We start from the raw sequence: 72,089 nt of genomic DNA, 5'->3' as shown, positions 1-72,089 counted from the left end.
ACAACAAAAGACAATTACCTGTCGCAGCTAGTCCTGGAGCCAACAAGAGGGGGGGCACTGCTGGACCTTATCCTAACCAACAGACCTGATAGGGCAGTGGGGGCGAACCTATGGCACAGGTGCCAGAGGCGGCACTCTGAGCCCTTTCTGTGGGCACCCAGGACATCACCCCAGAATAAAGTTCACCAGACAGAACTCAAATAATCCGCCTGCAGAATCTTCCTACAATGATAGATGAATTTGCCCTTCTCCTTTCAACTGTGTTGGTGTCCTTGGGAGGCTGAAGTATTGAAAGTTGTCAATGAACAAGGAGAAATACATTACTGCTTAAATTGCTGCGCTGGCACTTTGCAATAAATAAGTGGCTTTTGGTTGAAGTTTGGGCACTGAGACTCAAAAAGGTTCGCCATCACTGTGATAGGGTATCAAAACTACAGGTTGGGGGGAACCTGGGGAATAGTGATCATAATATCATTGATTTTGTATTACGCTTTACTAAGAGCGTTAGTGAAGGGGCAACCAACATTCTAAACTTCAGGAGGGCAAATTTTCAGCAACTAAGGGAAGACCTTAAAGGCATAGACTGGGATAATGTTCTCAAAGACAAAAGCCCCCCCCCCCCCCAAAAAAAGGGACTTTTTCTCATATATTCTGAAAAAGTCCTGTGAGAAACACATACCGTATGGGAAAAAGCATAAGAGGAACAAGAAAAACCCTATGTGGCTAACTAGTCTTGTAAGGAAAGCAATAAGCGAGAAAGATAAGGCGTTTAAGGTGCTAAAACGTGAAGGTAGCGATGAGGCATTACAGGATTATAGAGAGAAAAATAAATCCTGTAAAAAGCAGATAAAGGCCGCAAAAATAGAGACTGAGAGAAATATTGCCAGGGAGAGCAAAAATAATCCCAAATTATTTTTCAAGTATATAAATGATAAGAAACTAAAAACAGAGAGTGTGGGTCCCCTTAGAAATAACATGGGGGTCATGGTGGAAGGAGATGAGGAAAGGGCCAATCTACTGAATGTCGCCTTCTCAACTGTCTTTACCCAGGAAAATCCCCTGGTGGGGTTTCGTCCCCTTGACAAAGTCCTGTGTGGACGAAACACGTGTCGGGGAGGTGCTGGGCAGCTCTCCTCTTATGCGCTGACTACGTTTTAAAATTTCAGGTTTAACTCTTGATCTGTAACATTTGCGCTTCAATCATTTATGTTTATTTATTCAGCATGGATTGTTTTCTTTGGCTCCGCACTATGCACTTTATGATGTTATATAATACTTTGCCTACTGTCCATTAAATATTTGTGCTGCCCAGCACCTTGTTGGCTTTTTGACCCGCAACTACCCAGAATTATATGATGTTCTATTTTTAATGTATACCAATAAATTCTATTTTTTAGTAACGCATGCTCACTTTATCTCTTTTTTTGGTCATTCGCTTTCTGAGCGTAGCAATTTTTATATTGTTAGTGCCCTACTTTTACTATAGCAACATTGCTGGGATTCATGTTACAAAATTAGTTCATATTTTGCTTTTTTATACAGCCAGTATTACCTCAGCCCAGCTACTACCAGACACATCCTGTATACAGCCAGTATTACCTCAGCCCAGCTACTACCAGACACATCCTGTATACAGCCAGTACTACCTCAGCCCAGCTACTACCAGACACATCCTGTATACAGCCAGTACTACCTCAGCCCAGCCACTACCAGACACATCCTGTATACAGCCAATACTACCTCAGCCCAGCTACTACCAGACACATCCTGTATACAGCCAGTACTACCTCAGCCCAGCCACTACCAGACACATCCTGTATACAGCCAGTATTACCTCAGCCCAGCTACTACCAGACACATCCTGTATACAGCCAGTATTACCTCAGCCCAGATACCACCAGACACATCCTGTATACAGCCAGTACTACCTCAGCCCAGCCACTACCAGACACATCCTGTATACAGCCAATACTACCTCAGCCCAGCTACTACCAGACACATCCTGTATACAGCCAGTACTACCTCAGCCCTGCTACTACCAGACACATCCTGTATACAGCCAATACTACCTCAGCCCAGCTACTACCAGACACATCCTGTATACAGCCAGTACTACCTCAGCCCAGCTACTACCAGACACATCCTGTATACAGCCAGTACTACCTCAGCCCGGCTACTACCAGACACATACTGTATACAGCCAGTACAACCTCAGCCCAGCTACTACCAGACACATCCTGTATACAGCCAGTACTACCACAGCCCAACTACTACCAGACACATCCTGTATACAGCCAGTACTACCTCAGCCCAGCCACTACCAGACACATCCTGTATACAGCCAGTACTACCACAGCCCAACTACTACCAGACACATCCTGTATACAGCCAGTACTACCTCAGCCCAGCTACTACCAGAGACATCCTGTATACAGCCAGTACTACCTCAGCCCGGCTACTACCAGACACATCCTGTAAACAGCCAGTACTACCTCAGCCCGGCTACTACCAGACACATCCTGTATACAGCCAACACTACCTCAGCTCAGCTACTACCAGACACATCCTGTATACAGCCAGTACTACCTCAGCCTAGCTGCTACCAGACACATCCTGTATACAGCCAGTACTACCTCATCCCAGCTACTACCAGACACATCCTGTATACAGCCAGTACTACCTCAGCCCAACTACTACCAGACACATCCTGTATACAGCCAGTACTACCTCAGCCCAAACACTACCAGACACATCCTGTATACAGCCGGTACTACCTCAGCCCAGCTACTACCAGACACATCCTGTATACAGCCAGTACTACCTCAGCCCAACTACTACCAGACACATCCTGTATACAGCCAGTACTACCTCAGCCCAAACACTACCAGACACATCCTGTATACAGCCGGTACTACCTCAGCCCAGCTACTACCAGACACATCCTGTATATAGCCAGTGCTACCTCAGCCCGGCTACTACCAGACACATCCTGTATACAGCCAGTACTACCACAGCCCAGCTACTACCAGACACATCCAGTATACAGCCGGTACTACCTCAGCCCAGCTACTATCAGACACATCCTGTATACAGCCAGTAGTACCTCAGCCCAGCTACTACCAGACATATCCTGTATACAGCCAGTACTACCTCAGCCCAGCTACTATCAGATATATCCTGTATACAGCCAGTACTACCTCACCCCAGCTACTACCAGACACATCCTGTATACAGCCAGTACTACCTCAGCCCAACTACTACCAGACACATCCTGTATACAGCCAGTACTACCTCAGCCCAAACACTACCAGACACATCCTGTATACAGCCGGTACTACCTCAGCCCAGCTACTACCAGACACATCCTGTATACAGCTGGTACTACCTCAGCCCAACTACTACCAGACACATCCTGTATACAGCCAGTACTACCTCAGCCCAAACACTACCAGACACATCCTGTATACAGCCGGTACTACCTCAGCCCAGCTACTACCAGACACATCCTGTATATAGCCAGTGCTACCTCAGCCCGGCTACTACCAGACACATCCTGTATACAGCCGGTACTACCACAGCCCAGCTACTACCAGACACATCCTGTATACAGCCGGTACTAACTCAGCCCAGCTACTATCAGACACATCCTGTATACAGCCAGTAGTACCTCAGCCCAGCTACTACCAGACATATCCTGTATACAGCCAGTACTACCTCAGCCCAGCTACTATCAGATATATCCTGTATACAGCCAGTACTACCTCACCCCAGCTACTACCAGACACATCCTGCATACAGCCAGTACTACCTCAGCTCAGCTACTACCAGACACATCCTGTATACAGCCAGTACTACCTCAGCTCAGCTACTACCAGACACATACTGTATACAGCCAGTACTACCTCAGCCCAGCTACTACCAGACACATCCTGTATACAACCAGTACTACCTCAGCCCAGCTTCTACCAGACACATCCTGTATACAGCCAGTACTACCTCAGCCCATCTACTACCAGACACATCCTGTATACAGCCAGTACTACCTCAGCCCGGCCACTACCAGACACATCCTGTATACAGCCAGTACTACCTCACCCCAGCTACTACCAGACACATCCTGTATACAGCCAGTACTACCTCAGCCCAGCTACTACCAGACACATCCTGTATACAGCCAGTACTACCTCAGCCCAGCTACTACCAGACACCTCCTGTATACAGCCAGTACTACCTCAGCCCAGCTACTACCAGACACATCCTGTATACAGCCAGTACTACCTCAGCCCAGCTACTACCAGACATATCCTGTATACAGCCAGTACTACCTCAGCCCAGCTACTACCAGACACATCCTGTATACAGCCAGTACTACCACAGCCCGGCTACTACCAGACACCTCCTGTATACAGCCAGTACTACCTCAGCCCAGCTACTACCAGACACATCCTGTATACAGCCAGTACTACCTCAGCCCAGCTACTACCAGACATATCCTGTATACAGCCAGTACTACCTCAGCCCAGCTACTACCAGACACATCTTGTATACAGCTAGTACTACCTCACCCCAGCTACTACCATACACATCCTGTATACAGCCAGTACTACCTCAGCCCAGCTACTACCAGACACATCCTGTATACAGCCAGTCCTACCTCAGCCAGCTACTACCAGACACATCCTGTATACAGCCAGTACTACCTCAGCCCAGCTACTACCAGACACATCCTGTATACAGCCAGTACTACCTCACCCCAGCTACTACCAGACACATCCTGTATACAGCCAGTACTACCTCAGCCCAGCTATTACCTGACACATCCTGTATACAGCCAGTAATACCTCAGCCCAGCTACTACCAGACACATCCTGTATACAGCCAGTACTACCACAGCCCAGCTGCTACCAGACACAACCTGTATACAGCCAGTACTACCTCAGCTCAGCTACTACCAGACACATCCTGTATACAGCCAGTACTACCTCAGCCCAGCTACTACCAGACACATCCTGTATACAACCAGTACTACCTCAGCCCAGCTTCTACCAGACACATCCTGTATACAGCCAGTACTACCTCAGCCCAGCTACTACCATACACATCCTGTATACAGCCAGTACTACCTCAGCCCGGCTACTACCAGACACCTCCTGTATACAGCCAGTACTACCTCAGCCCAGCTACTACCAGACACATCCTGTATACAGCCAGTACTACCTCAGCCCAGCTACTACCAGACACATCCTGTATACAGCTAGTACTACCTCAGCCCAGCTACTACCAGACACATCCTATATACAGCCAGTACTACCTCCGCCCGGCTACTACCAGACACATCCTGTATACAGCCAGAACTACCTCAGCCCGGCTACTACCAGACACATCCTGTATACAGCCAGTACTACCTCAGCCCAGCTACTACCATACACAGCCTAAACACAGCCAGTACTACCTCAGCCCAGCCTACCACCAGACACATCCTGTATACAGCCAGTACTACCTCAGCCCGGCTACTACCAGACACATCATATATACTGCCAGTACTACCTCATCCCAGCTACTACCAGACACATCCTGTATACAGCCAGTGCTACCTCAGCCCAGCTACTACCAGACACATCCTGTATACAGCCAGTACTACCTCAGCCCAGCTACTACCAGACACATCTTGTATACAGCCAGTACTACCTCAGCCCAGCTACTACCAGACACATCCTGTATACAGCTAGTACTACCTCAGCCCAGCTACTACCAGACACATCTTATATACAGCCAGTACTACCTCCGCCCGGCTACTACCAGACACATCCTGTATACAGCCAGAACTACCTCAGCCCGGCTACTACCAGACACATCCTGTATACAGCCAGTACTACCTCAGCCCAGCTACTACCATACACAGCCTAAATACAGCCAGTACTACCTCAGCCCAGCCTACCACCAGACACATCCTGTATACAGCCAGTACTACCTCAGCCCGGCTACTACCAGACACATCATATATACTGCCAGTACTACCTCATCCCAGCTACTACCAGACACATCCTGTATACAGCCAGTGCTACCTCAGCCCAGCTACTACCAGACACATCCTGTATACAGCCAGTACTACCTCAGCCCAGCTACTACCAGACAAATCTTGTATACAGCCAGTACTACCTCAGCCCAGTTACTACCAGACACATCCTGTATACAGCCAGTACTACCTCAGCCTAGCTACTACCAGACACATCCTGTATACAGCCAATACTAACTCAGCCCAGCTACTACCAGACACATCTTGTACACAGCCAGTACTACCTCAGCCTAGCTACTACCAGACACATCCTGTGTACAGCCAGTACTACCTCATCCCAGCTACTACCAGACACATCTTGTATACAGCCAGTACTACCTCAGCCCAACTACTACCAGACACATCCTGTATACAGCCAGTACTACCACAGCCCAACTACTACCCAACACATCCTGTATACAGCCAGTACTACCTCAGCCCAGCTACTACCAGACACATCCTGTATACTGCCAGTACTACCTCAGCCCAGCTACTACCAGACACATCCTGTATACAACCAGTACTAACTCAGCCCAGCTACTACCAGACACATCTTGTATACAGCTAGTACTACCTCAGCCCGGCTACTACCAGACACATCTTTTACACAGCCAGTACCTCCTCAGCCCAGCTACTACCAGACAAATTCTGTATACAGCCAGTACTACCACAGCCCGGCTACTACCAGTCACATCCTGTATACACCCAGCACTACCACAGCCCAGCTACTACCAGACACATCCTGTATACAGCTAGTACTACCTCAGCCCGGCTACTACCAGACACATCCTGTATACAGCCAGTACTACCACAGCCCAGCTACTACCAGACACATCCTGTAAACAGCCAGTACTACCTCAGCCCAGCTACTACCAGACATATCCTGTATACAGCCAGTACTACCTCAGCCCAGCTGCTACCAGACACATCCTGTATACAGCCAGTACTACCTCACCCCAGCTACTACCAGACACATCCAGTATACAGCCAGTACTACCTCATCCCTGCTACTACCAGACATATCCTGTATACAGCCAGTACTACCTCATCCCAGCTACTACCATACATATCATGTATACAGCCAATACTACCTCAGCCCAGCCACTACCAGACACATCCTGTACACAGCCAGTACTACCTCAGCTCAGCTACTACCAGACACATCCTGTATACAGCCAGTGCTACCTCAGCCCGGCTACTACCAGACACATCCAGTATACAGCCAGTACTACCACAGCCCGGCTACTTCCAGACACATCCTGTATACAGCCAGTACTACCTCAGCCCGACTACTACCAGACACATCCTGTATACAGCCAGTACTACCTCACCCCAGCTACTACCAGACATATCCTGTATACAGCCAGTACTACCTCAGCCCAGCTACTACCAGACACATCCTGTATACAGCCAGTACTAACTCAGCCCAGCTACTACCAGACACATCCTGTATACAGCCAGTACTACCTCAGCCTAGCTACTACCAGACAAATCCTGTATACAGCCAGTATTACCTCCGCCCGGCTACTACCAGACACATCTTGTATACAGCCAGTACTACCTCATCCCAGCTACTACCAGACACATCCTGTATACAGCCAGTACTACCACAGCCCGGCTACTACCAGACACATCCTTTATACAGCCAGTACTACCACAGCCCAGCTACTACCAGACACATCCTGTATACAGCCAGTACTACCACAGCCCAGCTACTACCAGACACATCCTGTATACAGCCAGTACTACCACAGCCCAGCTATTACCTGACACATCCTGTATACAGCTAGTACTACCACAGCCCAGCTACTACCTGACACATCCTGTATACAGCTAGTACTACCTCAGCCCGGCTACTACCAGACACATCCTGTATACAGCCAGTACTACCACAGCCCAGCTACTACCAGACACATCCTGTATACAGCCAGTACTACCTCAGCCCAGCTACTACCAGACATATCCTGTATACAGCCAGTACTACCTCAGCCCAGCTACTACCAGACACATCCTGTATACAGCCAGTACTACCTCAGCCCAGCTACTACCAGACACATCCTGTATACAGCCAGTACTACCTCCGCCCAGCTACTACCAGACACATCCTGTATACAGCCAGTACTACCTCCGCCCAGCTACTACCAGACACATCTTGTATACAGCTAGTACTACCTCAGCCCGGCTACTACCAGACACATCCTTTACACAGCCAGTACTACCTCAGCCCAGCTACTACCAGATACATCCTGTATACAGCCAGTACTACCACAGCCCGGTTACTACCAGACACATCCTGTATACAGCTAGTACTACCACAGCCCAGCTACTACCAGACACATCCTGTATACAGCTAGTACTACCTTAGCCCGGCTACTACCAGACACATCCTGTATACAGCCAGTACTACCTCAGCCCAGCTACTACCAGACACATCTTGTATACAGCTAGTACTACCTCAGCCCGGCTACTACCAGACACATCCTTTACACAGCCAGTACTACCTCAGCCCATCTACTACCAGACACATCCTGTATACAGCCGGTACTACCTCAGCCCCGCTACTACCAGACACATCCTGTATACAGCCAGTATTACCTCACCCCAGCTACTACCAGACACATCCAGTATACAGCCAGTACTACCTCATCCCTGCTACTACCAGACATATCCGGTATACAGCCAGTACTACCTCATCCCAAGTACTACCAGACATATCCTGTATACAGCCAATACTACCTCAGCCCAGCCACTACCAGACACATCCTGTACACAGCCAGTACTACCTCAGCTCAGCTACTACCAGACACATCCAGTATACAGCCAGTACTACCACAGCCCGGCTACTTCCAGACACATCCTGTATACAGCCAGTACTACCTTAGCCCAGCTACTACCAGACACATCCTGTATACAGCCAGTACTACCTCATCCCAGCTACTACCAGACAAATCCTGTATACAGTCAGTACTACCTCCGCCCGGCTACTACCAGACACATCTTGTATACAGCCAGTACTACCTCATCCCAGCTACTACCAGACACATCCTGTATACAGCCAGTACTACCTCATCCCAGCTACTACCAGACACATCCTGTATACAGCCAGTACTACCACAGCCCAGCTACTACCTGACACATCCTGTATACAGCTAGTACTACCTCAGCCCGGCTACTATCAGACACATCCTGTATACAGCCAGTGCTACCACAGCCCAGCTACTACCTGACACATCCTGTATACAGCCAGTACTATCTCAGCCCAGCTACTACCAGACACATCCTGTATACAGCCAGTACTACCTCAGCCCAGCTACTACCAGACACATCTTGTATATAGTTAGTACTACCTCAGCCCGGCTACGACCAGACACATCCTGTATACAGCCAGTACTACCACAGCCCAGCTACTACCAGACATATCCTGTATACAGCTAGTACTACCTCAGCCCGGCTACTACCAGACACATCATGTATACAGCCAGTACTACCACAGCCCAGCTACTACCAGACACATCCTGTATACAGCCAGTACTACCTCAGCCCAGCTACTACCAGACATATCCTGTATACAGCCAGTACTACCTCAGCCCAGCTGCTACCAGACACATCCTGTATACAGCCCGTGCTACCACAGCCCAGCTACTACCTGACACATCCTGTATACAGCCAGTACTATCTCAGCCCAGCTACTACCAGACACATCCTGTATACAGCCAGTACTACCTCAGCCCAGCTACTACCAGACACATCTTGTATATAGTTAGTACTACCTCAGCCCGGCTACGACCAGACACATCCTGTATACAGCCAGTACTACCACAGCCCAGCTACTACCAGACATATCCTGTATACAGCTAGTACTACCTCAGCCCGGCTACTACCAGACACATCATGTATACAGCCAGTACTACCACAGCCCAGCTACTACCAGACACATCCTGTATACAGCCAGTACTACCTCAGCCCAGCTACTACCAGACATATCCTGTATACAGCCAGTACTACCTCAACCCAGCCACTACCAGACACATCCTGTATACAACCAGTACTAACTCAGCCCAGCTACTACCAGACACATCTTGTATACAGCTAGTACTACCTCAGCCCGGCTACTACCAGACACATCTTTTACACAGCCAGTACCTCCTCAGCCCAGCTACTACCAGACACATTCTGTATACAGCCAGTACTACCACAGCCCGGCTACTACCAGTCACATCCTGTATACACCCAGTACTACCACAGCCCAGCTACTACCAGACACATCCTGTATACAGCTAGTACTACCTCAGCCCGGCTACTACCAGACACATCCTGTATACAGCCAGTACTACCACAGCCCAGCTACTACCAGACACATCCTGTAAACAGCCAGTACTACCTCAGCCCAGCTACTACCAGACATATCCTGTATACAGCCAGTACTACCTCAGCCCAGCTGCTACCAGACACATCCTGTATACAGCCAGTACTACCTCACCCCAGCTACTACCAGACACATCCAGTATACAGCCAGTACTACCTCATCCCTGCTACTACCAGACATATCCTGTATACAGCCAGTACTACCTCATCCCAGCTACTACCATACATATCATGTATACAGCCAATACTACCTCAGCCCAGCTACTACCAGACACATCCTGTATACAGCCAGTGCTACCTCAGCCCGGCTACTACCAGACACATCCAGTATACAGCCAGTACTACCACAGCCCGGCTACTTCCAGACACATCCTGTATACAGCCAGTACTACCTCAGCCCGACTACTACCAGACACATCCTGTATACAGCCAGTACTACCTCACCCCAGCTACTACCAGACATATCCTGTATACAGCCAGTACTACCTCAGCCCAGCTACTACCAGACACATCCTGTATACAGCCAGTACTAACTCAGCCCAGCTACTACCAGACACATCCTGTATACAGCCAGTACTACCTCAGCCTAGCTACTACCAGACAAATCCTGTATACAGCCAGTATTACCTCCGCCCGGCTACTACCAGACACATCTTGTATACAGCCAGTACTACCTCATCCCAGCTACTACCAGACACATCCTGTATACAGCCAGTACTACCACAGCCCGGCTACTACCAGACACATCCTTTATACAGCCAGTACTACCACAGCCCAGCTATTACCTGACACATCCTGTATACAGCTAGTACTACCACAGCCCAGCTACTACCTGACACATCCTGTATACAGCTAGTACTACCTCAGCCCGGCTACTACCAGACACATCCTGTATACAGCCAGTACTACCACAGCCCAGCTACTACCAGACACATCCTGTATACAGCCAGTACTACCTCAGCCCAGCTACTACCAGACATATCCTGTATACAGCCAGCACTACCTCAGCCCAGCTGCTACCAGACACATCCTGTATACAGCCAGTACTACCTCAGCCCATCTACTACCAGACACATCCTGTATACAGCCAGTACTACCTCAGCCCAGCTACTACCAGACACATCCTGTATACAGCCAGTACTACCTCCGCCCAGCTACTACCAGACACATCTTGTATACAGCTAGTACTACCTCAGCCCGGCTACTACCAGACACATCCTTTACACAGCCAGTACTACCTCAGCCCAGCTACTACCAGATACATCCTGTATACAGCCAGTACTACCACAGCCCGGTTACTACCAGACACATCCTGTATACAGCTAGTACTACCACAGCCCGGCTACTACCAGACACATCCTGTATACAGCTAGTACTACCTTAGCCCGGCTACTACCAGACACATCCTGTATACAGCCAGTACTACCTCAGCCCAGCTACTACCAGACACATCTTGTATACAGCTAGTACTACCTCAGCCCGGCTACTACCAGACACATCCTTTACACAGCCAGTACTACCTCAGCCCATCTACTACCAGACACATCCTGTATACAGCCGGTACTACCTCAGCCCCGCTACTACCAGACACATCCTGTATACAGCCAGTATTACCTCACCCCAGCTACTACCAGACACATCCAGTATACAGCCAGTACTACCTCATCCCTGCTACTACCAGACATATCCGGTATACAGCCAGTACTACCTCATCCCAAGTACTACCAGACATATCCTGTATACAGCCAATACTACCTCAGCCCAGCCACTACCAGACACATCCTGTACACAGCCAGTACTACCTCAGCTCAGCTACTACCAGACACATCCAGTATACAGCCAGTACTACCACAGCCCGGCTACTTCCAGACACATCCTGTATACAGCCAGTACTACCTCAGCCCAGCTACTACCAGACACATCCTGTATACAGCCAGTACTACCTCATCCCAGCTACTACCAGACAAATCCTGTATACAGTCAGTACTACCTCCGCCCGGCTACTATCAGACACATCTTGTATACAGCCAGTACTACCTCATCCCAGCTACTACCAGACACATCCTGTATACAGCCAGTATTACCTCCGCCCGGCTACTACCAGACACATCCTGTATACAGCTAGTACTACCACAGCCCAGCTACTACCTGACACATCCTGTATACAGCTAGTACTACCTCAGCCCGGCTACTATCAGACACATCCTGTATACAGCCAGTACTACCTCAGCCCAGCTACTACCAGACACATCCTGTATACAGTCAGCACTACCTCAGCCCGGCTACTACCAGACACACCCTGTATACAGCCAGTACTACATCAGCCCGGCTACTACCAGACACATCCTGTATACAGCCAGTACTACCTCATCCCAGCTACTACCAGACACATCCTGTATACAGCCAGTACTACCTCAGCCTAGCTACTACCAGACACATCCTGTATACAGCCAGTACTACCTCATCCCAGCTACTACCAGACACATCCTGTATACAGCCAGTACTACCTCAGCCTAGCTACTACCAGACATATCCTGTATACAGCCAGTACTACCTCATCCCAGCTACTACCAGACAAATCCTGTATACAGTCAGTACTACCTCCGCCCGGCTACTATCAGACACATCTTGTATACAGCCAGTACTACCTCATCCCAGCTACTACCAGACACATCCTGTATACAGCCAGTATTACCTCCGCCCGGCTACTACCAGACACATCCTGTATACAGCTAGTACTACCACAGCCCAGCTACTACCTGACACATCCTGTATACAGCTAGTACTACCTCAGCCCGGCTACTATCAGACACATCCTGTATACAGCCAGTGCTACCACAGCCCAGCTACTACCTGACACATCCTGTATACAGCCAGTACTATCTCAGCCCAGCTACTACCAGACACATCCTGTATACAGCCAGTACTACCTCAGCCCAGCTACTACCAGACACATCTTGTATATAGTTAGTACTACCTCAGCCCGGCTACGACCAGACACATCCTGTATACAGCCAGTACTACCACAGCCCAGCTACTACCAGACATATCCTGTATACAGCTAGTACTACCTCAGCCCGGCTACTACCAGACACATCATGTATACAGCCAGTACTACCACAGCCCAGCTACTACCAGACACATCCTGTATACAGCCAGTACTACCTCAGCCCAGCTACTACCAGACATATCCTGTATACAGCCAGTACTACCTCAGCCCAGCTGCTACCAGACACATCCTGTATACAGCCCGTGCTACCACAGCCCAGCTACTACCTGACACATCCTGTATACAGCCAGTACTATCTCAGCCCAGCTACTACCAGACACATCCTGTATACAGCCAGTACTACCTCAGCCCAGCTACTACCAGACACATCTTGTATATAGTTAGTACTACCTCAGCCCGGCTACGACCAGACACATCCTGTATACAGCCAGTACTACCACAGCCCAGCTACTACCAGACATATCCTGTATACAGCTAGTACTACCTCAGCCCGGCTACTACCAGACACATCATGTATACAGCCAGTACTACCACAGCCCAGCTACTACCAGACACATCCTGTATACAGCCAGTACTACCTCAGCCCAGCTACTACCAGACATATCCTGTATACAGCCAGTACTACCTCAGCCCAGCTGCTACCAGACACATCCTGTATACAGCCAGTACTACCTCACCCCAGCTACTACCAGACACATCCTGTATACAGCCCGTACTATCTCAGCCCATCTACTACCAGACACATCCTGTATACAGCCAGTACTACCTCAGCCCATCTACTACCAGACACATCCTGTATACAGCCGGTACTACCTCAGCCCATCTACTACCAGACACATCCTGTATACTGCCAGTACTACCTCAGCCCAGCTACTACCAGACATATCCTGTATACAGCCAGTACTACCTCAGCCCAGCTGCTACCAGACACATCCTGTATACAGCCAGTACTACCTCAGCCCGGCTACTACCAGACACATCCTGTATACAGCCGGTACTACCTCAGCCCAGCTACTACCAGACACATCCTGTATACAGCCAGTACTACCTCAGCCCAGCTACTACCAGACACATCCTGTATACAGCCAGTACTACCTCAGCCCAGCTACTACCAGACAAATCTTGTATACAGCTAGTACTACCTCAGCCCAGCTACTACCAGACACATCCTGTATACAGCCAGTACTACCTCTGCCCAGCTACTACCAGACACATCCTGTATACAGCCAGTATTACCTCACCCCAGATACTACCAGACACATCCTGTATACAGCCAGTACTACCTCAGCCCAGCTACTACCAGACATATCCTGTATACAGCCAGTACTACCTCAGCCCAGCTACTACCAGACACATCCTGTATACAGCCAGTACTACCTCAGCACAGCTACTACCAGACACATCCTGTATACAGCCAGTACTACCTCAGCCCAGCTACTACCAGACACATCCTGTATACAGCCAGTACTACCTCAGCCCGGCCACTACCAGACACATCCTGTATACAGCCAGTACTACCTCAGCCCAGCTACTACCAGACACATCCTGTATGCAGCCAGTACTACCTCAGCCTTGATGCCAGGGACAGGATAGATATAGAAACTCTTTGTGCTTCAGCCCAGCTGCTACCAGAAAGAATCTGCACTGTTTTTCCTGCTTCTGGTTTGGAGAATAAAGAACTGTACGTTGGAAACAAACGCCTCTATGTACAGGAGAAGGGACCGCTGTGACCAATTACCTAAACCTCGGCCTCTCCTCTGACCACTCTCCTCTGCAAGGCTGTAAGTCCTTGCTTCTTGTAAGTCCCTGGTGGGCATGCTGCATGTACATCAGAGCACCGACAGGGGAGGTGGCAATGATTTGAATTTGGTTTAAATGTCATGCAGTATATAATATGCCCACTAGAGAGCAGTGCTGTAACATCACCCAGTGTAGCCGGAGCGTAATAATATTACATTATAATAATCAGTCCGTAATATAATGAAAATCCTCTTGCAGCTGCCTCCCCCATATGGTGTCCAGCAGACGGGACTACAGAAGATATTACTGGCAGATTTCTACTATCCTGGAATATATCAAGGGTAGCAGCGTTTAGACGCCTCTGCTTTCCTCTTTGGGTGGGTACAATTACGCTGATACCCATTATATATATATATTGGTTTTGTCTTAATAACTTTTCTTTATATTGCCATGCTGTGACATCCGTATGGAGCTGAATGATGCATATATACTGTGGGATGTGCCATGTACTGTATATAGTATTGATAAGTTTTTATTTACATTTTAATGGGTTAAAAAGTGGTGATTTGCCCTTTTTTTGCCCGGTACTGCACTCCTCATATCAAATTATTATTTTTATGTTCTGGTGAGAAAAATAAGTGGGTTTTGGTTATAGTCAGGGCCCTCTAAAAAGTTCATCATCACTGTCCTAGGGTAGGGTCAGGAAGTAAGTGTTCTCCTTATGGAGAGTTTACCAATTAAGGCCGTTTTATAGTCATTGATGCTCCGCTAGGGGATTCTGGGAAATATGCAAATATGTTTTACAAGTTGGGAAATGAAGAACAATATGGGTATGTAAACACTGCTCTGTTCCTGGAGGTTGTAATAGAAAATGCTGCATGACAGTCATGGGAGCCCAAAGATGGCAGCCACACGGCTGACACCAACCTAGTATATAGAGGGCACAGCCCATGATGGCACATCCACACCTCACCCTCTATCCATATATTGCTATCATTATCATTCAAATATTCTGGATAAATTGGGTTTGGATAAAAGGGGATATGCACTACAGACAAAATCCCAGAGGGGCAGAGGGAAGGTCTCATTAATGTGATTATCTTCAAGTCTTGTAGAGTAACAAAAACAATGACATTATTCATTTATGATTTACGACAGATCAGCGCTGAAACGCTTTGTGTGACCAGTGTGATAGAATTTCACTATCCAATTTTTATTTTATATAGAAAAATCTCCTTGTAAAAAATGTGTATAAATGGATATAGACCTTCCTGTAAAGGAAATCAACCACTGAAAAAACAAAAACCTACAAATACTGCCCTCTGCTCCTCTTCACCTTGATCCCGGCGCTGTCCTCCACTAGTCTTCACACACCGGGATCACCTAGAAAAGAAATTAAAACCAGCAGCACGGAGGGCAGGGACGAGATGTCCGGGGCTCCGGGCTGCTAATTATGTATACCCTCGCTGGGAGTATGGGAGAGCGAATTGACATCATGTGACTTGCCCGATTTCACACTTCTTGTGTGACTTCACCTCCCTCTCCCAGCATAGGAGGGCGAAAGTAATTAGCAGCCCGGAGCCCCGAACATCTTGTCCCCGCACTCCGTGCTAATTATAACTACCTTTTCCCGGTGATTCTGGTGTGTAATGACTAGCGACAGAAGGTGCCGGGATCACGACAAAGAGGAGCGGAAGAGAGTATTTGTAGGTGTCTTTGTGTTTTTTGAGTGGTTGATTTACTGGTTAAAGTAGAGGTCCCCAACCGCCGGTCCACAGACCAGGACCGGGCCGTTGGAGTTTATCAGCCGGTCCGCGCAGGGGAGGCACCGGCCAGCACTGAGCTCCCGCACCGGTCGGGACCACGTTGCAGCCCTCCGTCCGGCACCTTGCTCCCTGACTCTGCCAGCACCTTGCGCCCACCCCCGCCGCCGCCGGCACCTTACAACGGCCCCCAGACCCTGCCGGCACCGAGCCCCCCCCCCTCCAGGCTCTCGGCTCCCGTCTCCCTGCTCCCCCGCTCAAGCTCCAGGCTCTCAGCTCCCTGCTCCCCAGCTCAAGCTCCAGGCTCCTTTCCCGCTCCCTCCGCTAATGTCCTCCCTGCTCCCAGCTCTCCGCCCCCCGCTCTCCGCCCCCCGCTCTCCACTCCCGTCTCAACCTGTCTCTGCTAACGCCCCCCTCCAGGCTCTCGGCTCCCTGCCCCTGCTCAAGCTCCACGCTCCCCTACCGCTCCCTCCGCTCTCGGCTCTCCGCTCCCTCTGCCCCCCCCCCCCCCGCTCCCGGTTCTCGGCTCTTGACCTACCCGCTTCCGGCTCTCCGCTCCCGGCTCCCCTTCCACTCCCGTCTCAACCCGGCTCCGCTAACGTCCCCCCCGCCTCCAGGCTCCCTGCTCCCCCTGCCCCTGCTTAAGCTCCAGGCTCCCTAGCCTCCTTGCTCTCGGCTCTCACGACCTACCCGCTCCCGGTTACCTCACCTCTCTACCACCGCTGCAGGACAAGGCACCGAAATTTCCAAGAACACAATAGAGAGGTAAGGTTACTTTATCTTTGCATAGATATGTGTAATATGTGTATATATGTGTAATATGTGTATATATGTGTAAATATATGTAATATGTGTGTGTATATATATGTGTGTGTGTATATGTGTGTTTGTATATATGTATATGTGTGTGTGTATATATGTATGTGTATGTATGTGTATATGCTGTATCTACTGTTTGTTTATGTGTATATATGCTGTATGTATATGCAGCATTTGTGATATTTATCAGGGCTTCCATTTTGTACTACATGGCAGTACTCGGTATGCATTTTATACTACTTGGCGGTACGTTGTATCTATTTTATAATACTTGGTGGCACGCTGGATGCATTTTATACTACATGGCGGTATTCTGTATGCATTTTATACTACATGGTGATACGCTGTATGCATTTTATACTACATGGCGGTATTGTCATGACTCGTTAATTGTACTGATGAGATCAGGTTTCAGGCTTCTGCTGGGAAACCACACCCAGAGCTGCCTGTGATTGACAGCTGCATTCAGGGGCGGACTGGGAATTTAAAATGGCCCTGGAAAAAACTGTAAAAGTGGCCCCATTTTATGGGCGGAGTCAAAACAAGTGGGTGTGGCCAGATAATGTGGGTGGGGCTATAACAGACAAATTGTTGGTAGATGGCCTTAACGCAAAACAAGAACATCTTTTACTAGTAAGTGAATCTGATGTGCAAAGAATGTGACCTGTCGATCAGTAAATGATGCAAACACACGACCCGGTAAGCCTTATATACCTTTCCCCTATGTACAGGAATATAACTACTATAATACTGCCCCCTATGTACAAGAATATAACTACTATAATACTGCCCCCTATGTACAAGAATATAACTACTATAATACTGCCCCTATGTACAAGAATATAACTACTATAATACTGCCCCCCCTATGTACAGGAATATAACTACTATAATACTGCCCCCTATGTACAAGAATATAACTAGTATAATACTGCCCCCTATGTACAAGAATATAACTACTATAATACTGCCCCCCCTATGTACAAGAATATAACTACTATAATACTGCCCCCTATGTACAAGAATATAACTACTATAATACTGCCCCCCCCTATGTACAGGAATATAACTACTATAATACAGCTCCCTATGTACAAGAATATAACTACTATTATACTACCCCCTATGTAAAAGAATATAACTACTATAATACTGCCCCCTATGTACAAGAATATAACTACTATAATACTGCCCCCCATATGTACAGGAATATAACTACTATAATACAGCTCCCTATGTACAAGAATATAACTACTATAATACTACCCCCTATGTACAAGAATATAACTACTATAATACTGCCCCCTATGTACAAGAATATAACTACTATAATACTGCCCCCCCTATGTACAGGAATATAACTACTATAATACTACCCCCTATGTACAAGAATATAACTACTATAATACTGCCCCCTATGTACAAGAATATAACTACTATAATACTGCCCCTATGTACAAGAATATAACTACTATAATACTGCCCCCTGTGTACAAGAATTTAACTACTATAATGCTGCCCCCTGTGTACAAGAATATAACTACTATAATACTGCCCCCTATGTACAAGAATATAACTACTATAATACTGCCCCTATGTACAAGAATATAACTACTATAATACTGCCCCTATGTACAAGAATATAACTACTATAATACTGCCCCCTATGTACAAGAATATAACTACTATAATACTGCCCCCCCCCATATGTACAGGAATATAACTACTATAATACAGCTCCCTATGTACAAGAATATAACTACTATTATACTACCCCCTATGTACAAGAATATAACTACTATAATACTGCCCCCTATGTACAAGAATATAACTACTATAATACTGCCCCCTATGTCCAAGAATATAACTACTATAATACTGTCCCCTATGTACAAGAATATAACTACTATAATACTGCCCCCCATATGTACAGGAATATAACTACTATAATACTGCCCCTTATGTACAAGAATATAACTACTATAATACTGCCCCTTATGTACAAGAATATAACTACTATAATACTGCCCCCCATATGTACAGGAATATAACTACTATAATACAGCTCCCTATGTACAAGAATATAACTACTATAATACTGCCCCCTATGTACAAGAATATAACTACTATAATACTGCCCCCTATGTACAAGAATATAACTACTATAATACTGCCCCCTGTGTACAAGAATATAACTACTATAATACTGCCCCCTGTGTACAAGAATATAACTACTATAATACTGCCCCTATGTACAAGAATATAACTACTATAATTCTGCCCCCTATGTACAAAATATAACTACTATAATACTGCCCCCTATGTACAAGAATATAACTTCTATAATACTGCCCCTATGTACAAGAATATAACTACTATAATACTACATATATACACAGAAGCGAACATGCAAAAAATCAGTATTTATCATATACAGCTACAGAAAACACATGAGAGATCCTCACCTATTGCATCCAGTGACATCCAGGTGACGTCTCCTCTGACGTCTCCTCTGATTGTACTCGTTCCTCATCTTCTCCATTAGTTCCACCATCACCTTGTCTCTTCCTCCAGGTACACAGCTTTCCTGCAGAGTTTGCCACACAGATGTCTTATGTTCTGCACTTTCCCATTGTCCCTTCTTCTGCTACCACCAATACTGTGCCCCAAATACTGTAATAGAGCCCCCTACAATATTAGTACCACACAAATAGTGCCCCATAATGTAAGGATAATGTATTTCTTCTTTCTCACCTTTAACCTCCTTAACCCCCCACTTCCACCCCACTATTGATAGAGCTCCGACTATGACCCAGGTGTAATAATAATGGCCCCGGCCTACCCCAGTCATAAAATTAATGCCCCCAGCCTGCCCCAGACACAGAATCAATGCCACAGACTGCCCCAGACATAAATTGAATGGCCCCAGCCTTCCCCAGTCATAAAATTAATGCCCCCAGCCTACCCCAGACATAGAATTTATGCCCCCAGCCCGCCCCAGACATATAATTAATGGCCCCAGCCTACCCCAGACATAGAATTAATGGCCCCAGCCTGCCCCAGACATAGAATTAATGGCCCCAGCCTGCCCCAGACATAGAATTAATGGCCCCAGCCTGCCCCAGACATAGAATTAATGGCCCCAGCCTGCCCCATAAATAGAACTAATGGCCCCAGCCTGCCCCAGACATAGAATTAATGGCCCCAGCCTGCCCCAGCCTACCCCACACATAGAATTAATGGCCCCAGCCTACCCCAGACATAGAATTAATGGCCCCAGCCTATCCCAGACATAGAACTAATGGCCCCAGCCCGCCCCAGACATAGAATCAATGGCCCCAGCCTGCCCCAGAAATAGAATCAATGGCCCCAGCCTGCCCCAGACATAGAATTAATGGCCCCAGCCTACCCCAGACATAGAATTAATGGCCCCAGCCTACCCCAGACATAGAATTAATGGCCCCAGCCTATCCCAGACATAGAACTAATGGCCCTAGCCCACCCCAGACATAGAATTAATGGCACCCGCCTGCCCCAGACATAGAATTAATACCCCCAGCCTACCCCAGACATAGAATAATGGCCCCAACTTGCCCCAGACATAGAATAATGCCCCCCCCCCGCCCCAGACATATAATTAATGCCCCCGCCAGCCCAAGATATACAATAATGCCCCCACCATATAATTGATGCCCCTTGCCAGCCCCAGATGTAGAATTAATGCCCCCTGCTAGTCCTAAATATACAATAATGCCCCCCCCCCGCCCCAGACATATAATTTATGCCCCTGCCCAAGACATATAATGTATGCCCCCTGCCAGGCCTAGATATACAATAATGCCCCCTGCCCCAGACATATAATTAATGCCCCCCCCCCCCGCCCCAGACATATAATTTATTCCCCCTACCAGCCCCAGATATAGAATAATGCCCTCCCCCCACCCCAGACATATAATGTATGCCCCCTGCCAGCCCTAGATATACAATAATGCCCCCTGCCCCAGACATTTAATTAATGCCCCCCCCCGCCCCAGACATATAATTTATGCCCCCTACCAGCCCCAGATATAGAATAATGCCCTCCCCCCCACCCCACACATATAATTTATGAACCCTGCCAGCCCTCAGGCCCCTTCCCCAGCCCCAGACATATAATTAATGCCCCCCCCCCTGCCCCAGACCTATAATTTATGCCCCCTGCCAGCCTTAATGCACCCCCCTCCCGCCCCAAAAATAATTATTGTCCCCATTCTATCATTAAAAACAAAACAAAACATCATACTCACCCTTTTAAGCACAGGTTTCTTCCCTCGGTCTTCTGTGGCTTGGTGTAGAGGCGCGGGATAGTGACGTCACTGCTCCGCGCCTCCACACCAAGCTGCAGAGCTGCAGGGAGGGCCGGACAGCTGACATGGTAAGTGCCAGCCTCCTCCATGCTATACAGGTCGCGCAATTACGTCAATTGCGCCACCTGTGTAGCTGCCCGTTATACACAGACGCAGAAGCAGCGGTGCTGCGCTGCGTCTGTGTACTAATCAATAGTACCTGCATCGAACGATCGTACGATGCAGGTACTGTAGATTAGATGAAAAGTTGTAGGGAGGGAGTGCGGACCGGCCCCGCACCAGCTCCGGACCGGCCCTACACCGGCCCAGGACCGACCGGCCCACCGGGAAAATTCCCGGTGGGTACAATGGCCAGTCCGCCCCTGGCTGCATTTCTGATCCTGGGAAAGCTGGGTGTGCCTCTGAACTCGTTTTGCCTGCAGCTGCGGTTTGAGTGATGGACGGCTGAGCCAGTCAAAGCTGGAGGCAGTGTCCATTACTGCCTTATATTCTGCTCAGCCCCTTCATTTGATGCTGGTTATTGCAGTCTATCTGTGTATCTAGTGCTCTTGCTATTGTGTTTCTGGCTATTCTGTGTACTGACTTCTGCTTTGCCTACTGACCATTCTATTTGCTATACGAATCTGTACCTTTGCCGCCATCTTGGTTTTGACCCGGTTTGTTTGACTTCGCTTGTCTGTCTGTATTTGTTGTTTGTCCCTCAGTATCATTTATCTCCTAGTGCAGTGGTGGCGAACCTATGGCACGGGTGCCAGAGGTGGCACTCAGAGCCGTTTCTGTGGGCACTCAGGCCCATCGCCCCAGGACAGAGTTCACCAAACAGGACCAAATCCACCGAATCTTCCTGCATTCCCAGGCAACTGCTCTCAGTGCTATTTTAAAGCGACACGGGAAAAATGAAAAGGTTTTGCAGAAAATCTTTGGAGGTCATCCTGTTGGACCCACCATTCTTCCTGTACAGACAGACCCTGGAGAGAAGCTACAATGAGGGTTTGAATCTGCCCTCCTTCTTTAAACTGTATTGGTGGCCTCAGGTGGCCGATACAATTAAAAGATGTGGAAGAACAGGTTACAATGACTTGCTGCTTAAAATGCCATGTTGGCATGTTGGCATTTCATGGATTTTGGTTGTTGTTTGGGCACTCGGTCTCTAAAAGGTTCGCCATCACTGTCCTAGTGTGACCCTACCTTCCTGTGTGTCTTGTGTCGGTTTCTGTTACCAGTGTGAACACTGACCTATATCAGTATCCCGGTTACCTGTCCGCTCCACCATCCAGCAGCTGCCAGACAAAGTAGGTTTTCCCTGTCATCTTGTAGGGTCACTCAGGGACCATCAGTTAGGTTCCTGATAGTGGGTTCGCCCTTACCAGGGCGGTTTATCTGCTTTAGGCAGGGCCTTAGTCCGCAGGGACGTCGCAGGGTGAGTTCGCCACCACCTACCTAGTCTGACAGCTAGCGCCAAGCCTGGTTGTGGTTGCGCGGTTGCTGGACAGGTGCATGACAGGTATGCTGTATGCATTTTATAGTACACGGTGATACGCTGCATGCATTTTATACTACATGGTGATACGCTGTATGCATTTTATACTACATGGCGATACGCTGCATGCATTTTATACTACATGGCGGTATTCTGTATGCATTTTATACTACATGGCGGTATTCTGTATGCATTTTATGCTACATGGTGATATGCTGTACGCATTTTATACTACATGGCGATACGCTGCATGCATTTTATACTACATGGCGGTATTCTGTATGCATTTTATACTACATGGCGGTATTCTGTATGCATTTTATACTACATGGCGGTATTCTGTATGCATTTTATACTACATGGTGATACGCTGTACGCATTTTATACTACATGGTGATACGCTGTACGCATTTTATACTACATGGTGATACGCTGTACGCATTTTATACTACACGGTGATACGCTGTATGCATTTTATACTACATGGCGGTATTCTGTATGCATTTTATACTACATGATGATACGCTGTACACATTTTATACTACATGGCGGTATGCTGTATGCATTTTATACTACATGGCAGTATTCTCTATGCATTTTATACTACATGGTGATACGCTGTATGCATTTTATACTACATGGCGATACGCTGTATGCATTTTGCATTGCTTTATTTTTACTCAAAACCAATATGATGGATCTGGTCCGGACACTCCCTGATATCTTATATTATAAGCTCCACCCCTCCATAACCCCCCCCCCCATATGACCAAAGCCCCACCCCCACCGGGCCATGGAAAACTGGTCTAGCTTAAAGCCGGTCCCTGGTCCAGGATGAAGGACTGTAAACCAAGCACTGACATACTGGTGTGCGCCCCTTCTGGCAGGATCCGCTCTTCTTTTAGATTCTTAGACCTTTGTTTTTACTGCCAGTTTGTATCTGACATCAGTCGCTCTATATGGTAATTACTTACCTTAGTGATTTTGAGATAATCTTTTCATCACATGTTGTACTTGCGGCTAATTGTAAATTTGATGAATAAGTTTTCAAAATTTGTTTACAGCAGATAGTTTTACCACCCAAATTGGTTACTAAATAACATTTCCCATACGTCTCCTTTATGTTTTCAGAATTTTTTTAAATATCTGGATATGATATATTGATGTCACGCGACCTATAAATCGAACATCGGTTTCCGGTATTGTCGTGGGGATTCCAGAATTGATTTTTTTTTTCGGGATCATTATGGAGGTGTAATTTACAATGGTCCAATTTTGTCCGTAATACGTTTATTTATTTCTAAAGTTTTACACTTTCACAAAAGTTTAACCCCTTAACGCTCTGCGCCGTAGCTCTACGACGCAGAGGTATAAGGGATGTATGAAGAGGGCTCACGGGCTGAGTCCTCTTCATACACAGGTGGGGGTTTTTGCATATTGCTTAAAACCCCCACCGCTAATAACCGCGGTCGGTGCTTGCACCGATCGCGGCTATTAACCCCTCCGTTGCCGCCGGCAAAGTCACCGGCGGCATTTAAAACACGGCGGCGCGCGGGCGCCGCCATCTTTGTTATGATCGCCGCGCCCCTGAACGTCATCGGGGGCCGGCGATCGGTTGCCATGGTAGCCTCGGGTCTTCGTTTGACCCGAGGATACATGGCTTCTGCATATGCATTACAATGAGCCTGTGGTTCATTGTAATGTATAGTGTGCAAAAATGCCATATATTGCAATACTGTAGTATTGCAGTATATGGTAGGAGCGATCTGACCATCTAGGGTTAATGTACCCTAGATGGTCTAAAAAATAGTGAAAAAAAAAAGAAAAAAAAAAAGTTTAAAAAATAAAAAAAATTAATAAAATATTAAAAGTTCAAATCATCCCCCTTTCCCTAGAACGGATATCAAACATAATAAACTGTAAAAATCACAAACATATTAGGTATCGCCGCGTCCCAAAATGCCCGATCTATCAAAATATAAAAACGGTTACGGGCGGCGGTGACCTCCGAGGCGGGAAATGGCGCCCAAATGTCCGAAATGCGACTTTTACACCTTTTTTGTAAAATGTACGTATAAATGTCTATTAATAAATGTAAAAAAAAAAGGAGCTGTTTTACTCATTTACACAGGGAATACATAAAAAAGTAAATCATTATAAAAAGAAGATAAATATAAATGAAATGCATAAATATATATTCTTACATATATGTAGTTAGAAACTCAGTATAAATACGTACGTTGTGTAAATGACTCATATGGCCACTAGATGGCAACGTTGTAAAAAAGGAATTGACCTCAAAAGACTGGCTGGTTCTCCGAATAGTTTGGTATAAATACACGGGATATGGAGCAATAATAATTAATAATTCCTTTATTTATATAGCATCTACAGATTGCACAGCGCTGCACAGAGCTTGCCAAATCAATCCCTGTTCCCAGTGTGGCTCACAATCTAAGCAACCTACCAGTATGTTTTAGAGTGTGGGAGGAAACTGGAGGAAACCCACGCAAACATGGAGAGAACATACAAACTCTTTGATGATGTTGACCTGGAAGGGACTTGAATCCAGGACCCCAGCACTGCAAGGCTGGAGTGATAACCACTGAGTCACCATGCTGCATGAAGAAAAATGAGCAATAATTAAATGGAGAATGTGGGGAAAAAACTGAACAATAATGACATTAATATTTGGGTTTACGTGGGTGAAATTTACCTAGAAACTGTGTCGGTGGTTTGCAGCAGTCTCCGTGCATAGAAGTGTCTGAGAGCGGAACTGTTCATTTTGGAACAACTTATTAAATTAAAGCTGCGATCTGATTGGTTACCATAGAAAAGTTCGACCTCCCACACATAAATCTCAGTCTTTGACTGCCTGTCTGTCTCTGACTGTCACTCTTTGTCTCTCTGTCTGACTTTCTGCCTGTCTGTTTCTCACAGTCCGCTTCCCTCTGCCTCTATCCATTATACCTCACACATAAACTGTCTTATACTCACTGCCTATAATAACAATCAAAGCTCAGAGCTCATATTAATGACCTGTGGCAAAATAGCAACCAATCACGGCTCCAATTCTAACTGCCACAGCAGCAGACAATGGCTTCTGTATATGGTGATTAATGAGTATATTTTGGAAAGTGTGGGTTGAGCCTACAGATGCAGTACTGGATAACATCACTGGTGTAACCCATTAACTGGACATGATAACTACATAGTCTGTAGTGTAAACAAATGAGTTATCTCCCTTTAAGTCATGTTAACCAGCACTGCATCTGTATGATGTTTCCTGGGTCACAGAGAGCGGCTGTGCATGATTTGGTGCTTGTAAACGTGACGGTGCAGATTCCTGGATATACATTGGGTCCACCGGTAGCCATTTTAGACAGGTAGCCCTTTTTTTTTTTTTTAAAGCGTTCCTTCAGAACTTAACATTTATTTGATGAGGGAATTGTAGGTTGTACCTCTGTGTGGTGTGGAATTGTACCTCTGTGAGGCAGAGGCCTGCGGGTGAATGTACCTTTGTTTAGTGGAGGACTCTACCTGAACATACCTCTGTGTGGTGGAGGACTGTGAGTGAATGTACCTCTGTGTGGTGAAGGACTGTGGGTGAATGTACCTCTGTGTGGTGAAGGACTGTGGGTGAATGTACCTCTGTGTGGTGAAGGACTGTGGGTGAATGTACCTCTGTGTGGTGAAGGACTGTGGGTGAATGTACCTCTGTGTGGTGAAGGACTGTGGGTGAATGTACCTCTGTGTGGTGAAGGACTGTGGGTGAATGTACCTCTGTGTGGTGGTGGCCTCTAGGTGAATGTACATCTGTGTGGTGGTGGCATCTAGGTGAATGTACATCTGTGAGGCAGAGGCCTGCGGGTGAATGTACCTTTGTTTTATGGAGGACTCTACCTGAACATACCTCTGTGTGGTGGAGGACTCTACCTGAACATACCTCTGTGTGGTGAAGGACTGTGAATGAATGTACCTCTGTGTGATGGAGGACTCTAGGTGAATGTACCTCTGTGTGGTGGAGGACTCTAGGTGAATGTACCTCAGTGTGGTGGAGGACTGTGAGTGAATGTACCTCTGTGTGGTGGAGGACTCTAGGTGAATGTACCTCTGTGTGGTGGAGGGCTCTAGGTGAATGTACCTCTGTGTGGTGGAGGACTCTAGGTGATTGTACCTCTGTGTGGTGGAGGACTCTAGGTGAATGTACCTCTGTGTGGTTGAGGACTCTGTGTGGTGGAGGACTCTAGGTGAATGTACCTCTGTGTGGTGGAGGACTCTAGTTGAATGCACCTCTGTGCGGTGGAGGACTCTAGGTGAATGTACATCTGTGTGGTGGTGGCCTCTAGGTGAATGTAACTCTGTGTGGTGGTGGCCTCTAGGTGAATGTACCACTGTGTAGTGGAGGGCTGTAGTTGAATGTACCTCTGTGTGGTGGTGGCCTCTAGGTGAATGTACCACTGTGTAGTGGAGAAGTCTAGTTGAATTTACCTCTTTGTGGTGGTGGCCTCTAGGTGAATGTACCTCTGTGTGGTGGTGGCCTCTAGGTGAACGTACCTCTGTGTGGTGGTGGCCTCTAGGTGAATGTACCTCTGTGTAGTGGAGGACTCTAGTTGAATGTACCTCTGTGTGGTGGTGGCCTCTAGGCAGGCCCGGCGCCAGCACCCGGCTAACCCGGGCAAGTGCCGGGGCCCCGGGGAACTGGAGGGGCCCACTCGGGTCCCCGGGTCAGCAGGACATCTGCCCCGCTGCCCGGGAGGTTCCGGAGGACACAGATCGCGATGAGAACATGTGCAGTCACTCACTGCTTTCCCCGGCAGGAGCTGCAGCATGAGAGGTTGAAGGACCTGTGATGACGTCATGGTCACATGACCTGCCGGGGAAAGCAGCGACCACACAGAGAGACCTGCATCAGTGAGGTGAGGGGGAGACTTACAGGGGCCAGGGAATATACAGGAAGAGGGGGGGCAGAGTGTATACAGGAGGAGGAGGGGAACTGTGTATACAGGAGGAGGGGGGGCAGTGTGTATACAGGGGGAGGGGTGGCAGTGCGTATACAGGAGGAGGGATGTGTACACGGGGATGGGGGGGGGGCAGTGGGTCCACGCGGGGGGGGGGGGGGTGCAGTGTGACTACTGGAGGGCGGCCCATAAAGGGGCCCACTAGAGCTCTGTCGCCCAGGGGCCCACTAAAGCCTGGAGCCGGCCCTGCCTCTAGGTGAATGTACCACTGTGTAGTGGAGGAGTCTAGTTGAATTTACCTCTTTGTGGTGGTGGCCTCTAGGTGAATGTACCTCTGTGTGGTGGTGGCCTCTAGGTGAATGTACCTCTGTGTGGTGGTGGCCTCTAGGTGAATGTACCACTGTGTAGTGGAAAACTCTAGTTGAATGTACCTCTGTGTGGTGGTGGCCTCTAGGTGAATGTACCACTGTGTAGTGGATGAGTCTAGTTGAATTTACCTCTTTGTGGTGGTGGCCTCTAGGTGAATGTACCTCTGTGTGGTGGTGGCCTCTAGGTGAATGTACCACTGTGTAGTGAAGGACTCTAGTTGAATGTACCTCTGTGTGGTGGTGGCCTCTAGGTGAATGTACCTCTGTGTGTTGGTGGCCTCTAGGTTAATGTACCTCTCTGTGTTGGTGGCCTCTAGGTGAATCTACCTCTATGTGTTGGTGGCCTCTAGGTGAATGTACCTCTGTGTGGAAAATTGGATTCTGTGTGATGTGCAACATCCCCCACTGGGACCTAGCCTATTTTTGGTGGATGTAGACAGGGCTGGCTTGTGCGGTCTTGGTCATGCTATGGTCACGGTGCTTGGTATTGGGACCAGAGGATGGGCCTACAGCCTGGCATGTCTCCAACAGGTGGTGTGTGCAAGAGTAATGGAGGGAGAGGCTGATGCTATAGGTTTCTCCCTGGGGCAAAACCCAAGGTGTATGTAGGAGTCTCTGGTTGATGGAGGATGGGGAGCCCATGATGGTCAAATAGCCTGATCCAGGGATCTCACGAGGGCACGTTGTGCAAATCAACTCACGGTTCTATATTCAACTTCAAACGGCAGGCAACGGCCAAACATTAGCAGAAGATTCAGCAGAGCAGGAAAGCTGGCGGGAGATAGATGGTCCACAGAAAGGGTTTCTCACAGCCTGGTGATAGCTTCAGGCTGGGATGGTAAAGATGGAATCCAGATGGTGGACCTCTGCTCTGGGGCTTAGTTTGCTGACTTGCCCAGGGTTTTAGGTAGTGGCCTAAGACACTTCTGCTTGCAGTATTATGACACTGGCTGTTGCAGCACAGACATGTGCTCCCGCCCACCATAGGTTTTTATAACTCCCCTGGTCAGGTGTCAGCACCCTCCAGTCAGGTTCCAGCTTGCTTCACAGTGGTACAAAGGATCATTGGTGGATAACATTTTACAGCGTTAACTCTTCTTTTACCAGGAGAGGCCGCTATTTGCAACAAGTACCTACTTTATGCTTTGGCAAGGTTGCGCTGACATAATCACAGTCATGTCTGCAGTGTATGAGGTGACTGGGAGCAGATACATGAGGAGACATGGTGACTCCATGATCTACTGTGGTAATAATTCCTCTATATATGATATATCAGCCATGTCTGCAGTGTATGAGGTGACTGGGAGCAGATACATGAGGAGACATGGCGACTACATGATCTCCTGTGGTAATAATTCCTCTATATATGATATATTAGCCATGTCTGCAGTGCATGAAGTAACTGGGAGCAGATACATGAGGAGACATGGTGACTACATGATCACCTGTGGTAATAATTCCTCTATATATAATATATCAGCCATGTCTGCAGTGTATGAGGTGACTGGCAGCAGATACATGAGGAGACATGGTGACTCGAGTGCACTCAAGTTCACCGGCCTATTCCTAGTGAAGGTAAGTGCAAGCTCCGCGACACTTTTTTTTTTTTTTTTTAAATGCGGTGGTTTTTCCGAATCCGTCTGGATTTTGTTCGGCCACGCCCCCCCCCCCCCCGATTTCCGTCGCGTGCATGCCAGCGCCGATGCGCCACAATCCGATCGCGTGCGCCAAAATCCCGGGGCAATTCAGGGGAAATTGCCGCAAATCGGAAATATTCGGGTAACACGTTGGGAAAACACGAATCGGGCCCTTAGTAAATGACCCCCATGGTGTCTACATGATCTCCTGTGGTAATAATTCCTCTATATATAATATATTGGCTATGTCTGCGGTGTATGAGGTGACTGGAGCAGATACATGAGGAGACATGGTGACTACATCATCTCCTGTGGTAATAATTCCTCTATATATGATATATCAGCCATGTCTGCAGTGTATGAGGTGACTGGGAGCAGATACATGAGGAGACATGGTGACTACAGGCAGTCCCCGGGTTACATACAATATAGGGTCTGGAGGTTTGTTCTTAAGTTGAATTTGTATGTAAGTCGAAACTGTATATTTTATAATGGAAGATCTAGAAAAAAATTTTCTTTTGCCCCAGTGACAATTGGAGTTTCCAAATTTTTGGTGTAATTGGACCAAGAATTATCAATAAAGCTTCATTACAGACACCTTACAGCTGATCATTGCAGTCTGGGACTATAGTAAAGCATCCAGAGAGCTTCACCAGAGGTCACAGTGGGCAGAGGGGTCCGTCTGTAACTATGGGTTGTCTGTAAGTCGGGTGTCCTTAAGTAGGGGACCGCCTGTACATGATCTCCTGTGGTAATAATTCCTCTATATATGATATATCAGCCATGTCTGCAGTCTATGAGGTGACTGGAGCAGATACATGAGGAGACATGGGGGGATATTTATCATACGCTGGCGCTCGTGCGCCGCCGCTGCAAATTCGCAGCCCGATACATGAAGAGGCTTCTGCCTCTTGATGTATCGGGCTGCCAATTGCGCAGCGTTTATCCTACGCCAGACAGGGCCTGGCGTAGAAAAAACCGCAACCGGCGACTTTTCACGTATGAAAAGTCGCCGGCAGCAGCGAGTGCGCAGGCGTGGGGACAGTAACGCCCCGCGCCGGCCCACTCCCGTCCGGCCGCCCCCCCCCCTTCACGCCCCTTCATGCCCCACTGGCGTGAAGGTGGCGGATTGGGGAAAATAATTGCAAAAGCTAGCAATAAGCTAGCATTTGCGATTATTTCGGGGCCTCTGCGCCACTGGCGGTGCGCAGAGGTCCTGATAAATATCCCCCATGGTGACTACATGATGTCCTGTGGTAATAATTCCTCTATATATGATATATCAGCCATGTCTGCAGTGTATGAGGTGACTGGGAGCAGATACATGAGGAGACCTGGTGACTACATGATCTCCTGTGGTAATAATTCCTCTATATATGATATATCAGCCATGTCTGCAGTGTATGAGGTGACTGGGAGCAGATACATGAGGAGACATGGTGACTACATCATCTCCTGTGGTAATAATTCCTCTATATATGATATATCAGCCATGTCTGCAGTGTATGAGGTGACTGGGAGCAGATACATGAGGAGACATGGTGACTACATCATCTCCTGTGGTAATAATTCCTCTATATATGATATATATCAGCCATGTCTGCAGTGTATGAGGTGACTGGGAGCAGATACATGAGGAGACATGGTGACTACATCATCTCCTGTGGTAATAATTCCTCTATATATGATATATCAGCCATGTCTGCAGTGTATGAGGTTACTGGAGCAGATACATGAGGAGACATGGTGACTACATCATCTCCTGTGGTAATAATTCCTCTATATATGATATATCAGCCATGTCTGCAGTGTATGAGGTGACTGGGAGCAGATACATGAGGAGACATGGTGACTACATCATCTCCTGTGGTAATAATTCCTCTATATATGATATATCAGCCATGTCTGCAGTGTATGAGGTGACTGGAGCAGATACATGAGGAGACATGGTGACTACATGATCTCCTGTGGTAATAATTCCTCTATATATGATATTTTAGCCATGTCTGAAGTGTATGAGGTGACTGGAGCAGATACATGAGGAGACATGGTGACTACATGATCTCCTGTGGTAATAATTCCTCTATATATGATATATCAGCCATGTCTGCAGTGTATGAGGTGACTGGGAGCAGATACATGAGGAGACATGGTGACTACATGATCTCCTGTGGTAATAATTCCTCTATATATGATATATCAGCCATGTCTGCAGTGTATGAGGTGACTGGGAGCAGATACATGTGGAGACATGGAGACTTAATGAGCTATTTTGGTAACAATTACTCTACATATGAAATATATCAGTAATGAGCCATGTTCTTAGATACACTATGACTATATGAACTACCGTATATACCGGCGTATAAGACGACTTTTGAAGACAGAAAAATCTTCTGTCTTCTCTGGGGTCGTCTTATTCACCGGTAATCGTCTTATACGGCGGGTCCCGGTGCATGGAGAGGGCTCACGGGCTGAGCCCTCTCCATAGCCGGTAAGTCTTTGCTGCATATTGCAGCAAAGGCTTACCGGTAACACCCGCGATCGGTGCTAGCTTCAAAAATCTGCCGGCAGCCTCAAAAAGACATCGGGGTGCATACTCACCCTCCGTTGGCCCCGATATCCACGCGGATCGTCTTCCACGCAGTCTTCTTTCTTCTGCTGGGCGCCGCCATGCTTTTCCCCGGGGCGGCCCCTAGTATGACGTCAGCAGCGGCGCGTCATACTAGGCGCCGTCCAGGGGAGAACAATGGCGGCGCCCGGCACGAAGTTAGTGAAGACAGAAGACGGGCGCCGAAGCCAGAAGAGGACCCACGCGGACATCGGGGGAGCAGCGCTGCAGGTCGGGGCCACCGGAGGGTGAGTATATAAGTTTATTATTTTCTATTAATGCTGGGCTGGCTGGATATTACTGGGGGCAGTGCTGTATACTACTGGGGGCAGTGCTGTATACTACTGGGGGCAGTGCTGTATACTACTGGGGGCAGTGTTGTATACTACTGGGGGCAGTGCTGTATACTACTGGGGGCTGTGCTGTATACTACTGGGGGCTGTGCTGTAATGGTAATGTTGTTGTTGTATGCCTTATGTTTATGAGCGACAGTTTTCCTGCTATATACCTGCATGTCATAAGAATTTACATTAAAAAAAGGACCATGTTAAATTCAAATGTTTTTTTTTTTAAATTTTTACTGGTGTTTTGTATGCGTTGGAAAAGGGGTAGTCTTATACGGCGAATATATCTTAAACTCTATATTTTAAACAGGAAAGTAGGGGGGTCGTCTTATACATCAGGTCGTCTTATACGCCGGAATATACGGTATATGAAAGAATAATTTTTTTATATTTAAAAACGCCATGTGTGAAAGCATGGTGGGCTGGGTCATTTTTCCAGTCAATAATTAGCTGATGAAGTATCTGGAAACATTTTCATTTTGTATGGAAACAACATGAAGTTGAGTGGAAAGGGAACTTGGAAATCTCCAGAGGGGGTATGCAGGCGGCTTGGGGCACGACAAAACCCCCTAAAACTACAAGATTATAGATGGCTAAAAACAGATTGTTCCCTTTGCTAACTTGAACTTCCATTTGAATGTGTCCTTTAATAAAACAGTAGACAAGATCTCTGATTGCTATCAATTATTGGTAACATTCTAGTTGAGCTCAGAGTCCTAGATGATCCATATTACCGACCCTGACACATTATAGCAGTATATCAGTAAGTTGAAGCTTCCAGTTACATCTACTGTGTGACTGTCTCTTGCACCTGGGATGTTTACGACCCAAAAGAGTCAGGAGGTGTTTGTCCTCCAGCTTAGCTTCACATGTAAGATGCTGCCAATCGGTAAATAACATTTGAAGGAGACCCACACCCTACCTGTACAATGTGCGCACAGATGTCTAGAATTAAGTCTGAAACTGCCATTGGGCATCAGCTCTGCCAACTGCTCTGGGCCATAGAGCGTTCCTCTAATTGGGATTTCAAAGAAGTTAGTGCATACTTCAAGGATTTGACTTTCCGTCCTGCATCCTCTTTGGATCTGGTGCAAAGAACCTGAGCAAATATCTGCAGGGGAACTGTCTACATTCGAGCTACCGTCTGCACATTTTGTTCAGTGTCCCTTTGCTTTCAGCAGAAAAGCGGGTACACGTGTACCATCGACTTCCATTTTGGAAGTTGCTGAAGCATGCTGAGACATGGATATAATGCTTTATACATAATAAAGTGCACAATATTGTAACCATGTGCTCCTCATATGGAATCCATACAGCCAGTACAGCCATCTGTCCCTGTAAGTCCCAGTTACTTATCACCTCATTTGTAGAGCAGCCATGTGCCCCAGTGTAACGTCATCAATGCAAATTACTCACCTTTCCCAGAGTCCCCTCCATCCCTGCTAGGACTTTCTAGACATACATATTTGCTCTCATCCAGAAGGTATGAAACTGTCTGTCTAATGCCTATTCATCAATACTCTAAAAGTAAATGTCCTCCATAAACTACCCATCAATTACCAGCCATGGGAAGGTCCAATTTAGTTGATATTGACTTGGAATCTCTCATTAGGTCGATGTAGTATTCATGAATTTATAAAGAGTTGGACATTAACTCAGTTTTGTTGTTGCAGCCTAATGAGACTACATGAAGTGGAGAGCTTTTGAGACCTGTCCACATGTTGTGGTGCTGAATGGTGTCCATTGTTGCTGTTGTGTTGTGCCTGTGGGATGTTAGGTACCAGAGAAATGGGGGAAGAAGCTGGTAATATGGGTTTTGCTTGGCTGTAGTGTCTTGGCCCCTGTGGTTGCTTTGTTGCTGGGAGTGAAGCCATATGATGACATACTCCCTAGTATGGGCCTCTTTTAATATTTTATGTATTGGGTTTCTATTTATGATATATGTGGGGGCACAGTGTACTCAGTTGTGGTATGAGGTTTATATATGATATATGTGGGAGCACAGTGTAGTCAGTTGTGGTGTGAGGTTTATATATGATATATGTGGGAGCACAGTGTGGTCAGTTGTGGTGTGAGGTTTATATATGATATATGTGGGAGCACAGTGTGGTCAGTTGTGGTGTGAGGTTTATATATGATATATGTGGGAGCACAGTGTGGTCAGTTGTGGTGTGAGGGGTATATATGATATATGTGGGAGCACAGTGTGGTCAGTTGTGGTGTGAGGTTTATATATGATATATGTGGGAGCACAGTGTAGTCAGTTGTGGTATGAGGGGTATATAAGATATATGTGGGGGGCACAGTGTGGTCAGTTGTGGTGTGAGGTTTATATATGATATATGTGGGAGCACAGTGTAGTCAGTTGTGGTATGAGGGGTATATAAGATATATGTGGGGGGCACAGTGTAGTCAGTTGTGGTGTGAGGGGTATATGAGATATATCTGCAGTGTATGAGGTGACTGGAGCAGATGCATGAGGAGACATGGTGACTACATGATCTACTATGGTAATAATTCCTCTATATATGATATATCAGTCATGTCTGCAGTGTATGAGGTGACTGGGAGCAGATACATGGAGACATGGTGACTACATCATCTCCTGTGGTAATAATTCCTCTATATATGATATATCAGTCATGTCTGCAGTGTATGAGGTGACTGGGAGCAGATACATGAGGAGACATGGTGACTACATCATCTCCTGTGGTAATAATTCCTCTATATATGATATATCAGCCATGTCTGCAGTGTATGAGGTGACTGGGAGCAGATACATGAGGAAATATGGTGACTACATTACCCATACCCCCCAACTTTTCAAAAATAGAAAGAGGTACATTAACCACGCCCTTGGTCACACCCCTAGCCACGCCCCTTCCCACTATTCAGTGATTACTTTCTTTCAAAGCTGAATTTTACAAAGGTGATCCACATTATTTTTGAAAGACTCGGAGTGCGGTTACACGTACCACTAGTGCTGCATTTACAAACGTAACGCTAGTGTATTGTGCGATCCTCGAGTTAATCGCATTTATGTTTTCAATTAAACACATGTGATCAGTAAGCAATCAGATGCGTTTCACTGGAAATGCAAATGAGATCGGGCCGAGGCCTGCCCCCATGTTTGAGTGTTGCATGTGTAAACACTGTGGTATGTTTGATCGCACCCTGATGTGTATACATGCAGTATGCACATATGCAATGGTGCCCTCAAGAATGCCCACACTTGCCCCTCTGCTTCTGGGCACCATCTGAATTGTCTGCATTGGTCTGGTATGGAGTTAGAGACATTAGTTTAATCCTGTGTCACTAATGCCCTCTTTCATTTTTGCATTTTTCAATCGCAAGCTTTTTATATTTTTCTCTGTACAAAGTTGTGTGACGGCTTGTTGTCAGCGTAAAAAAATTCACTTTATAGTGACGGTATTTAATATTCCATTTTGTGTACTGGGAAGGGGGAAAACATTCCAAATGTAGTGAAATTGGTGAAAAAATGCTTTTGCACCATTTTCTTGTGCCCATCATTTTTACAGCTTCCACTGCGCGCCCCAAATTACTTGTCTATTTTATTCTTTGGGTCGCTATGATCACAGGGTTTCCTAAGAGAACTTTTTCATACTTCGATGTACAGAGCTGTGTGTGGTGCCATTTTCAATGCTACCATATTTAGGACTGTACGACCTTTTGATCACTTTTATTACATCTTTTATATTTTGCAAAATGGCAAAAAATCGGCATTTCTTAACTTGGGAGCTATTTTCCGTTATGGAGTTAAACTCTGGGAATAACCATTATTATATTTTGATGGATCAGGCATTCGTGGGACTCGGTGATAACTAACGTGTTTATGAATTTTACTGTTTATTTATATTTATAACAGTTCTAGGGATAGGAGGGTGATTTTAAATTTTATGGGTTTAAGTTATTTTTTTTTTTTAATTTTTCAGCCCCCTAGAGTACTTTAACCCTGGGTTGCCTGATTGATCCTACCATATACTGCCATACTGCAGTGTGGAAGTATATGGGGATTTTCCACATCATATATCACAATGTGCACATTGTTATAGATCGGCTAAAATCAGAAAGGTGTGGAATTGCTTAGTAACCTGCAAACTTTCAATCATGAAAGTTGACAGGTTCTAGCGAGGGTGCAGGCGCCGCTGTCCGCATTTCCTTCATGCCCTCTTGGTGTGGAGATGGTTTGAGGAGCAAAATAATCGCAATGTCTGGCGGTTTGCAAGGCATTGCGATAATTTAAGGGCTTGTACGTCACAAAACTGACACACAAGCCCTGATGAATGTCTTCTATCATACAGTACATTGACATTACTTACTGAATGATGCGAGTGGCTGTCCTCCCTCATCCCTGCTGTGGAGATGGTCATTGTAGAGGTGTGCAGCTGCTGGGGCTTCACAGAAGGCAGTGATGTAGCCTCTGTCTGTGCTGCCACCCTCCCCCTGCACCTTCACAACTACCAGGAGCTGCAGAGGAGTCTCCGGTGTGTATGGCAGAGTCACCTCTCCTGGTGCCACCCCGTGATGATACCTGCACTGACTGGAGACACTAAGGCACAGCTCACAAAGGAGGGAGGGCCGGCCCGGGGGAGGAGGAGGAGGAGGAGGGAGCTGGGAACTCTCAGCTCACTGCCTTGCAACCAAGCTGTCGCTACATCTATAGTAGTGTGTTCAGGGACCCGGAGATGAGAACTTGTCTCTTGGTCTGGGACAATGACGGGAACAGCGTAACAATCTCTCAACCTCCTGTGGCGACGTGACAGAGGAATAAAACCGTGACTGTCCCGTCAAAGCCAGGATGGTTGGGAGGTATGCATTTTCTCCTGTGGTAATAATCCTCATATATATGATATATCAGCTATGTCTGCAGTGTATAAGGTGACTGGGAGCAGATACATGAGGAGACATGGTGACTACATGATCTCCTGTGGTAATAATTCTCCTATATATGATATATCAGCCATGTCTGCAGTGTATGAGGTGACTGGAGCAGATACATGAGGAGACATGGTGACTACATGATCTCCTGTGGTAATAATTCCTCTATATATGATATATCAGCCATGTCTGCAGTGTATGAGGTGACTAGGAGCAGATACATGAGGAGACATGGTGACTACATGATCTCCTGTGGTAATAATTCCTCTATATATGATGTATCAGCCATGTCTGCAGTGTATGAGGTGACTGGGAGCAGATACATGAGGAGACATGGTGACTACATGATCTCCTGTGGTAATAATTCCTCTATATATGATATATCAGCCATGTCTGCAGTGTATGAGGTGACTGGAGCAGATACATGAGGAGACATGGTGGCTACATGATCTCCTGTGGTAATAATTCCTCTATATATGATATATCCGCCATGTCTGCAGTGTATGAGGTGACTGGGAGCAGATACATGAGGAAACATGGAGACTTAAAGGACACCTGTCATCAGGTCTGTGTCACTAGTCCTGTCACCTCTACCTGTTGGGGCAGTTCACAAGGATCCCATCCCAGCCTTAATCTAGTCAATTTTTTATATTTAAAAACGCCATGTGTGAAAGCATGGTGGGCTGGGTCATTTTTCCAGTCAATAATTACCTGATGAAGTATCTGGAAACATTTTCATTTTTGTAAGGAAACAACATGAAGTTGAGTGGAGAGGGGACTCAGAAATCTCTGGAGTGGGTATGCAGGCGGCTTGGGGCACGACAAAACCCCCTAAAACTACAAGATTATAGATGGATAAAAACAGATTGTTCCCTTTGCTAACTTGAACTTCCATTTGAACTTGTCCTTTAATAAGACAGTAGACAAGATCTCTGATTGCTATCAATTATTGGTAACATTCTAGTTGAGCTCAGAGTCCTAGGTTATCCATATTACCGACCCTGACACATTATAGCAGTATATCAGTAAGTTGAAGCTTCCAGTTACATCTACTGTGTGACTGTCTCTTGCACCTGGGATGTTTACGACCCAAAAGAGTCAGGAGGTGTTTGTCCTCCAGCTTAGCTTCACATGTAAGATGCTGCCAATCGGTAAATAACATTTGAAGGAGACCCACACCCTACCTGTACAATGTGCGCACAGATGTCTAGAATTAAGTCTGAAACTGCCAATGGGCATTAGCTCTGCCAACTGCTCTGGGCCATAGAGCGTTCCTCTAAGTAGGATTTCAAAGAAGTAAGTGCATACTTCAAGGATTTGTCTTTCTGTCCTGCATCCTCTTTGGATCTGGTGCAAAGAACCTGAGCAAATATCTGCAGGGGAACTGTCTACATTCAAGCTACCGTCTGCACATTTCGTTCAGTGTCCCTTTGCGTTCAGCAGAAAAGTGGGTGCACGTGTGCCATCGCCCTCCATTTTGGAAGTGGCTGAAGCATGCTGAGACATGGATATAATGCTTTATACATTATAAAGTGCAAAATATTGTAACCATGTGCTCCTCATATGGAATCCATACAGCCAGTACAGCCATCTGTCCCTATAAGTCCCAGTTACTTATCACCTCATTTGTAGAGCAGCCATGTGCCCCAGTGTAATGTCATCAATGCAAATTACTCACCTTTCCCAGAGTCCCCTCCATCCCTGCTAGGACTTTCTAGACATACATATTTGCTCTCATCCAGAAGGTATGAAACTGTCTGTCTAATGCCTATTCATCACTACCCTTAAAGTCTATGCCCGACCCATAAACTTGTTGCAGCCTAATGAGACTACATGAAGTGGAGAGATTTGAGACCTGTCCACATGTTGCGGTGCTGAATGGCGTCCGTTGTTGCTGTTGTGTTGTGCTTGTCAGGTGATAGGTCCCAGAGCAATGGAGACAGAAGCTGGTAATATGGGGTTTGCTTGTCTGTAGTGTATTGGCCCCTGTGGTTGCTTTGTTGCTGGGAGTGAAGCCATATGATGACAGACTCCCTAGTACGGGCCTCTTTTAATATTTTATGTATTTGGTTTCTATTTATGATATATGTGGGGGCACAGTGTGGTCAGTTGTGGTGTGAGGGATATATATGATATATGTGGGGGCACAGTGTACTCAGTTGTGGTGTGAGGGGTATATATTATATATGTGGGAGCACAGTGTGGTCAGTTGTGGCAGGAGGGGTATATATGATATATGTGGGGGGCACATTGTGGTCAGTTGTGGTGTGAGGGGTATATATAATATATGTGGGGGCACAGTGTGGTCAGTTGTGGGGGGCACAGTGTGGTCAGTTGTGGTGAGGGGTATATATGATATATGTGGGGGTACAGTGTGCTCAGCTGTGGTAGGAGGGGTATATATGATATATGTGGGGGGCACATTGTGGTCCGTTGTGGTGTAAAGGGTATAAATAATATATGTGGGGGCAGAGTGTGATCAGTTGTGGTGTGAGGGGTATATATGATATTTGTAGGGGAACAGTGTGATCAGTTGTGGTGTGAGGAGTATATATGATAGATGTGGAGGCACAGTGTAGTCAGTTGTGGTGTGAGGGGTGTATATGATATATGTGAGGACACAGTGTGGTCAGTTGTGTGAGGGGTATATATGATATGTGTGGGGACACAGTGTGGTCATTTGTGGTGTGAGCGGTATATATGATATATGTGGGGACAAAGTGTGGTCAGTTGTGGTGTGAGGGGTATATATGATATTTGTAGGGTCACAGTGTGGTCAGTTGTGGTGTGAGATATATATATATATGATATGTGTGGGGCACAGTGTGGTCAGTTGTGGTGTGAGGGGTATATATGTTATATGTGGGGGGGCACAGTGTGGTCAGTTGTGGTGTGAGGGGTATATATGATATATGTGGGGGTACAGTGTGATCAATTGTGGTGTGAGGGGTATATATGATTATTTGTAGGGTCACAGTGTGGTCAGTTGTGGTGTGAGGGGTATATATGATATATGTGGGGGCACAGAGTCGTCAGTTGTGGTGTGAGGGGTATATATGTTATATGTGGGGGGGCACAGTGTGGTCAGTTGTGGTGTGAGGGGTATATATGATGGGGCAGATTTATTTACCCGGTCCGTTCGCGATCCAGCGGCGCGTTCTCAGCGGTGGATTCGGGTCCGGCCGGGATTCATCAAGGTAGCTCCTCCCCCGTCCACCAGGTGGCGCTGCTGCGCTGAAAAGCATCTGAACGCACTCAGGTTCACCGAGCCGGACCAAGTGAAGGTAAGCGCGTCCCAAGCGACACATTTCTTTTTTTAAATGCGGCGGTTTTTCCGAATCCGTCGGGTTTTCGCTCGGCCACGCCCCCCGATTTCCGTCGCGTGCACGCCGGCGTCGATGCGACACAATCCGTTCACGTGCGCCAAAATCCCGGGGCAATACAGGGGAAATCGGCGCAAATTGGAAATATTCGGGTAACACGTCGGGAAAACGCGAATCGGGCCCTTAGTAAATGACCCCCGATATGTTTGGGGGCTACCGTGTGGTCAGTTGTGGTGTGAGGGGTATATATGATATATGTGGGGGTACAGTGTGGTCAATTGTGGTAGGAGGGGTATATATGATATATGAGGAGCACAGTGTGGTCAGTTGTGGTGTGAGGAGTGTATATGATATGTGTGGTGCACAGTGTGGTCAGTTGTGGGGTTAGGGGTATATATGATAGATGTGGGGGCATAGTGTAGTCAGTTGTGGTGTGAGGGGTATATATGACATATTTGGGGACACAATGGGCCAGATTTACTTACCCGGTCCATTTGCAATCCAGCGGCGCGCTCTCTGCTCTGGATTCGGGTCCGGCCGGGATTTAATAAGGCAGTTCCTCTGACGTCCACCAGGTGGCGCTTTTGCGCTGAAGTTCCCCGGAACGCACTGGAATACACAGAGCCGGGCTGAGTGAAGGTAAGTGCAAGCTCCGCGACACATTTTTTTGTTTTAAATGCGGCGGTTTTTCCGAATCCGTCGGGTTTTCGTTCGGCCACGCCCCCGATTTCCGTCGCGTGCATGCCAGCACCGAAGCGCCACAATCCGATCGCGTGCGCCAAAAACCCGGGGCAATTCAGGGGAAATCGGCACAAAATGGAAATATACGGGTAACACGTCGGGAAAACGCGAAAGGGGCCCTTAGTAAATGACCCCCAGTGTGGTCAATTGCGGTGTGAGGGATATATATGATATATGTGGGGGTACCATGTGGTCAGTTGAGCAGTGAGAAGTATATATCTAATATTTATGTGGAAACAGTGTGATCAGTTATGGTGTGAGGGGTATATGTGATATGTGTGGGGACACAGTGTGGTGAGTTGTGGTGTGAGGGGTATATATGATATGTGTGGTGCACAGTGTGATCAGTTGTGGTCTGAGGGGTATATATGATATTTGTGGGGGAACACTGTGATCAGTTGTTGTGTGAGGAGTATATATGATAGATGTGGAGGCACAATGTAGTCAGTTGTGGTGTGAGGGGTGTATATGATATATGTGAGGACACAGTGTGGTCAGTTGTGTGAGGGGTATATATGATATGTGTGGGGACACAGTGTGGTCATTTGTGGTGTGAGCGGTATATATGATATATGTGGGGACAAAGTGTGGTCAGTTGTGGTGTGAGGGGTATATATGATATTTGTAGGGTCACAGTGTGGTCAGTTGTGGTGTGAGATATATATATATGATATGTGTGGGGCACAGTGTGGTCAGTTGTGGTGTGAGGGGTATATATGATATATGTGGGGGTACAGTGTGATCAGTTGTGGTGTGAGGGGTATATATGATTATTTGTAGGGTCACAGTGTGGTCAGTTGTGGTGCTAGGGGTATATATGATATATGTGGGGGCACAGAGTGGTCAGTTGTGGTGTGAGGGGTATATATGTTATATGTGGGGGGGCACCGTGTGGTCAGTTGTGGTGTGAGGGGTATATATGATATATGTGGGGGTACAGTGTGGTCAATTGTTGTAGGAGGGGTATATATGATATATGAGGAGCACAGTGTGGTCAGTTGTGGTGTGAGGGGTGTATATGATATGTTTGGTGCACAGTGTGGTCAGTTGTGGGGTTAGGGGTATATATGATAGATGTGGGGGCATAGTGTAGTCAGTTGTGGTGTGAGGGGAATAAAAGAAATATGTGAGGAGCACAGTGTGGTCCGTTGTGGTGTGAGGGGTATATATGATATATGTGGGGGTACAGTGTGGTTAGTTGTGGTCGGAGAGGAATATATGATATATGTGAGGAGCACAGTGTGGTCAGTTGTGGTGTGAGGGGTATATATGATATATGTGGGGGAACAGTGTGGTCAGTTGTGGTAGGAGGCATATATATGATATACGTGGGGGGCACAGTGTGGTCAGTTGTGGTGTGAAGGGTATAAATGATATATGTGGGGGGCACAGTGTGGTAAGTTGTGGTGTGAGGGGTATATATGTTATATGTGGGGGGCACAGTATGGTCAGTTGTGGTGTGAGGGGTATATATGTTATATGTGGGGGAACAGTGTGGTCAGTTGTGGTGTGAGGGGTGTATATGATATAAGTGGGGGGCACAGTGTGGTCAGTTGTGGTGTGAGGGGTATATATGATATATGTGGGGGGCACAGTGTGGTCAGTTGTGGTGTGAGGGGTATATATGATATATGTGGGGGGCACAGTGTGGTCAGTTGTGGTGTGAGGGGTATATATGATATATGTTGGGGGCACAGTGTGGTCAGTTGTGGGGTTAGGGGTATATATGATATATGTGGGGGTACAGTGTGATCAGTTGTGTTAGGAGTGTTTTTTATGATATATGTGGGGGCACAGTGTAGTCAGTTGTGGTGTGAGGGGTATATATGACATATTTGGGGACACAATGGGGCAGATTTACTTACCCGGTCCATTTGCAATCCAGCGGCGCGCTCTCTGCTCTGGATTCGGGTCCGGCCGGGATTTATTAAGGCAGTTCCTCCGACGTCCACCAGGTGGCGCTTTTGCGCTGAAGTTCCCCGGAACGCACTGGAATACACAGAGCCGGGCTGAGTGAAGGTAAGTGCAAGCTCCGCGACACATTTTTTGTTTTAAATGCGGCGGTTTTTCCGAATCCGTCGGGTTTTCGTTCGGCCACGCCCCCGATTTCCGTCGCGTGCATGCCAGCACCGAAGCGCCACAATCCGATCGCGTGCGCCAAAAACCCGGGGCAATTCAGGGGAAATCGGCACAAAACGGAAGTATACGGGTAACACGTCGGGAAAACGCGAATGGGGCCCTTAGTAAATGACCCCCAGTGTGGTCAATTGCGGTGTGAGGGATATATATGATATATGTGGGGGTACCATGTGGTCAGTTGAGCAGTGAGAAGTATATATCTAATATTTATGTGGAAACAGTGTGATCAGTTATGGTGTGAGGGGTATATGTGATATGTGTGGTGCACAGTGTTTTCAGTTGTGGTAGGAGGGGTATATAAGATATATGTGGGGGGCACAGTGTGGTCAGTAGTGGTGTGAGGGGTATATATGATATATGTGGGGGGCACAGTGTGGTCAGTAGTGGTGTGAGGGGTATATATGATATATCTTGGGGGCACAGTGTGGTCAGTAGTGGTGTGAGGGGTATATATGATATATGTGGGGGGCACAGTGTGGTCAGTTGTGTGAGGGGTATATATGATATATCTTGGGGGCACAGTGTGGTCAGTTGTGGTAGGAGTGTTTTTTATGATATATGTGGGGTGCACAGTGTGCTCAGTTGTGGTGTGAGGGGTATATATGATATATAGGTGGGGGGCACAGTGTGGTCAGTTGTGATGTGAGGGGTATATATGATATATGTGGGGGTACAGTGTGGTCAGTTGTGGTGTGTGGGGTATATATGATATATGTGGGGTACAGTGTGGTCAGTTGTGGTGTGTGGGGTATATATGATATATGTGAGGAGCACAGTGTGCTCAGTTGTGGTGTGAGGGGTATTAATGATGTGGTGTGAGGGGTATCAAATGAATTTTGAAAAAAATGCAATGTTACTGGATACTGAGGGCAAGCACTGTGACTACTGTCCACTAGCAACAGCATCTAGAACTTCTGGCTAGTGAGGACAGTGATCTAACTCTGACTGCCTGGCTACTGAGAGCAGAAACTAGGACTGCTGACTACTGGGGGAAGCACCTAGGAGAGCTAGCTCCTGGGGGCAGCAACTATAACTGCTTGCTACTGGGGGAAGCACCTAGGATTCCTGACTAATGGGTGCAATATATAGGACTGCTGGCTACTGTGGCTGCACCTAGGATTCATGACTACTGGGTGCAATACCTAGGACTGCTGACTACCGGGGGCAGCACCTAGGACTACTGGCTACTGGGGGTGCACCTAGGAATTCTGACTACTGGGGGCAGCACCTAGGACTGCTGGCTACTGGGGGCAGCACCTAGGACTGCTGGCTACTGGGGGCAGCACCTAGGACTGCTGGCTACTGGGGGCAGCACCTAGGACTGCTGGCTACTGGGGGCAGCACTTAGGACAGCTGACTACTTGGGGAAGCACCTAGGACAGCTGGCTACTGGGGGAAGCACCTAGAACTTCTGGCTACTGGGGGCAGCACTTAGGACAGCTGACTACTGGGGGAAGCACCTAGGACTGCTGGCTACTGGGGGCAGCACTTCGGCAGCTGACTACTGGGGGCAGCACCTAAGACTGCTGGTCTACTAGGGGTATCACCTAGGACTGCTGAGTTCTGGGTTCAGCACCTAGGACTGCTGGCTACTGGGGGCAGCATCTAGGCCTGCTGGCTACTGAGGGCAGCACTTAGGACAGCTGACTACTGGGGGCAGCACCTAGGACAGCTGGATACTGGGGGAAGCCCATAGGACTTCTGGCTACTGGGGGCAGCACTTAGGACAGCTGACTACTGGGGGAAGCCCATAGGACCATAGGCCCATAGGAAGCAGTACTTGGGCTACTTGGCGTGACTATCGGCTACTTTGTGGGGGCAATGTAACTACTATCTATTGTATGGGGTCAATGTTGAATCTGGCTTTGCACGGCGTTGCACTAGCAGTAATTCTATGTTTACGCCAGTGTAGGGAATTGTCCTGTGTGACTTTTTAGTGACTTTTATACACCAAAAAAGCCCAGCAAAACCAATGATAAATCTTCTCCAATGTGACTTGCTTGTAGATTCATTATGACTGTAATAGTAACTATATGGGTGCACTATTACTATACTGACTATTGTGGGGGCACTGTTAGTATATATTTGATACTGTGGGATACAGTTACTATATTTTGTACAATAGGAGGCCACTGTCACTATATTGCTACTGTGGGAGCACTGTTACTATATTGGCTACTGTGGGAGCACTGTTACTGTATTGGCTACTGTGGGAGCACTGTTACTGTATTGGCTACTGTGGGAGCACTGTTACTATACTGGCTACTGTGGGAGAAAGTTAAGGAACAAGTCACTAGCTGGAAGAGGCTGAAATCTTCTTCTTATATGATTGCCTTTGAAAACAGCTGAAAGTTGTTACGTTTTGCAGATACTGTAAATCTAAATTACACTGGGGCTGAATCACTTTTCAAACCTCTGGAAATGAGGTGATCCGTGTCCCCTGTAACCCACCGTGGTGTGGAGGCAGGTAACACAAGGGCAGCAGTGGCCTTGGCATAGGATCTATTTGCTGTCTGAGATTCTACTGACGTGGCTGTCTGTGTCTAGTCTTTCTACAGATCAGCCAGATTAAACAATACGCTTCTCCCTGCCAGGGCTGTAGTCTATGCCACGGTACTTGAGTCAGTTCTAAGAAATTCTGCTTTAGAAGCTGGCACCAGGTGATTGCCTACAGGTGGCATCACAAGAGCTTCACCTCTTCTGAGCTAATTCCTCCATGGAGTCCTATAATATTATGCATGTGTTCCCATACCAACTTTGTTAGAGCCCCTGCAAATCTTAAAATGTAAGATTATGCATCATCTTGGGACTGTATTGATGTAAAATTCCTAATTAGTGGCGTAAGACGACACCTGTGCAACGGGACCTAAGCTCTCACTGCCACCCGCATTCTGCTCACTTTACTTCAGAATACACATACAGATGCAGAAGCCTCACTTTATTCCTGAAATGAGCAGTTGTCTCCCCTCGTTGATAAAAAACATGCAGCAGCCCCCCCTCCAAAAAAAGTCCAGCAACCTTCCCTTACTAATTAAATGTCCCGCAGCCTCCCCTATCGAATTAAATGTCTAGCAGACTTTCCTCATTAATGAAATGTCCAGCAGAAGCCTCCCATCACTATATAAGTATCCAGCAGCCCAGTCCTCACTAATGAAATGTCCAGCATCTGCCTCCTCTCAATAATAACATGTCCAGCAGCCGCCTCCCCTCACTAATGAAATGTCCAGCAGCCGCCTCCCCTCACTAATGAAATGTCCAGCAGCAGCCTCCCCTCACTAATGAAATGTCCAGCAGCAGCCTCCCCTCACTAATGAAATGTCCAGCAGCAGCCTCCCCTCACTAATGAAATGTCCAGCAGCAGCCTCCCCTCACTAATGAAATGTCCAGCAGCAGCCTCCCCTCACTAATGAAATGTCCAGCAGCAGCCTCCCCTCACTAATGAAATGTCCAGCATCTGCCTCCCCTCACTAATAACATGTCAACATGTCAAATAGCCTGATCTAGGGATCACACTAAGGCATGTTGTGCAAATCAACTCATGGTTCTATATTCAACTTCAAATGGCAGGCAACGGCCAAACATTAGCAGCAGAGCAGGAAAGCTGGCGGAAGATAGATGGTCCGCAGAAAGGGTTTCTCACAGCCTTCTGCTTCCTGGTATTATGACACTGGCTGTTGCAGCACAGACATGTGCTCCCGCCCACCAAGGGTTTTTATAACTCCCCTGGTCAGGTGGCAGCACCCTCCAGTCAGGTTCCAGCTTGCTTCACAGTGGTACAAAGGATCATTGGTGGATAACATTTTACATGTTAACTCTTGTTTTACCAGGAGAGGGCGCTATTTGCAACAAGTACCTACTCTATGCATCGGCAAGGTTGCGCTGACATAATCGCAATTATTTGAGCACTGCAAAACATTTCTATTACATTTGTGACTATGCCACCTCTACCTCAAGTGGGCATGGAGGGGCGAGGCCACCGCCAAAGTTGGCAGCCCTAGGTGTTCCTGTTCCATGGCTGAATACTCTTTGGCAACCTGGTGTAGTTTTGCCGGGCAGCGTAGCGACCCCACAGGTACATCAAGAGGCGGGTCTGGGCCAGGCACATATGATGATGCACAAGCGTCGGCGTATGATAAACCTCCCCCTATGTGAACCCCTTTGTTAATAATTCCTCAGTCAGTAATATCTGCATTGTGTGAAGTAACTGGGAGCAGATACATGAGAAGACCTGGTGACTACATGATCTCTTGTGGTAATAATTCCTCTATATATGATATATCAGCCATGTCTGCAGTGTATGAGGTGACTGGGAGCAGATACATGAGGAGACATGGTGACTACATGATCTCCTGTGGTAATAATTCCTCTATATATGATGTATCAGCCATGTCTGCAGTGTATGAGGTGACTGGGAGTAGATACACATGAGGAGACATGGTGACTACATGATCTCCTGTGGTAATAATTCCTCTATATATATGATATATCAGCCATGTCTGCAGTGTATGAGGTGACTGGAGCAGATACACATGAGGAGACATGGTGACTACATGATCTCCTGTGGTAATAATTCATCTATATATATGATATATCAGCCATGTCTGCAGTATATGAGGTGACTGGAGCAGATACATGAGGAGACATGGTCACTACATGATCTCCTGTAGTAATAATAACTCTATATATGATATATCAGCCATGTCTGCAGTGTATGAGGTGACTGGAGCAGATACATGAGGAGACATGGTGACTACATGATCTCCTGTGGTAATAATTCTCCTATATATGATATATCATCCATTTCTGCAGTGTATGAGGTGACTGGGAGCAGATACATGAGGAGACATGGTGACTACATGATCTCCTGTGGTTAATAATTCCTCTATATATGATATACCAGCCATGTCTGCAGTGTATGAGGTGACTGGGAGCAGATACATGAGGAGACATGGGGGGACATTTACTTACAGTGTCGGTGTCTGCATTGGCTTTGTTACCGACCTGGTCTCGGTAAGAAGACACACATTTAATATTGTAGAGCTGTGCAGAGACATTTCTGGCGCCGAGACCATTTTCTGTCCCTGGGACCAAAATCTGTCCCGAGCACCAGAAACAGTCCCTGCTAGACCAGTTTTCTTTTGGTCTACTTTCCGTCAGTTTACACCGCCCAAAAAGGGCTGCGACACATAGTAATTGTGTCTGAGTTTCCACTCCGCCAAAGCCACGCCCCTTTTCGGAGAAGATTCGGAGCAGACGGAAAAAGGCATTTTTTCTGTCCCCGACAGCTAATAAATAGGTCTGAGAGCAGAACATGTGGTGAGAGCGCCACAAAACTGGCGGAAACGCCATAGTAAATGTCCCCCATGGTGCCTACATGATCTCCTGTGGTAATAATTAGAGATGAGCGAGCACTAAAATGCTCGGGTGCTCGTTATTCGAGACAAACTTTTCCAGATGCTCGAGTGCTCGTCTCGAATAACGAGCCCCATTTTAGTCAATGGGAGACCCGAGCATTTTTTTTATAAAACTGAACAGTAAAAGAACAGTGCAAAAAAAAAAATTCCAGATGTTTGCAGATGTTTTACTTGTAAGAACACATTGAAATAACACTATTCTTCACTTTGCAGGTGTTCGCGCGTGTCTCCCGCTAAGTTAGGAGATGTGCACGAACATCTGGAATGTGAAGAATATTGTTCTTTCAATGTGTTCTGCACTTAAATGCTCCTGTGTTCACTGTTTTTAATGTTTTAATTCTATTCTTCACATTGCAGGTGTGCGCGCGTGTCTCCCGATAGGTTCGGAGATACGCGCGCACAGCTGCAAAGTGAAGAATAGAATTAAAACATTAAAAACAGTGAATACAGGACCATTTAAGTGCAGAACACATTGAAAGAACACTATTCTTCACATTCCAGATGTTCCGAACATCTCCTAAATTAGCGGGAGACACGCGCGAACACCTGGGAAGTAAAGAATAGTGTTATTTCAATGTGTTCTTACAAGTAAAACATATGGAAACATGTGTAATATTTTTTTTTTACAATAAAAATACTTTTATTCAATTTATTTTATTAATTTACTGCTCGATCTCGAGCCGGCGAGATACTCGTCCGAGTAACGAGCCGGTCCGAGTATGCTAATACTCGACCGAGCAGTATACTCGGACGAGTATACTCGCTCATCTCTAGTAATAATTCCTCTCTATATATGATATATCAGCCATGTCTGCAGTGTATGAGGTGACTGGAGCAGATACATTAGGAGACATGGTGACTACATGATCTCCTGTGGTAATAATTCTCCTATATATGATATATCAGCCATGTCTGCAGTGTATGAGGTGACTGGAGCAGATACATGAGGAGACACGGTGACTACATGATCTCCTGTGGTAATAATTCCTCTATATATGATATATCAGCCATGTCTGCAGTGTATGAGGTGACTGGGAACAGATACATGAGGAGACATGGTGACTACATGATCTCCTGTGGTAATAATTCCTCTATATATGATATATTAGCCATGTCTGCAGTGTATGAGGTGACTGGGAGCAGATACATGAGGAGACATGGTGACTACATGATCTCCTGTGGTAATAATTCCTCTATATATGATATATCAGCCATGTCTGCAGTGTATGAGGTGACTGGGAGCAGATACATGAGAAAACATGGAGACTTAAAGGACACCTGTCATCAGGTCTGTGTCACTAGTCCTGTCACCTCTACCTGTTGGAGAAGCTCACAAGGATCCCATCCCAGCCTTAATCTAGTCAATTCATACATTAATCATTGCAAAATCATCTTTTCTGTATTATGTAAATGAGGCTGGCCACATGGTAGAGGCAGTGATGTCAACCCTGTTACCCCTCTCCTCGCCCTGCTCATGTCTGTGTGTAATGTATAGTAAAGCATTGATAGTGTGTGTGTGCTGCATCTTCTGACATGCTGCATCCTCCTAATACACAGAGACACAGACATCAGCTACACAAGTACCTGGCATGTTCTGCTATAACATGGATGCCTGGAGCTATTGTATCTGTCCTATACACAAACAGGCTGCAGGGGGCGCCAGCACCAGGAAGCACATTATTATACAGCCTCACATGATTATACAGCCTCACATCATGATACAAGCTGTCAGTCAAGCACTGGGGGTGTGGCTGTAACTCCCACTCATGAATAAGGTGGACAGCTTGAATATGCTAATGACTCATTGGACATTTCACAGGTCATTTGCATACAGCTTTAGGACCTCATTGCTTAGGTTTACAGGCATGTAGATGGACAATGAAGGGATAGAGGCAATGCTCTCTAATGGCAGTTTATGAAAATATATTTAGTTTAGGGGGTTATTTTGCCTGACGGGTTCTCTTTAATGAGCTATTTTGGTAACAATTACTCTACATATGAAATATATCAGTAATGAGCCATGTTCTTAGATACACTATGACTATATGAACAGGCAAAATGGGCGAGCTTGAGGCTCTGATATTAGAGGAACAGTTAGATGTTGTTGGTATAGCAGAGACATGGCTTGATGCATCGCATGATTGGGGTGTTAATATTCAAGGTTTTACACTCTTTCGGAAAGACAGGGCAAATAGGAGGGGAGGTGGTGTATGTCTGTATGTCAGAAGAGACTTAAAAGCGATTGTGAATGAGTCAGTGGTCTCAGAGTGTGAGGAGGCTGAAACTTTGTGGGTTGAAATTCAAAGCCAAGAGAGCTTTGAAAAAATAGTTTTGGGTGTAATTTATAGACCCCCTAACATCTCTGAGGAAATAGAGGGTCACCTATATAAACAGATGGAGCGGGCTGCACAGGAGGGGACCGTAGTGATAATGGGAGACTTTAACTTTCCAAATATAAATTGGGGTCAGGGCTCGTCTTCATCTGTGAAGGGGAGACATTTTATGAACTTTCTGCAGGATAATTTTATGGTGCAGCTTGTAGAAGATCCCACAAGAGGTGACGCATTGTTGGACCCAGGGCCGGATCATAGGGGGGGCACACGGGGCGCTAGCCCCGGGGCCCCCACCACTTTGCTCTTAAAGGGGCCTCCACCAAATGTGGGCGATTCGAACGGTCAAATGACCGCCCGATTCGCCCACTGTGTATTTGGGTCCGGGCTTACTACCGCACTACCGGGGCATACTAACACTTAATGCTATGGCAGAGCCAGGGAACAATAAGTTCCCTGCTCTGCCATTTGACGATCCGTGTAAAATCAAGATGGCGGCGCCCTGTGTTCACGGCGGCGACGCCGTGTGTGACGTCACGGCGCCGACGCCGTGTGTGATGTCACTGCGCCGGCTGCTAGCAGGGCGCCGCCATCTTGGTACACCTCCGAAGATAACCGCGAGGGAAGAAGACGAGGACGGCGCGCATCGGGGGAACGGAGGAAGGTGATGTACAATTTTATTTATAAAATAAACTGTATATAACTGTATATAGTTATAATTGGTGGGGTATATAGTTAGTTATTATAAAAGGTGTTATGTATATAGTTATTATTGGGGGGAATATAGTTAGTTATTATAGGAGGTGTATATAGTTATTATAGGGTGGTGTATATAGTTATAGGAGGTGTATATAGTTATTATAGGGTGGTGTATATAGTTATAGGGGGTAGATAGTTATTATAGGAGGTGTTGTGTATATAGTTATAATAGGGGAACTGTATATTGTTAGTTATTATAGGGTGGTGTATATAGTTATTATAGGGTGGTGTATATAGTTATTATAGGGGGGTGCATATAGTTATTATAGGGTGGTGTATATAGTTATTATAGGGTGGTGTATATAGGTATTATAGGGTGGTGTATATAGGTATTATAGGGTGGTGTAAATAGGTGTTATAGGGTGGTGCATATAGTTATTATAGGGTGGTGTATATAGGTATTATAGGGTGGTGTATATAGTTATTATAGGGAGTAGATAGTTATTATAGGAGGTGTGGTGTATATAGTTATAATAGGGGAACTGTATATAGTTAGTTATTATAGGGTGGTGTATATAGGTATTATAGGGTGGTGTATATAGTTATTATAGGGGGTATATAGTTATTATAGGGAGTAGATAGTTATTATAGGAGGTGTTGTGTATATAGTTATTATAGGGGTGCATATAGTTATGGGGGTATATAGTTAGTTATTATAGGAGGTGTTGTGTATATAGTTATAATAGGGGAACTGTATATAGTTAGTTATTATAGGGTGGTGTATATAGTTATTATAAGGGGTGCATATAGTTATTATAAGGGGGTGCATATAATTATTATGGGGGTATATAGTTAGTTATAGGAGGTGTTGTGTATATAGTTATAATAGGGGAACTATATATAGTTAGTTATTATAGGAGGTGTTGTGTATATAGTTATTTTAGGGGGGTGCATATAGTTATTATACGGGGTATATAGTTATTATAGGGGGTGCATATAGTTATTATGGGGTATATTGTTATAGGAGGTGTTGTGTATATAGTTATAATAGGGGAACTGTATATAGTTAGTTATTATAGAGTGGTGTATATAGTTATAATAGGGGAACTGTATATAGTTAGTTATTATAGGGGGTGCATATAGTTATTATGGGGGGTATATAGTTATAATAGGGAACTGTATATAGTTAGTTATTATAGGAGGTGTTTATAGTTATTATGGGGTCTGTATATAGTTTTTATAGGGGGACTTTATATAGTTAATGCTGGGGGTGCATATAGTGATTACTAGGGGCTGTGTATAGTTATTGTTAGGGGGTTGTATATAGTGATTGCTGGGGGAGCTGTATATAGTGATTGTTAGGGGGTTGTATATAGTGGTTGCTGAGGGAGCTGTATACAGTGATTGCCGGGAGATGTATATAGTGATTGCTGGGGAAGCTGTATATAGTGATTGCTGGGGGAGCTGTATATACTGATTGCTGGGGGAGATGTATACAGGGATTACTGGGGGCTGTATATATAGATTACTGGGAGCTGTATACAATGATTGCTGGGGTGCTTTATATAGTGATTACAGGGGGGCTGTATATAGTGGTTGCTGGGGGAGCTGTATATAGTGATTACTGGGGGAGCTGTATATAGTGGTTGCTGGGGAAGCTGTATATAGTGATTGCTGGGGAACTGTATTTAGTGATTGCTGGGGAGCTGTATACAGTGATTGCTGGGGAGCTGTATGCAGTGATTGCTGGGGGAGCTGTATATATTGATTGCTGGGGGAGCTGTATATAGCGGTTGCTGGGGAAGCTGTATATAGTGATTGCTGGGGGGCTGTATATAGTGATTACTGGGGGAGCTGTATATAGTGATTGCTGGGGGAGCTGTATGCAGTGATTGCTGGGAGAGCTGTATATAGTGATTGCTGGGGGAGCTGTATATAGTGATTGCTGGGGGAGCTGTATACAGTGGTTGCTAGGGGAGCTGTATACAGTGGTTGCTAGGGGAGATGTATATAGTGATTGCTGGGGGAGCTGTATACAGTGGTTGCTAGGGGAGATGTATATAGTGATTGCTGGGGGAGCTGTATATAGTGATTGCTGGGGGAGATGTATATAGTGATTACTAGAGGAGATGTATATAGTGATTACTGGGGAGCTGTATATAGTAATTGCTGGGGGAGCTGTATATAGTGATTGCTGGGGGAGCTGTATATAGTGATTGCTGGGGAGCTGTATATAGTGATTGCTGGGGAGCTGTATGCAGTGGTTGCTGGGGGAGCTGTATATAGTGGTTGCTGGGGGAGCTGTATATAGTGGTTGCTGGGGGAGCTGTATATAGTGATTGCTGGGGGAGCTGTATATAGTGATTGCTGGGGGAGCTGTATATAGTGGTTGCTGGGAGAGCTGTATCTAGTGATTGCTGGGGAGCTGTATATAGTGATTGCTGGGGAGCTGTATATAGTGGTTGCTGGGGAAGCTGTATATAGTGGTTGCTGGGGGAGCTGTATATAGTGATTGCTGGGGAGCTGTATATAGTGATTGCTTGGGAGCTGTATATAGTGATTGCTGGGGAACTGTATTTAGTGATTGCTGGGGAGCTGTATATAGTGGTTGCTGGGGAAGCTGTATATAGTGATTGCTGGGGAACTGTATTTAGTGATTGTTGGGTGGCTGTATACAGTGATTGCTGGGGAGCTGTATATCGTGATTACTGGGTGGCTGTATACAGTGATTGCTGGGGAGCTGTATATCGTGATTACTGGGGGGCTGTATATAGTGATTACTGGGAGATATATATAGTTATAGGGGGCTGTATATAGTTATTGCGGGGGGCCTTTGTATAGCGATTTCTGTTCCCTGTCTGGACTACATTTAATGGGGGGCCCCCACCAGATTTTGCGCCCAGGGGCCCCCACCAACCTTAATCCGGCCCTGGTTGGACCTTGTGATTTCTAACAATGAGGAGATTGTCCAAAATGTCAGTGTCCGGGAACCCCTTGGGAACAGCGATCATAATATAATTATTTTCCTCTTAAACGTTAAAACGCAGAAACAGGTGGGAAAATCGAAAACTTTGAATTTTAAGAGGGCCAATTTCCAGAAATTCAGGGCTGCAATACAGGATATAGACTGGGATCAGATACTGTCACATGGTGATACTAATGTTAAATGGGAGAAATTCAAATCTATCCTGGGTTTTTATACTTCTAAATTTATTCCAATAGGTAACAAGTATAGACGGGCTAGATCACATCCCGCGTGGCTTACAGCTACAGTTAAAAGGGCAATTAATGAGAAAAAGAGGGCATTTAAAAAATATAAATCTGATGGGTCACCAGAGGCTTTCAATACTAACAAAAAACTTACCAAAATCTGTAAAAAAGAAATCAAATCAGCCAAAATACAAAATGAAAGACAGGTGGCTAAAGATAGCAAAACAAATCCCAAGAATTTTTTTAAGTATATCAATGCAAAAAAAAATGGGTCAGAACAGGTTGGACCCCTTTATTCTGAAAATGGGGCATCGGTGACTGGAGACCAAGAGAAGGCGGAGTTACTTAATAGGTTTTTTAGCTCCGTTTATACAATAGAAGAGAGAACTTGTGACTTGGGTGGTGCCAGTGCGGTTCATGCACCCTGTAATATACTAGACTGGCTAAATGTAGACATTATCCAATCTAAGCTCAATAAAATCAATGTGTACAAAGCTCCTGGACCAGATGGGTTACACCCCAGAGTTCTTAAAGAACTCAGTTCTGTTATTGCTGTACCACTGTCTAAAATCTTCAGGGATTCCGTAATGTCTGGTGTGGTGCCAAGTGACTGGCGCAAGGCAAATGTGGTGCCAATATATAAAAAGGGCTCTAGAACTTCGCCAGGCAATTACAGACCTGTAAGCTTAACTTCCATTGTGGGGAAAGTATTGGAAGGGTTAGTAAAAGACTACATACTGGAGTATGTGACATCAAATAGAATAATAAGTGACAGCCAGCGAGGGGTTACTAAGAATAGAAGTTGTCAAACTAACCTTATCTGCTTCTATGAAGAGGTGAGCAGATGCCTGGATGGAGGAGCAGCTGTGGATATTGTGTTCTTGGACTTTGCAAAGGCATTTGACACTGTTCCTCATAGACGCCTGATGGGTAAAATTAGGGCTATTGGTTTGGCAGAAATCATTTGCAATTGGATTGAAAACTGGCTGAAGGATCGTATCCAGAGAGTTGTGGTCAATGATTCCTACTCGGAATGGTCACCAGTTATGAGTGGTGTACCTCAGGGTTCTGTGCTTGGCCCACTACTATTTAATATATTTATTAATGATATAGAGGTAGGAATTAATAGCACTGTGTCTATTTTTGCAGATGACACCAAACTGTGTAGTGTAATACAGTCTATGGAGGATGTTCATAGGCTGCAGGGTGACTTGGACAAACTGAATGTTTGGTCATCCACTTGGCAAATGAGGTTTAATGTGGATAAATGTAAGGTTATGCACCTGGGGGCCAATAATCCAAAGGCAAAATATGTCCTTGGGGGAGTAAATCTGGGAGAGTCCCTTGTTGAGAAGGACCTGGGGGTACTAGTAGATCATAAATTGAATAACAGCATGCAATGTCAATCAGCTGCCTCTAAAGCTAGTAGGATCTTGTCGTGTATCAAAAGTGGTATGGACTCTCGTGATAGGGATGTAATATTACCCCTGTACAAGGCACTGGTTCGGCCTCACTTGGAATATGCTGTCCAGTTCTGGGCACCGGTCCATAAAAAGGATGCCCTGGAGCTGGAGAGGGTTCAACGTAGAGCCACAAAAATGATAAGGGGTATGGAGGGTCTTAGTTATGAGGAAAGATTAAAACAACTAGATTTATTTAGTCTGGAAAAGAGACGACTACGAGGGGACATGATTAATTTATTTAAATATATGAATGGTCCATACAAAAAATATGGTGGTAAGTTGTTTCAGATTAGATCAAATCAAAAGACGAGGGGGCACTGTCTCCGTCTGGAGAAAACAAGGTTTAATCACCGGAGGCGACAGGGCTTTTTTACTATGAGAACTGTCACTCTGTGGAATAGCCTGCCTCAGGCGCTGGTCACAGCAGGGACAGCAGAGAGCTTTAAGAAGGGTCTAGATGCCTTTTTACACCTAAATAACATTGCTGGTTATGTTATATAGAATTGTTTCCCCTAAATCCCTTCCTCATCCAATCCCTTCCCTTCCTTGGTTGAACTTGATGGACAAGTGTCTTTTTTCAACCGTATAAACTATGAAACTATATGAAAGAATCATTTTTTTATATTTAAAAACGCCATGTGTGAAAGCATGGTGGGCTGGGTCATTTTTCCAGTCAATAATTAGCTGATGAAGTATCTTGAAACATTTTCATTTTTGTAAGGAAACAACATGAAGTTGAGTGGAGAAGGAACTCGGAAATCTCTGGAGTGGGTATGCAGGCGGCTTGGGGCACGGCAAAACCCCCTAAAACTACAAGATTATAGATGGCTAAAAACAGATTGTTCCCTTTGCTAACTTGAACTTCCATTTGAATGTGTCCTTTAATAAAACAGTAGACAAGATCTCTGATTGCTATCAATTATTGGTAACATTCTAGTTGAGCTCAGAGTCCTAGATGATCCATATTACCGACCCTGATACATTATAGCAGTATATCAGTAAGTTGAAGCTTCCAGTTACATCTACTGTGTGACTGTCTCTTGCACCTGGGATGTTTACGACCCAAAAGAGTCAGGAGGTGTTTGTCCTCCAGCTTAGCTTCACCTGTAAGATGCTGCCAATCGGTAAATAACATTTTAGAGACCCACACCCTACCTGTACAATGTGCGCACAGATGTCTAGAATTAAGTCTGAAACTGCCATCGGGCATCAGCTCTGCCAACTGCTCTGGGCCATAGAGCGTTCCTCTAAGTAGGATTTCAAAGAAGTTAGTGCATACTTCAAGGATTTGTCTTTCCGTCCTGCATCCTCTTTGGATCTGGTGCAAAGAACCTGAGCAAATATCTGCAGGGGAACTGTCTACATTCGAGCTACCGTCTGCACATTTTGTTCAGTGTCCCTTTGCTTTCAGCAGAAAAGCGGGTACACGTGTGCCATCAACTTCCATTTTGGAAGTGGCTGAAGCATGCTGAGACATGGATATAATGCTTTATACATTATAAAGTGCACAATATTGTAACCATGTGCTCCTCATATGGAATCCATACAGCCAGTACAGCCATCTGTCCCTATAAGTCCCAGTTACTTATCACCTCATTTGTAGAGCAGCCATGTGCCCCAGTGTAACGTCATCAATGCAAATTACTGACCTTTCCCAGAGTACCCTCTATCCCTGCTAGGACTTTCTAGACATACATATTTGTTCTCATCCAGAAGGTATGAAACTGTCTATCTAGTGCCTATGCATTACTACTCTGACAGTCAATGCCTGACCCATAAACTCCTCCATAAACTACCCATCAATTACCAGCCATAGGTAGGTCCTATAATTTTTTTTATATTGACTTGGAATCTCTCAGGGGTATATATGATATATGTGGGGAGCACAGTGTGGTCAGTTGTGGTGTGAGGGGTATATATGATATGTGCGGGGGAACAGTGTGGTCAGTTGTGGTGTGAGGGGTATATAGTATATATGGGAGCATAGTGTGGTCAGTTGTGGTGTGAGGGGTATATATGATAGATGTGGGGGCACAGTGCAGTCCGTTGTGGTGTGAGGGGTATATATGATATATGTGGGGGGCACAGTGTGGTCAGTTGTGGTGTGAGGGGTATATATGATATATGTGGGGGCACAGTGTGATCAGTTGTGGTGTGAGGGGTATGTATGATATTTGTGGGGCAACAGTGTGATCAGTTGTGGTGTGAGGGGTATATATATGTGTGGGGCACAGTGTGGTCAGTTGTGGTGTGAGGGGTATATATGATATTTGTAGGGTCACAGTGTGGTCAGTTGTGGTGTGAGGGGTATATATGATATATGTGGGGGCACAGAGTGGTCAGTTGTGGTGTGAGGGGTATGTATGATATATGTGGGGGCCACAGTGTGGTCAGTTGGGGTGTGGGAGGTATATATGATATATGTGGGGGTACAGTGTGATCAGTTGTGGTAGGAGGGTTTTTTATGATATATGTGGGAGGCACAGAGTGGTCAGTTGTGGTTTGAGGGGTATATATTATATATATGGGAGCACAGTGTGGTCAGTTGTGGTGTGTGGGGTATATATGATATATGTGAGGAGCACAGTGTGGTCAGTTGTGGTGTGAGGGGTATATATGATATATGTGGGGGGCACATTGTGGTCAGTTGTGGTGTGAGGTATATATATGATATATGTGGTGGATACAGTGTGGTCAGTTGTGGTGTGAGGGGTATATATGATAGATTTGGGGACACTGTTTTAGTCATTTGTGGTGTGAGGGGTATATATGATATATGTGGGGGCACAGTGTGATCAGTTGTGGTGTGAGGGGTATATATGATATTTGTGGGGGAACAGTGTGGTCAGTTGTAGCATGAGGGGTATATATGATATATGTGGGGGCACAGTGTGGTCAGTTGTGGTGTTAGGGGTTTATATGATATATGTGGGGGCACAGTGTGGCCAGTTGTGGTACGAGGGGTATATATGATATATGTGGGGGCACAGTGTGGTCAGTTGTGGTAGGAGGGGTATATATGATATATGTGGGGGTGCAGTGTGGTCAATTGTGGTAGGAGGGGTATATATGATATATATGAGGAGCACAGTGTGGTCAGTTGTGGTGTGAGGGGTGTATATGATATGTGTGGTGCACAGTGTGGCCAGTTGTGGTGTGAGGGGTATGTATGATATATGTGGGGGGACAGTGTGGTCAATTGTGGCAGGAGGGGTATATATGATATATATGAGGAACACAGTGTGGTCAGTTGTGGTGTGATGGGTATATATGATATTTATGGGGAAACAGTGTGATCAGTTGTGGTAGGAGGGTTTTTTATGATATATGTGGGGTGCACAGTATGGTCAGTTGTGGGGTTAGGGGTATATATGATAGATGTGGGGGCACAGTGTAGTCAGTTGTGGTGTGAGGGGTATATATGATATATTTGGGGACACAATGGGGCAGATTTACTTACCCAGTCCATTCGCTATCCAGCGGCGCGTTCTCTGCGCTGGATTCGGGTCCGGCCGGGATTTATTAAGGCAGTTCCTCCGACGTCCACCAAGTGGTGCTGCTGCGCTGAAGTTCCCCGGAATGCACTGGAATACACCGAGCCGGGCTGAGTGAAGGTAAGTGCAAGCTACGCAACACATTTTTTGTTTTAAATGCGGCGGTTTTTCCCAATCCATCGGGTTTTCGTTCGGCCACGCCCCCCAATTTCCATCGCGTGCATGCCAGCGCCGATGCGCCGCAATCCGATCGCGTGCGCCAAAATCCCGGGGCAATTCAGGGGTAATCGGCGCAAATCATAAATATTCGGGTAACACGTCGGGAAAACGCGAATCGGGCCCTTAGTAAATGACCCCCAGTGTGGTCAATTGTGGTGTGAGGGATATATATGATATATGTGGGGGAACAGTGTGGTCAGTTGTGGTAGGAGGGGTATATATGATATATGTGGGGAGCATTGTGTGGTCAGTTGTGGTTTGAGGGGTATATATGATATATTTGGGTGCACAGTGTGCTCAGTTGTGGTATGAGGGGTATTAATGATAGATGTGGTGGCACATTGTAATCAGTTGTGGTGTGAGGGGTATATATGATATACCTGTATGTGAGGAGCACAGTGTGGTCAGTTGTGGTGTGAGGGGTATATATGATATATCCTGTCGTAGTGATCCAAATGAATCCAAATGAATTTTGAAAAAAATGCAATGTTACTGGATACTAAGGGCAAGCACTGTGACTACTGTCCACTAGCAACAGCATCTAGGACTACTGGCTAGTGAGGACAGTGATCTAACTCTGACTGCCTGGCTACTGAGGGCAGCACTTAGGACAGCTGACTACTGGGGGCTGCACCTAGGACAGCTGACTACTGGGGGCTGCACCTAGGACTGCTGGCTTCTAGGGGCAGCACCTAGGATTCCTGACTACTGGGTGCAATACATAGGACTGGTAACTACTGGGTGCAGCACCTAGGACTGCTGGATACTGGGGGCAGCACCTAGGACTGCTGGATACTGGGGGCAGCACCTAGGACTGCTGGATACTGGGGGCAGCACCTAGGACTGCTGGATACTGGGGGCAGCACCTAGGACTGCTGGATACTGGGGGCAGCACCTAGGACTGCTGGATACTGGGGGCAGCACCTAGGACTGCTGGATACTGGGGGCAGCACCTAGGACTGCTGGATACTGGGGGCAGCACCTAGGACTGCTGGATACTGGGGGCAGCACCTAGGACTGCTGGATACTGGGGGCAGCACCTAGGACTGCTGGATACTGGGGGCAGCACCTAGGCCTGCTGGATACTGGGGGCAGCACCTAGGCCTGCTGGATACTGGGGGCAGCACCTAGGCCTGCTGGATACTGGGGGCAGCACCTAGGCCTGGTGGATACTGGGGGCAGCACCTAGGCCTGCTGGATACTGGGGGCAGCACCTAGGCCTGGTGGATACTGGGGGCAGCACCTAGGCCTGCTGGATACTGGGGGCAGCACCTAGGACTGCTGGATACTGGGGGCAGCACCTAGGCCTGCTGGATACTGGGGGCAGCACCTAGGCCTGCTGGATACTGGGGGCAGCACCTAGGCCTGGTGGATACTGGGGGCAGCACCTAGGCCTGCTGGAAACTGGGGGCAGCACCTAGGACAACTGACTACTGGGGGCAGCACCTAGGACATCTGACTACTGGGGGCAGCACCTAGGCCTGCTGGAAACTGGGGGCTGCACTTAGGACATCTGACTACTGGGGGCAGCACCTAGGACATCTGACTACTGGGGGCAGCAGCTAGGACATCTGACTACTGGGGGCAGCACCTAGGACATCTGACTACTGGGTTCAGCACCTAGGACAGCTGAGTTCTGGGTTCAGCACCTAGGACAGCTGAGTTCTGGGTTCAGCACCTAGGACTGCTGAGTTCTGGGTTCAGCACCTAGGACTGCTGAGTTCTGGGTTCAGCACCTAGGACTGCTGAGTTCTGGGTTCAGCACCTAGGACTGCTGAGTTCTGGGTTCAGCACCTAGGACTGCTGAGTTCTGGGTTCAGCACCTAGGACTGCTGAGTTCTGGGTTCAGCACCTAGGACTGCTGAGTTCTGGGTTCAGCACCTAGGACTGCTGAGTTCTGGGTTCAGCACCTAGGACTGCTGAGTTCTGGGTTCAGCACCTAGGACTGCTGAGTTCTGGGTTCAGCACCTAGGACTGCTGAGTTCTGGGTTCAGCACCTAGGACTGCTGAGTTCTGGGTTCAGCACCTAGGACTGCTGAGTTCTGGGTTCAGCACCTAGGACTGCTGAGTTCTGGGTTCAGCACCTAGGACTGCTGAGTTCTGGGTTCAGCACCTAGGACTGCTGAGTTCTGGGTTCAGCACCTAGGACTGCTGAGTTCTGGGTTCAGCACCTAGGACTGCTGAGTTCTGGGTTCAGCACCTAGGACTGCTGAGTTCTGGGTTCAGCACCTAGGACTGCTGAGTTCTGGGTTCAGCACCTAGGACTGCTGTCTACTGGGGGCAGCACCTAGGACTACTGGGCACAGGAAGCAGTACTTGGACTACTTGGGGCAAGCATGGTGACTATTGTTGGCATAAACTGTGACTACTGTGACAAACACTGTTTCTTTGGCTACTTTGTGGGGTAAATGTGACTGTTGCCTTCTGTGTTGGGAACATGTGACTATCGGCTACTTTGTGGGGGCAATGTAACTACTATCTATTGTATGGGGTCAATGTTGAATCTGGCTTTGCACGGCGTTGCACTAGCAGTAATTCTATGTTTACGCCAGTGTAGGGAATTGTCCTGTGTGACTTTTTAGTGACTTTTATACACCAAAAAAGCCCAGCAAAACCAATGATAAATCTTCCCCAATGTGACTTGCTTGTAGATTCATTATGACTGTAATAGTAACTATATGGGTGCACTATTACTATACTGACTATTGTGGGGGCACTGTTAGTATATATTTGATACTGTGGGATACAATTACTTTATTTTGTACAATAGGAGGCCACTGTTACTATATTACTACTGTGGGGCCACTGTTACTATATTGGCTACTGTGGGAGCACTGTTACTATATTGGCTACTGTGGGAGCACTGTTACTATATTGGCTACTGTGGGAGCACTCTTACTGTATTGGCTACTGTGGGAGCACTGTTACTATATTGCTACTGTGGGGCCACTGTTACTATATTGGCTACTGTGGGAGCAAGTTAAGGAACAAGTCACTAGCTGGAAGAAGCTGAAATCTTCTTATATGATTGCATTTGAAAACAGCTGAAAGTTGTTACATTTTGCAGATACTGTAAATCTAAATTACACTGGGGCTGAATCACTTTTCAAACCTCTGGAAATGAGGTGATCCGTGTCCCCTGTAACCCACCGTGATGTGGAGGCAGGTAACACAAGGGCAGCAGTGGCCTTGGCATAGGATCTGTTTGCTGTCTGAGATTCTACTGACGTGGCTGCCTGTGTCTGGTCTTTCTACAGATCAGCCAGATTAAACAATACGCTTCTCCCTGCCAGGGCTGTAGTCTATGCCACGGTACTTGAGTCAGTTCTAAGAAATTCTGCTTTAGAAGCTGGCACCAGGTGATTGCCTACAGGTGGCATCACAAGAGCTTCACCTCTTCTGAGCTAATGCCTCCATGGAGTCCTATAATATTATGCATGTGTCCCCATACCAACTTTGTTAGAGCCCCTGCAAATCTTAAAATGTAAGATTATGCATCATCTTGGGACTGTATTGATGTAAAATTCCTAATTAGTGGCGTAAGACGACACCTGTGCAACGGGACCTAAGCTCTCACTGCCACCCCCATTCTGCTCACTTTACTTCAGAATACACATACAGATGCAGAAGCCTCACTTTATTCCTGAAATGAGCAGTTGTCTCCCCTCGTTGATAAAAAAACATGCAGCAGCCACCCCTCCAAAAAAAGTCCAGCCACCTTCCCTTACTAATTAAATGTCCCGCAGCCTCCCCTATCGAATTAAATGTCTAGCAGACTTTCCTCATTAATGAAATGTCCAGCAGAAGCCTCCCATCACTATATAAATATCCAGCAGCCCCGTCCTCACTAATGAAATGTCCAGCATCTGCCTCCTCTCAATAATAACATGTCCAGCATCTGCCTCCTCTCAATAATAACATGTCCAGTAGCCGCCTCCCCTCACTAATGAAATGTCCAGCAGCCGCCTCCCCTCACTAATGAAATGTCCAGCAGCAGCCTCCCCTCACTAATGAAATGCCCAGCATCTGCCTCCCCTCAGTAATAACATGTCAACATGTCAAATAGCCTGATCTAGGGATCACACTAAGGCACGTTGTGCAAATCAACTCATGGTTCTATATTCAACTTCAAATGGCAGGCAACGGCCAAACATTAGCAGCAGAGCAGGAAAGCTGGCGGAAGATAGATGGTCCGCAGAAAGGGTTTCTCACAGCCTTCTGCTTCCTGGTATTATGACACTGGCTGTTGCAGCACAGACATGTGCTCCCGCCCACCAAGGGTTTTTATAACTCCCCTGGTCAGGTGTCAGCACCCTCCAGTCAGGTTCCAGCTTGCTTCACAGTGGTACAAAGGATCATTGGTGGATAACATTTTACATGTTAACTCTTGTTTTACCAGGAGAGGGCGCTATTTGCAACAAGTACCTACTCTATGCATCGGCAAGGTTGCGCTGACATAATCGCAATTATTTGAGCACTGCAAAACATTTCTATTACATTTGTGACTATGCCACCTCTACCTCAAGTGGGCATGGAGGGGCGAGGCCACCGCCAAAGTTGGCAGCCCTAGGTGTTCCTGTTCCATGGCTGAATACTCTTTGGCAACCTGGTGTAGTTTTGCCGGGCAGCGTAGCGACCCCACAGGTACATCAAGAGGCGGGTCTGGGCCAGGCACATATGATGATGCACAAGCGTCGGCGTATGATAAACCTCCCCCTATGTGAACCCCTTTGTTAATAATTCCTCAGTCAGTAATATCTGCATTGTGTGAAGTAACTGGGAGCAGATACATGAGGAGACCTGGTGACTACATGATCTCCTGTGGTAATAATTCCTCTATGGATGATATATCAGCCATGTCTGCAGTGTATGAGGTGACTGGAGCAGATACATGAGCATACCTCCCAACATTTGTGAAAAGGAAAGAGGGACAAAATGGCGGCACGCGTGGCGATCCCCCTAAGCCACACCCCCAATCACTCCCTGGCCACGCCCCAAATTTTAGCCATATTAAAATAATAAAAATCATCTCAATAAAAAAAAAAAATTATCCTCATTGGGATTTGAACCCAGAACCTGCAGTGTCCATGTACAACAATAACACAGTGCCTCAACCAACTAAGCTATAGCCTCAGTGATTAGCAAGGTGAAGAATTTTGGTAACTAAGAACTATGACTATATACTGCCTTGGTATATAGGGAGGGATCTTCTCAGATTATTGTAATTATTGAGACTATTATTATTATTATTATGGAGATTATTATTATTATTAATTATTATTATTGAGATGATTATTAATAATGGTAAAAATAATAATAATCATCTCCATAATAATAAAAATAATAAAATTTATAATAACAATAATAATAGTCTCAATAATTACAATAATAACCTCTGAGAAGATCCCTCTCTATATATCAGTGCATTAGTCTGTATCACAGTGTAACAATGGCTGATAACATGTCTTAGTTACCAGAAATCCTCAGCTCTGTATCACTGGGCTTATAGCTCAGTTAGTTAAGCTCCTGTCTATGGTGCACAAGGTCCCAGGTTTGAATCTCAGCCTGGCCAAAACTTTATGTAATTTAATTATATAAAGAGCTTGTGTCTGGGGAAGCCCTGGAGACCATATATGGACACATGCTGACCTGATGACGTGGTCCCTGCTCTCTGGCTGAGCCGACACTTCTCTGAAAAGGATTCCCTGCCCGATGTCTGCTCTGGGGAACCCTAGGAGATGCAGTGACCATATATGGACACATGCTGACCTGATGACGTGGTCCCTGCTCTCTCTGCTAAGCCGGACACTTCTCTGAAAAGGATTCCCTCCCGATGTTTGTAGAAGCCATTCTGTACTGTGAGTTCAGGCTTTCAAAGTATTTACTATGCGGACACAGCGCCGGGACACAGCGGAACCTGGGAGGAGAATCCGTGACAATCTCATAGCTGCCCGTGACGCGGGGCAGAGGTACGAAAAACGGGAAAGTCCCGTCAAAATCGGGACGGTTGGGAGCTATGCATGAGGAGACATGGTGACTACATGATCTCCTGTGGTAATAATTCCTCTATGTATGATATATCAGCCATGTCTGCAGTGTATGAGGTGACTGGGAGCAGATACATGAGAAGACCTGGTGACTACATGATCTCCTGTGGTAATAATTCCTCTATAGATGATATATCAGCCATGTCTGCAGTGTATGAGGTGACTGGAGCAGAAACATGAGGAGACATGGTGACTATATGATCTCCTGTGGTAATAATTCCTCTATATATGATATATCAGCCATGTCTGCAGTGTATGAGGTGACTGGAGCAGAAACATGAGGAGACATGGTGACTATATGATCTCCTGTGGTAATAATTCCTCTATATATGATATATCAGCCATGTCTGCAGTGTATGAGGTGACTGGAGCAGAAACATGAGGAGACATGGTGACTATATGATCTCCTGTGGTAATAATTCCTCTATATATATGATATATCAGCCATGTCTGCAGTGTATGAGGTGACTGGAAGCAGATACATGAGGAGACATGGTGACTATATGATCTCCTGTGGTAATAATTCCTCTATATATGATATATCAGCCATGTCTGCAGTGTATGAGGTGACTGGAAGCAGATACATGAGGAGACATGGTGAGTACATCATCTCCTGTGGTAATAATTCCTCTATATATGATATATCAGCCATGTCTGCAGTGTATGAGGTGACTGGGAGCAGATACACGAGGAGACATGGTGACTACATGATCTCCTGTGGTAATAATTCCTCTATATATATGATATATCAGCCATGTCTGCAGTGTATGAGGTGATTGGAGCAGATACATGAGGAGACATGGTGACTACATCATCTCCTGTGGTAATAATTCCTCTATATATGATATATCAGCCATGTCTGCAGTGTATGAGGTGACTAGGAGCAGATACATGAGGAGACATGGTGACTACATCATCTCCTGTGGTAATAATTCTCCTATATATGATATATCAGCCATGTCTGCAGTGTATGAGGTGACTGGGAGCAGATACATGAGGAGACATGGTGACTACATGATCTCCTGTGGTAATAATTCTCCTATATATGATATATCAGTCATGTCTGCAGTGTATGAGGTGACTGGGAGCAGATACATGAGGAGACATGGTGACTACATGATCTCCTGTGGTAATAATTCCTCTATATATGATATACCAGCCATGTCTGCAGTGTATGAGGTGACTGGAGCAGATACATGAGGAGACATGGTGACTACATCATCTCCTGTGGTAATAATTCCTCTATATATGATGTATCAGCCATGTCTGCAGTGTATGAGGTGACTGGGAGCAGATACATGAGGAGACATGGTGACTACATGATCTCCTGTGGTAATAATTCCTCTATATATGATATATCAGCCATGTCTGCAGTGTATGAGGTGACTGGGAGTAGATACATGAGGAAATATGGTGACTACATTATCCATACCTCCCAACTTTTTAAAAATAGAAAGAGGTCCATTAACCACGCCCTTGGTCACACCCCTAGTCACGCCACTTCCCACTATTCAGTGATCGCTTTCTTTCAAAGCTGAATTTTACAAAGGTGATCCACAATATTTTTGAATGACTCGGAGTGCGGTTACACGTACCACTAGTGCTGCATTTACAAACGTAATGCTAGTGTATTGTGTGTGCCTCGATTTAATCGCATTTTTGTTTTTAATTAAACACATGTGATCGGTAAGCAATCACATGTGTTTCACTGGAAACACAAATGAGATGGGGCCGAGGCCTGCCCCCATGTTTGAATGTTGCATGTGTAAACACTGTGGTATGTTTGATTGTGCCCTGATGTGTATACATCAGAGGGCTTGGCCGAACGAAAACCCGACGGACTTGGAAAAACTGCCGCATTTTTAAAAAAAAAAATTGGTCGCACGGGCCATACTCACATGCACCACGATGAAGACGATGAACTCCAGGGCACCTCGGCGGACTTCGGCACAGCAGCGACGCCTGGTGGACATCGGGCGCAGGACCTTCATGAATCGCCGGAAGACCCGAACGCTCGTCGGAGAAGCCGCCGCTGGACCGCGAATGGACCTGGTAAGTAAATGTGCCCCATTAGTTTAATCCTGTGTCACTAATGCCCTTTTTCATTTTTGCATTTTTCAATCCCAAGCTTTTTATATTTTTCCCTGTACAGAGCTGTGTGACGGCTTGTTGTCAGCGTAAAAAAATTCACTTTATAGTGACGGTATTTAATATTCCATTTTGTGTACTGGGAATGGGGAAAACATTCCAAATGTAGTGAAATTGGTGAAAAAATGCTTTTGCACCATTTTCTTGTGGCCATCATTTTTACAGCTTCCACTGCGCGCCCCAAATTACATGTCTATTTTATTCTTTGGGTCGCTATGATCACAGGGTTTCCTAAGAGAACTTTTTCATACTTCGATGTACAGAGCTGTGAGTGGTGCCATTTTCAATGCTACCATATTTAGGACTGAACGACCTTTTGATCACTTTTATAACATCTTTTATATTTTGCAAAATGGCAAAAAATCGTCATTTCTTAACTTGGGAGCTATTTTCCGTTATGGAGTTAAACTCTGGGAATAACCATTATTATATTTTGATGGATCAGGCATTCGTGGGACTCGGTGATAACTAACGTGTTTATGAATTTTACTGTTTATTTATATTTATAACAGTTCTAGGGATAATTTTTCAGCCCCCTAGGGTACTTTAACCCTGGGTTGCCTGATTGATCCTACCATATACTGCCATACTGCAGTGTGGAAGTATATGGGGATTTTCCACATCGTATATCACAATGTGCACATTGTTATAGATCGGCTAAAATCAAAAAGGTGTGGAATTGCTTAGTAACCTGCAAACTTACAATCATGAAAGTTGACAGGTTCTAGCGAGGGTGCAGGCGCCGCTGTCCGCATTTCCTTCATGCCCTCTTGGTGTGGAGATGGTTTGAGGAGCAAAATAATCGCAATGTCTGGCGGTTTGCAAGGCATTGCGATAATTTAAGGGCTTGTACGTCACAAAACTGACACAAGCCCTGATGAATGTCTTCTATCATACAGTACATTGACATTACTTACTGTATGATGCGAGTGGCTGTCCTCCCTCATCCCTGCTGTGGAGATGGTCATTGTAGAGGTGTGCAGCTGCTGGGGCTTCACAGAAGGCAGCGATGTAGCCTCTGTCTGTGCTGCCACCCTCCCCCTGCACCTTCACAACTACCAGGAGCTGCAGTGGAATCTCCAGTGTGTATGGCAGAGTCACCTCTCCTGGTGCCACCCCGTGATGATACCTGCACTGACTGGAGACACTAAGGCACAGCTCACAAAGGAGGGAGGACCGGCCCGGGGGAGGAGGAGGAGGAGGAGGGAGCTGGGAACTCTCAGCTCACTGCCTTGCAACCAAGCTGTCGCTACATCTATAGTAGTGTGTTCAGGGACCCGGAGATGAGAACTTGTCTCTTGGTCTGGGACAATGACGGGAACAGCGTAACAATCTCTCAACCTCCTGTGGCGACGTGACAGAGGAATAAAACCGTGACTGTCCCGTCAAAGCCAGGATGGTTGGGAGGTATGCATTTTCTCCTGTGGTAATAATCCTCATATATATGATATATCAGCTATGTCTGCAGTGTATGAGGTGACTGGGAGCAGATACATGAGGAGACATGGTGACTACATCATCTCCTGTGGTAATAATTCTCCTATATATGATATATCAGCCATGTCTGCAGTGTATGAGGTGACTGGGGCAGATACATGAGGAGACATGGTGACTACATCATCTCCTGTGGTAATAATTCCTCTATATATGATATATCAGCCATGTCTGCAGTGTATGAGGTGACTGGGAGCAGATACATGAGGAGACATGGTGACTACATGATCTCCAGTGGTAATAATTCCTCTATATATGATATATCAGCCATGTCTGCAGTGTATGAGGTGACTGGAGCAGATACATGAGGAGACATGGTGACTACATCATCTCCTGTGGTAATAATTCCTCTATATATGATATATCAGCCATGTCTGCAGTGTATGAGGTGACTGGGAGCAGATACATGAGGAGACATGGTGACTACATGATCTCCTGTGGTAATAATTCCTCTATATATGATATATCAGCCATGTCTGCAGTGTATGAGGTGACTGGAGCAGATACATGAGGAGACATGGTGACTACATGATCTCCTGTGGTAATAATCCCTCTATATATGATATATCAGCCATGTCTGCAGTGTATGAGGTGACTGGGAGCAGATACATGAGGAGACATGGTGACTACATGATCTCCTGTGGTAATAATTCTCATATACAGGCAGTCCCCGGGTTACATACAAGATAGGGTCTGGAGGATTGTTCTTAAGTTGAATTTGTATGTAAGTCGAAACTGTATATTTTATAATGGAAGTTCTAGACAATTTTTTTTCTTTTGCCCCAGTGACAATTGGAGTTTCAAAATTTTTGGTGTAATTGGACCAAGAATTATCAATAAAGCTTCATTACAGACATCTCACAGCTGATCAGTGCAGTCTGGGACTATAGTAAAGCATCAAGAGAGCTTCACCAGAGGTCACAGGGGGCAGAGGGGTCCGTCTGTAACTATGGGTTGTCTGTAAGTCGGG

At 46.3% G+C, this 72,089-nt stretch overlaps 1 long non-coding RNA gene across 1 annotated transcript; it reads right to left on the bottom strand.

Moving 5' to 3' along the window:
* Nucleotides 1-25,936: 25,936 nt before the first annotated feature.
* Nucleotides 25,937-70,702, bottom strand: LOC140066190 (uncharacterized). The gene is made up of 3 exons (XR_011848154.1): nucleotides 70,543-70,702; nucleotides 69,376-69,526; nucleotides 25,937-26,196 (listed from the first exon to the last, which is right to left on the bottom strand). It is a non-coding gene; the product is annotated as an uncharacterized lncRNA (long non-coding RNA).
* Between the last annotated feature and the right edge of the window lie 1,387 nt (nucleotides 70,703-72,089).

This window comes from Engystomops pustulosus, chromosome 6 (assembly GCF_040894005.1).
Source record: "Engystomops pustulosus chromosome 6, aEngPut4.maternal, whole genome shotgun sequence".
Classification (NCBI taxonomy): domain Eukaryota; kingdom Metazoa; phylum Chordata; class Amphibia; order Anura; family Leptodactylidae; genus Engystomops; species Engystomops pustulosus.
This window is presented reverse-complemented; position numbering and strand designations above follow the sequence as displayed.